The 72,089-nt window shown below is 42.4% G+C and overlaps 3 protein-coding genes across 4 annotated transcripts in view; all 3 read right to left on the minus strand.

Annotated features, from left to right (window-relative positions):
- Positions 1–1,675, minus strand: part of LOC134577043 (uncharacterized) — a 9,947-nt gene extending 8,272 nt beyond the window's left edge. The window contains exons 1-2 of the mRNA XM_063435685.1: positions 1,592–1,675; positions 23–131 (exon numbers count right to left, since the gene is read on the minus strand). Of these exons, the coding sequence (XP_063291755.1) occupies positions 23–131; positions 1,592–1,675 (193 nt within the window). The remainder of the gene's footprint in view (positions 1–22; positions 132–1,591) is intronic.
- Positions 1,676–5,978: 4,303 nt separating this feature from the next.
- LOC134577044 (uncharacterized) lies at positions 5,979–14,177 on the minus strand. Its single transcript, XM_063435686.1, has 6 exons — positions 12,803–14,177; positions 10,279–10,445; positions 9,705–9,911; positions 8,083–8,220; positions 6,903–7,328; positions 5,979–6,252 (listed from the first exon to the last, which is right to left on the minus strand). The coding sequence occupies exons 1-6, from the start codon at positions 14,147–14,149 to the stop codon at positions 5,979–5,981; spliced, it is 2,559 nt and encodes an 852-aa protein (XP_063291756.1). The 5' UTR covers positions 14,150–14,177.
- A 10,943-nt stretch (positions 14,178–25,120) lies between these two features.
- Positions 25,121–59,034, minus strand: AGTRAP (angiotensin II receptor associated protein). 2 transcript variants are annotated; one of them, XM_063436082.1, is made up of 6 exons: positions 58,965–59,034; positions 39,985–40,019; positions 33,736–33,847; positions 31,313–31,529; positions 29,038–29,082; positions 25,121–25,821 (listed from the first exon to the last, which is right to left on the minus strand). In XM_063436082.1, exons 1-6 carry the CDS (start codon positions 58,989–58,991, stop codon positions 25,721–25,723), a joined length of 537 nt encoding a protein of 178 aa, XP_063292152.1. In that variant the 5' UTR covers positions 58,992–59,034; the 3' UTR covers positions 25,121–25,720. The 2 variants fall into 2 exon arrangements, with proteins under 2 accessions (XP_063292152.1, XP_063292153.1); XM_063436083.1 differs by lacking the exon at positions 29,038–29,082.
- Positions 59,035–72,089: the final 13,055 nt, after the last annotated feature.

Consider the following 72,089-nt stretch of genomic DNA (forward strand, 5'->3'; position numbering starts at 1 on the left):
CTCTCCTCTGGTGTTTTCCTACCTGTTGCTAATAAAAGACATGTTTTCCTGAGTTTCCTCCCCCCAATTGGAGCGTGGGCCTTTGTCCTGTATCTCGATACAGCGGCTGCTCGTGTCCAGAAGTTGGACGCCTGTAAGACAGAACTTTATTAATACAGAGCTTTCTGCTCACCTTGTATCCGCAGGCAATCAGATCGCACTCAGAGCACTTTAGTTTGATTAAAAGTGCAATCCATGAAGTGACCCATAAACCATACGTGAACACACACGGGATAAGTGTCAACTTTCTGGAATTCAGTGTGAACTCAAAATAAGTTAAACATTTTGGGAACTGAAAACCGGAGCAATAACTTAAATTTGCCTCAAGTTTTATTCACAGTCTAACGAACAAACCTGACAACAACATGAGTTTATCTAATATCTGCCAAATATGTTCGGTATTTTAACCTTCCCAAAGGGCAATTAGCGGCATCACCCTGCCATATCAAAATACGTTCACTATATTACATTGTTATTATAAAATGTAATCTCTATGAAACACCCATAATATGCTATAATAATAAACGTTCATCGTTGTAACACTCCCATATTATGCTATAATAATAAACGTTCATCGTTATAACACTCCCATAATATGCTGTAATAATAAACGTTCATCGTTGTAACACTCCCATATTATGCTATAATAATAAACTTTCATCGTTATAACACTCCCATATTATGCTGTAATAATAAACGTTCATCGTTGTAACACTCCCATATTATGCTATAATAATAAACGTTCATCGTTGTAACACTCCCATATTATGCTATAATAATAATAAACGTTCATCGTTATAACACTCCCATATTATGCTATAATAATAAAAACGTTCATCGTTATAACACTCCCATAATATGCTGTAATAATAAACGTTCATCGTTGTAACACTCCCATATTATGCTATAATAATAAACTTTCATCGTTATAACACTCCCATATTATGCTGTAATAATAAACGTTCATCGTTGTAACACTCCCATATTATGCTATAATAATAAACGTTCATCGTTATAACACTCCCATATTATGCTATAATAATAAACGTTCATCGTTGTAACACTCCCATATTATGCTATAATAATAATAAACGTTCATCGTTATAACACTCCCATATTATGCTATAATAATAAAAACGTTCATCGTTATAACACTCCCATATTATGCTATAATAATAAACGTTCATCGTTATAACACTCCCATATTATGCTATAATAATAAACGTTCATCGTTATAACACTCCCATATAATGCTATAATAATAATAAACTTTCATCGTTATAACACTCCCATATTATGCTATAATAATAAACGTTCATCGTTATAACACTCCCATATTATGTTATAATAATAATAAAGGGGGGCGGGGCCGGGCCGCCGAGCCAAGCGGTCGCAGGGGAGAGCAGCTCCTGCTTAACATGCCCCATCCACGCTATAAACTGTGGCTTTCTCGGACCCAGACGACCAAGCACTGCGACCTGCAACGCAGAGGGGCTACCGGAGCCGGGGAGAGCCTTGCTCCCGGAGCTCAAGTCCCCCGGAGGAGGATTACCTGCAGCAACCAGCAGGATCCGGCCTGGCGGTGAGTGGAGCGGACGGCCGCCGCTTCACTATCCTGCCCCACGGAGCCCGTCATGCACAAGGCACAACGGCGGACCCGGTCCTGTTCCCCCCCCCGGACCGGGGGGGTTATCCCGGTCCTAGTTCCAAGCCTACACTCGGAGGCATTACTGGACCACCACGCAAACCCAGAGCCAAGATGGCGGAGGCCACGTGTGCAGGGTCCGACCTGCGGAGTCTAAGGCTGTTTACAGATTCCACCTGGCATGGACACAAAGCGGCACACATATGACGGCCCACACTGTAACGAAGGACTCAAGCCCGGAGACACTCCAGGCACAAAGCACTGAAGACCCTGCACGCTGCACTACTCACGAGGACGACGCCGCCCACGAGACCGCTCGCCCTTCTTCTGGGCTGGGTGCTCACACAGAGGAACCCCTCTGCTACCTGCCATACACCCTGGGGGAAGAATGGGATCGTAACCCAGGGCCCACTATCCTGCTGAAGGGATCAATGGCTCAAGGGCACGAGCGCCTACAAAGGCCTCCGGCTGAAGGCTGGTGGCCCACGGACGTGGCGCCACCACGACACCGGGGAAACTTGAAGCCACCTCAAGACGCAACAGCAGGCCCGGTTGAGTGTACAGACGAGCAGGGGAAAACTAACGGACACGCTAGCTACTACCACGCGGACTTACAAGTGCTTAACCTGGACTTGGGCCAAAATCTTTGAAACAGCCGGTCGAAACATCTATGTAAGCTACTTTGATCAGCATGGCTGTCTAACCACACACACCACGGGGCGCAGCAGGCAGGACCTATGCCCACCGGGACGTAGCGGGCATGTTACACTGGGAAACATGCAGTACCAAGCGGGACATAATTAACCTAAGCATTTACTGTATATACTGGGACTTCTGCATAAGCTTTCTAATTGTGATTAGTTCAATGTGAATATACTTCAGCCCACACTAAACGGCGAAACCTTAATTTTGCTAATTCTGTTGTCCCTCTCACGACCCTTTGTGATAGGCAGGATTCAGCAAGGGTTAACCTGTATAATTTAAAATGTTCCTGTCTTAATGCTTCAGCCCTACTACTGTCCTTTAGGTGCAGCTATAAGGGCCTAAGGGGTGATGTTAACCACCTCACACCTAAGCATGTGCCCAGCAAATCATACACAGTATATAATGTCTGCATGCCCCCCCTGTTTTACCTTCCCTGCCTCCTAGCCACTTACTCTTTAGCCTCCGCATAGCTCAAAGTCTGGTAATGATGCTGTTGGTAATAATACTAATGTTATACAAACGGGATCGTATTCAACTTATTTAAGCAGACCCTTATTGTTTAGCTTGATTAGCTTGTTTTAGCCTGTAATAATGATACTAAGGGTGACGACACCACTAGCAATGATACTACTGTCCTTCCAGCGAGGTCACATTCCACTCAGTTAACCGAACCGTCATTGTCTAGCTTGCTTAGCCTGTAATAATGATACTTCTGGTAGTGTTGCTGCTAGTAATAGTGCTACTGTTCTACCAACGAGGTCACATTCAACTTCGTTCAGCACACCTTCATTGTTTTAATTGCTTAGCTTGTCTAACCTGTAATGACGACTCTACTGTTAAAATATATAAAAAAAAAAAAAAGAGGCCGCTATTCTTGGGAATACATGCAACTATTGTGTACATCACTTATGCAAACTGTATGTTTTACATGCATTAACCCATTACTTTATTTTCTGTACTGAACCATCATACGCCTCAATAAAAATAAAGATTGACAAAAAAAAATAAAAAATAATAATAATAAACTTTCATCGTTATAACACTCCCATATTATGTTATAATAATAATAAACGTTCATCGTTTTAACACTCCCATATTATGCTATAATAATAAACGCTCATTGTTGTAACACTCCCATATTATGCTATAATAATAAACGTTCATCGTTATAACACTCCCATATTATGCTATAATAATAAACGTTCATCGTTGTAACACTCCCATAATATGCTATAATAATAATAAACGTTCATCGTTATAACACTCCCATATTATGCTATAATAATAAACGTTCATCGTTATAACACTCCCACATTATGCTATAATAATAAACGTTCATCGTTATAACACTCCCACATTATGCTATAATAATAATAAACGTTCATCGTTGTAACACTCCCATAATATGCTATAATAATAATAAACGTTCATCGTTATAACACTCCCATATTATGCTATAACAATAAACGTTCATCGTTATAACACTCCCACATTATGCTATAATAATAAACGTTCATCGTTATAACACTCCCACATTATGCTATAATAATAAACGTTCATCGTTATAACACTCCCACATTATGCTATAATAATAAACGTTCATCGTTGTAACACTCCCATATTATGTTATAATAATATTAAACGTTCATCGTTGTAACACTCCCATATTATGCTATAATAATAAACGTTCATCGTTGTAACACTCCCATATTATGCTATAATAATAAACGTTCATCGTTGTAACACTCCCATATTATGCTATAATAATAAACGTTCATCGTTGTAACACTCCCATAATATGCTATAATAATAATAAACGTTCATCGTTATAACACTCCCATATTATGCTATAATAATAATAAACGTTCATCGTTGTAACACTCCCATAATATGCTATAATAATAATAAACGTTCATCGTTATAACACTCCCATATTATGCTATAATAATAATAAACGTTCATCGTTGTAACACTCCCATAATATGCTATAATAATAAACGTTCATCGTTATAACACTCCCATATTATGCTATAATAATAAACGTTCATCGTTATAACACTCCCATATTATGTTATAATAATAAACGTTCATCGTTATAACACTCCCATATTATGCTATAATAATAAACGTTCATCGTTATAACACTCCCATATTATGCTATAATAATAAACGTTCATCGTTATAACACTCCCATATTATGCTATAATAATAAACGTTCATCATATAACACTCCCATATTATGCTATAATAATAAACGTTCATCGTTATAACACTCCCATATTATGCTGTAATAATAAACGTTCATCGTTATAACACTCCCATATTATGCTATAATAATAAACGTTCATCGTTGTAACACTCCCATATTATGCTATAATAATAATAAACGTTCGTTGTTATAACACTCCCATATTATCTTATAATAATAATAAACGTTCATCGTTATAACACACCCATATTATGCTATAATAATAAACGTTCATCGTTATAACACTCCCATATTATGTTATAATAATAATAAACTTTCATCGTTATAACACTCCCATATTATGTTATAATAATAATAAACGTTCATCGTTACAACACTCCCATATTATGTTATAATAATAATAAACGTTCATCGTTATAACACTCCCATATTATGCTATAATAATAAACGTTCATCGTTATAACACTCCCATATTATGTTAGAATAATAATAAACTTTCATCTTATAACACTCCCATATTATGTTAGAATAATAATAAACGTTCGTTGTTATAACACTCCCATATTATGTTATAATAATAATAAACGTTCATCGTTATAACACTCCCATATTATGCTATAATAATAAACGTTCATCGTTATAACACTCCCATATTATGTTATAATAATAATAAACGTTCATCGTTATAACACTCCCATATTATGCTATAATAATAAACGTTCATCGTTATAACACTCCCATATTATGTTATAATAATAATAAACGTTCATCGTTATAACACTCCCATATTATGCTATAATAATAAACGTTCATCGTTATAACACTCCCATATTATGTTATAATAATAAACGTTCATCGTTATAACACTCCCATATTATGTTATAATAATAATATAGGTTCATCGTTATAACACTCCCATATTTTTAGATTGCCCAGTGAACTCCCTGTCCAGTGTAATTTTTGGAGCTTTTATTTCGGTACAATTTGACATTTAGTGACTAGGCACCGATTCTTGAACATTTTCAAATAAACTATTAAAACGAATTGTCTGTCTGCATATTTCTGAAATCTTTGTTCTGTCTCTTTGTTCGATGTTACTCTGGGATTGTATCGCTTTAAACTAATAAATAAAGTAAAACGTAAACAAATAACTGGATTTCTCATTATACCCCAACTTTTTGCCCTAATGTCGTCAGATTGGATTTAAGGAAGTTGGGACGGAGATATAAAGGCTGTAAACGAATGGATACACAGTAATATTTGTTTCTGTTAATCTTATGTTGATTAGAAACTCAGTTTACGATATGTAAGGATGCATCCTGGTAAAATATTTTATAAATAAATCAATTCAGTCATTAGGATACTATATACAGTAATGTCTCAATCCATGTCACCTGCCTGCTTCACAGAACATGTAGAGTGTAAAATAAGGGCTTGGTGCCCCCTCGTGGCAGCTCTCCAGCGCTGCAGGTCTTTAGATGTTTTTTTCTTTTGTTGTAACATGTTGACTAAGAGCAGTTTTTTTAGGAATTTATTTTTCCAGTGGAGAAAATATGATAAAAGGAGGCGATGGCAACAATCAGACATGAATTGAGTAGCCGCTTCTCTCTGTGTAGTGTGGATTTGGGCTGACAATGCCCATTTATTGAACACCCTGCAGTATTGGAAAATAATAAATAAATAGAGTTAGAATGCAGAAATGAAGCCTAATAACCTTATTGTACTGAACAAACAGAGGAATCAGCAGCAGCGGACGGGTAGCTCACAGTATAGCGGCCGACATTACGCCTGTGTTATTACAAACTGTGCTATAAAATACAAGCCAAATGTAAGGTACCACCAAAAATAGCAGATTCTCACAGTTATTAAACATGTTTAACTCTGAACTGTAACAAATTAAAATTAAAAAACTAAAAACAAATGTGAGGGTAAAATAGCAAAGCTGTGACTATAGTTAGATTGCATTTTTTTTTTGGATTTTTTTATATTTGCTATTTTAGTCCCAATTTTACCATTCGGATTTGAATTCACCATAATTCAGATTTTAGTGAATAATCGTGTGGTGGTCTATTGCACGATGTTAACGAGAAGATGACATGGTACAAAAAGAGCTCACCAACAACGAGAACTGCTAGGTCATGCTGGAGAGACTTACATATGGGGGTAACCCATTTACTAAGACAGCGAAATAACAAAGAATGTATACTGCTTCCTAGAAAAAGTAACAAATGAAGAAAAGAATTGTATTTTATATTGTGTATTATCACAGTTTAAAATGTCACGTCCTATATTTGTTTTCCTTACCGTTTACACAATACTTTGTTGCGATATTTTTGGCACTCTACTACAAGCCGGTGCTGAAATGCCCAGATTTGCCAGAAGTTTCCCATCGTGCAATGTGCCACTATGTTCCTGCGCGTTGATAGCTGTGACTGAAGGTCTAAGACGGTCTTCCATCTGGTCAGGGCCCACAATCTCCTTCTGTTCCTGAGATAGCGTTCTGCTTTGGCTTCTTGTACTGACTGTGCCCAGCGCTCCATCAACCCTTTAAGAGTCCTGTGTTCTACAGCCCTCTGAAAAATGGCCGCTTTCCTCTGTGTGAGTGAACACGCTCTCCAGAGTCCAAATATGGTCCTTATTTTTGTGAGTCTCCAGGTCATTTGGAACGTGAGGACCCTCTGATTTACCATACAGCTTTCAATCATTCTCTTCTTCCAAACCTGAAAACAACTTAAAATATAGAATCAAAGTTACAGTAAATGCTGCAATAGATGGCGAATATAGAGTGTTTAGAATCATTTGTAAACAAAGAATACAATTATTCTAGTTTCTTATTATTTATTTAGAGACGGCAAGGAGCACGATAAAAGGAAATAATAAAAATCAGTATATTACGGATTAGTGTAGGACCTGCTCGTTTCCAGTGTTCACCGATTCACTAATAACGTCATTTATAAAGTAAATCACTGAAAACCATTGTGACGGCAATCATTAAACAGGAGAGAAATCCAATGCCATCCTCTGCGTTAACTGAGCTCAATGTATCCCAGCACTGGTATGGGCTCCTCCTGGTGCGTATGCAGTACTTATACTGTAGGTATATTTATACTGTATATACAGTATCTCACAAACGTTAGTACACCCCTCACATTTTTGTAAATAATTTATTATATCTTTTCATGTAACAACACTGAAGAACTGACACTCTTCTACAATGTAAAGTAGTAAGTGTATAACAGTGTAAATTTGCTGTCCCCTCAAAATAACTTAACACACAGCCACCGTTGTCTAAACCGTTGACAACAAAAGTGAGTACACCCCTAAGTGGAAATGTCCAAATTGGTCCCAAAGTGTCAATATTTTGTGTGGCCACCATTATTTTCCAGCACTGTCTTTAAATGTATCACCTGGAGATACATGTTGACCGAGGAAGCTGGGATGGTGTGGATGGAAACATATTGAGATGTCTGGATTCTGAGGGTACCTGAGCATGGTGCCTCGCTGCCAGTATAGAAAGGCCTGCTTCCTCTTCATTGTCTCAAAGTGCCACCTCCTCATCATGGACCTTTTCAACTGCTCCGCATGATGCAAAGACCAAAGAGAGAGGTAGGTGGAAAATCTTCTTCTCTCTTATAAGGGATTTAAAATATGTTAAAGTTGGGGATGCAGACTTCACAAAATGGATGAAATACAACAGCATTCAAAGCAAACTTCAGAGTCAGAATGTACAGAGCTCACTTACAGAAATTAAAGGGACACTGTAGGAACTAGAACCACGAGGTTATGAGTGAAAGCAGTGTTTACATTGCTGCCTAGGACTACCTCTACTGGCTGTCACTCCGACACCTACTAGAGGCGCTTCCTGGATTTGGTCCTTGAAAGATTATCAGACTGACATTCAGGATCTACACGCTCCAATTAATCTCTATGAAGAGATACTGATTGGTGCAGTTCAGTCATTTTCCATGCATGTGTTTAAGCCTCACAATGTTTCCCTTTGGGGTAGACTTGGATTGGCTGAGATTATCAAGAGACCAGCACACCGTGGCAAAAAAAGGAAATTTAAGCTGTTTTCTTTTTGTTATTCATATTGCTATAATATTTCTTTAAGGATCCACAACATGGATTGCTTCAACATGAGAGGGGCGAGGAAGGTGCGTTGTACTCTTTGTTAAATTGTTAGTTATAAACACATAACATTAAACCCTCCATTCAAACTCCCACTACACTTCAACTAAAGATGTCCTGCTACCAGACATGCGTGTTGTGGCACAGCCTCGATGAGGACATATCAATGGATCATGAAGCTCAGTTAGGTCATCTGGGTCTGCGCACTTTTCCTAATCCCATCACAAGTCATGGAAAGAGACTTCATATCTTTCTGTTTTTTTAAGTCCAGATACAGGCCTCCCAACAGTCCTGATTTTGGTGACACAGTCCCAATTTTCTGTCTCTGGTGTCCTGCATCCATGGACAACAGAGAACTGTCCACAGGCAACAAAGTGTAAGCACCAGCACTGTGAACACGCACTAGAACCACGCAGAGAGAGCTTCAGTATGGCCACCAACTATGTATCGCCTCAGTGACGTGAGTTACATCAATGGTCCCAGTCCCAATCTCACTTCTTCCAATGTTGGGAAATATGGAAATGTTTGACCTGGTACCCCAGAGAAATGGTGAATGCTTTGTGGGGACCCTGGACATACAATCACCTCTTTTGGACAGTGACCAGAAATCTAACAAAGCCAGCTCCTGTTTTTTTTACAGTGACCAGATATCAACTTAAAGATCTGAGACTTCCTCCTTGCGGGGGCCACATCTTTAAATTACATAAATAATTTGAAACCCTTAACAATCAATGCACTTTATGCCAGTAGGGAAACAGCAACTGGAATACCTGCAACAGATCGAAGTAGTTACCAGCATCCCACGGTACCGGAAAAAATACATGTTTATTTGCACTAAATGTATGAATTGCCCGGTTTTCTCAAAGACATTTATAAAAAACTAGTGGACACATTTAAAAATAACAAAAACTCTGTATGGACTGTTTCAAGTGCTGTATGAGTCGAGAACGTTTTTTCAAACTAAAGATGAATAAGAACTTACGCTGACATTGTCCGTGCCAGGACTGTAAAATTGTTTGCCCTAATGCATCGTCTTTACGCTTAAATCTGAAAGCGATTTCTCTCTTTTGGAACAGTCGCCTCTTCCATATGATGAATACCTTTCTGCACTTCCACAAGAAATTCATCTTTTGTGCCAAATGCTGCCCGATGTCCTCTCCATTAGAATATGTGAGCCATGAGGTTCTAGAAGAACACAGAGAATCAAGGAGATCAGTGGAAACGGTAGGTTTTATCAAGGACTAAACCAAAAACTTTGCCTACAGCCTATCTCAAATTCCAGATGTTATTAGGATCACTTCAATGGCCGTTGTAAAGGACAGTAGCAAATAAAGAACCATGAACTCAATATATAATCTGTACACTGTGTTGTCTATCTCAAAAACACATTAAAATATATTTATATATTTTAATTTTTATGATTTAAAAAACTTCCCTAACTAGTAGGCACTATTGATATTCACACAATGCACTATTGACTGAGAATATTTCACTTTTAGTTCCGTGGCCAAGCAGTAAGGTAATTCTGTGGCCAAGCAGTTTGGACACATACCGTCTTTGGGGGAGAACTTGACGAATCTTCTCTCTTTCATTCTGCGCTATTTTGTGAATGTTAACAGAGTTTTTAACCCAGATTGTAAAATATTTCTCCATGATCAATTTATCGTTGTTGGACTGAAAACAGGTTTTAGAGTCACCATGCACTTTCCCATAGGTCTGCTAAAACGTAAAACAAATTATAATGTTAATGGTCAGCACTTTGATATCATCATATCCATATCAACCTATTGATCGTAGTGCCTACTGACATAGATCAAGCCATTAAACTTCATGGTGGAGCATCTGAAATTATTTTATTTAAATACTCTTCCAAGTATTTCTGTCTGTCTCGTGGTGAGAAACATGGCCTGACAATTCAGATCTTGAGAGGACCTACTGGTAGGACCAATCTGATATACTCAAGGAAAATGTCCTCTATAATAGCTATAGTGAGGTAATAATCATATGAGACACACTACAAATGATAGTGTCGATGTTGAATATTTAGTCATTTAATTATGAATGTCATTTATACTCAGTGATCAACAAAAAAATATTTTATCTATGCATTTCATAACAATAAGGACCATCCACTATGCCTGTGTCAGTGTTCCCCCAACCATTCTCAGACTACTAGCAGACCAAAAGTCATTGAGACCTCTGCTTTAGCACAGGTGAGTTAACCCGTGGCATGGCCATTTTCAGTGACACATTAAGGAGATATATTTTCAGTCCTTGGCTTATTAGTGGTTCATGCGGACATGTATGAAAACCACTGCTGCATGGTAGCCATTCTGCTATTTGCATTAGCCTGTCTGAAAGGCAGACTAGAAGTCGATCCACCTTTGTAACCCAATGTAAATGTGTCCACATCAACTCTCCTCTTGAAGTTAAGATACACATTTCATGGGCTCGGTTACAGTCATTGTTCTTGCCCATAGTTTGACAAGTAACACGATCAAGGAGTAATTTAATCACAAGCGACTACCTATTGTCTCACTCCATCCTATTGTGAGTGTGAATTATAGATTTTAGGAACCTACGGATAGCTGCTTTCTCTAGTGAAGATTCTCAAGTAACTCCACTATAATGAAAAAAATATTTAAAAAAAAACAAAAAAAACACAAGATTGGCCTTGATGGCTTTTTTTTTTTTAAAGCTCATAGTCATTGGTTTTTTTCAGCATAGTGATTATAGTGCCTACAACCAGTGTGTAGACTAACCAGACCAATTTATATAAACTGAATGGCCCAAATCCAATTTCATTCAGTTGCATCAGAATAGCAGTTGACAATGGCCGGTAAGAAGACCTTCACTCTACATATCAGATCACTTTACTCGTGGCTAGATTACCCTACGTACCTTCAAACTGACCCTAACTAAGGATATTAATTCAGAATTTAAATCTGTTCCTTATTCAATTCATATATGCCCATGGCTTTATACATTATACACGGATTATCCATTCCTAAATAGTGAAATTTCAAGTTGAAATTGATCTAGCGTTTGTAGACTTCCTCCAGATTTGTACCCACCTTCCGTTAAGTCATTAGCTAATTCTGGCATTGCTTACCCCCCTAGCTGTGACTGTATTCATGTACTTACATTTCCATTAGAATCCCAGCAGGATTTCATTGGCCACATTGTATCTGTATTCTTCAGAATTACAGCCCAGGCCAGAGCCCGTAAGCCTTTCTGTAGTAAATGCTGTTCGTGCAACTTCTTGGCGGCCTCCAATTTTTCCCGGAGTAGCCTATTCCAGGCTCGAAAAAAACAAGAGAGGAGCAACTTCTCTGGGGAGGTCAGATACCTAGAATAAGTATAGTAAACAGGGTGAGGCTGATTTCAGGAAAACAGCTCTAGAAATCTAATTATCTTTAATACAATTCTTATTGGCCCCTAATTACGGACTAATCCTTGTTTTGATATTGTTAGACTCTACGAAATTTCTCTATTTCCATTAATTTACTGAAATAATTCTGTTTACAATTTATATAGTCATTAGATAACATTTTCCACACCCAGCTCACCTTATACCTGTCAAGATCCAACACATTTATATCCAATCAACTCTGTCACTGCTGTGATATAACACATTATACTCAATCAACTACATACCTGTTACAATACAAGAAAGGTTCATCCAATCCACCTCATCCCTCTGATACAACTACACTCAAATCAACACTATCCCTGTATAGTTACAACACATCTTCACCCAATTAACCCCATCTAACTCAGGAGCCAAAACATCTACAACCAACCGATTCCATCGCTGTTGAGTTCCACGATATCTACACCGGATTCTACGATTACCTTTCATTTGCTGTATTCCAAGGTGATGCACATGTACAAATCTAAAATAACATATAAATAAAACAAGGAGATAAATATTAACATTGCTACAAATAGATTCACAATAATAATTAATCTTAATTGTAAAAGATCTGTTCACTCAGCCCTGTCTTGCACAAAATAAAAATCATTTTTTTTCAGAAAAAAAAAAGCACATCTGTATTCATTTAAACTGACCGTACCTCACTGGGATACTTTTTAAATCCATGCATGGGTAATGTAACTGAATGTTTTGCTTTTGAAACCTGTCCATACATTTCTAATGTGTCAGCTATCTCAGTTAAGTGGTCTTCACGTTCTAAAGGCCTTGTGTCAGGTAAATTGGAGATGGGGGTATTCCAACAGCACTGACTGTTGGTCACTCCCTCTAGTGACTTTTGATCATCTCGTAGTTTTCTTGGAAAGGTAAAATGTTCTATTAGTGTATCACAAGATTTGAAAGTACCAAAGTTTGTCTTTTCACCATTAGTGCATGGTTTATTGAAGGCCACGCTTGCATATTTTTCTTCTCCAGTGCATGGAGAGCAGAATATGTTCTCTGTGTCTGTAAGGTCCAGAGAACTCATGTTGTAAAAAGTTGCTCCAAGATTGTGATCATATGAAGATGAAACTTTTGAGCTTGACAATGAAGTTGAGTAGCCATTGATCGCCAATGGTTTATTCACAGTAATTTCATTCTCATTTGTTCTCATGAAACCTGGATTCTGGGCATATGAACAGGACTGAACACATTGTGGATCTTCTATATTTTTAGATTTCGGAAGATGAGTTAGCTCATTACGTTTATTAGAAATGTGATTTACCCTTGGTATTGAGTATTGGAGATCAGCAGAAAATTGGGATACCTGCAACTCTGAGTCTTCGGTGTCAGTAGAAGAGGAAGAGTCTAAATTACACAGCAAGTCCACACTAGGTTGACACACAGGACATACGGAAGGTTCTTCATTTGATTCGAGCAACTTGTTGAGTAATGGTAACTGAGTTTGCATGACAAAAGAAGCAATCTCCGAATGGAATCCAGACTTGACCGAAGAACATCTCCCGCATTGTGAAGTTCCAAGACTAGAGACCTTTATCCCACAATTCAGATCTGAGCTGTGTCCTCTTTTGCCAATAATTATTAATGATTCATGGGCTTCCCTGAAAGTTTTTTTCGAAAGTGGCAAATTTGGTTCTTCCTTGCGCCTGAATGTTGTGGTGTCCCTCGCAATGTCATTTTGACTAAACAAACTTGAATCTGGAAAATAATTTGTCAGAGCACGTTTATTCTGCCTGGATCTCAGTTTTGCAGGAGATAGATTGCTCTGTTTTATCCGGTGATTATCAGGAGTGATCTTATAACCTCTAAATCCTTCATAAGGCAGTGAATACAAATATATATTGGCTTGTACCACTCGTGGATCAAAATTCACTTGGCCTCGGTCACCTCTACCTCTTCTATATGACTTATTGCCTTTGTTGGGTTGGCTGCGTGTCTTTATTAGTTTCAAATCTTCTCTTTGGATATCAGAATAAGATCTTGAGTTCATTTTTTAATTCTATTTAATTTCCACAAAGAATAAAACCTAGAAAGAAACAGATTGCAAAAAGTTATCCAAAACAATGTTTACTACTTTTCACATCAATGACATCCTAGATGTTTTTCCGAATTATATTTTCCTTCATGATTGGCTTAGTGAAGTGGTTTTGGTGTATACATCATACCCGTGCAGTCTCGCTGCTCAATTCTGTGCTGTTTAGAAGTTAAGTTACTTTTTTATGCAGCCCTAGCCACACCTCCCCTGGATGTCACTCACACAGTCACCCTACACACTTCTTGTAAATATAGATATAAAAATAAATTGGACACAGCTCAATACAAACAAAGACGTTCGTGCTGGGCCAAAAGGTGGGCGGATCAACTTCAACAAGTTCTGCAGCTGAGAATAGGTAGGATTTTAACTGCATTGTTCAACTTTAACCTTGACACCTCGTAGATTTATGAGCTGTTTTTCACATAATGTTCAGCCATTCTTTAGGCAAACATTAGGAGTGGTTAATATCATTGGCCTGAATGAAGGACTGGCAGAGAGGTACAGGAAGTCATTTTGGGAGTCCAACAGTCATCTTAAGGCTCTGTTGAGTAACATATAATTCCTCCACTGTTTCTGGGAGTCCATGACAAGTTGATCTCTGATGGTGGTTTTATACAAGAAGTATATACACAGGGCTATTCAGTAAGCTCTGAGTATGGTCTGGATTAGCAAAATTATGTGAAAAATCACTTGAGTGCAAGTGGCTTGTGATTCACATATTTAATATTGACAAATCCAGCTGATGTGGTTATATCATCTGAATTAATAGGTGTGAAGAAATTACAGTGTTATTTCAGTTATTTGACTTTTTTCCGTTCGGTAGCTGTAACTACCGAACACCGACCACCCTCCTGGCTCATTATCTTTAAATAGAACAGTCAATTTAGTGCTCTCCCTGTGTGGCTGCCGTTCGTATAGTCGAACGTCACGTGCAGGAGAAAATGGTGGCCATCTTGTTTGCACAAAAGGAGGCAGCGGGACTTGGTCGTCGAGTGTCTGGAACTAAAATCGGACACTCTACTTCCCGAACACCGGTCAAAGTAAGTATACAAATGCCTGCTTCCTTTTCCCGAACACCCAGGAGACCGCTGTTCTGCAGTTTTGTTCATACGAACCAGGGGAACAATCGCTACTATGAGCCAGGGGGTGCAGTTCATGCATTTATTCGTTTTTCAGACTTGTTGAAATAGACCGGCCGCACAACCTAAATTCATGGAACTGTTTCTGGGCAGGAGCCTTGTGTGCGGTCGGTCAAAATTGGACTTCCATAAAATTCCAAAACCCCTGAACTGATATGGGTGATTTTTGGATATATTGGTCACCCAGATCAAGGCTATCAGGGGATATGACATTTATGGGGAGTTTGTGTGTTTTGGGGGTACTTTTCAAGTTTTATAAAAATAAAATAAAAATTTCTGCCTGGAGATAATTGAGTTATTACTCTATCTGAGCCAATTATCTCCAGGCAGAGAGGAGGGAATTATCTGTTTGTATTGGGAGTGTCACTCTTTGTTACTGTATTATTATTGGTTGTAACCTTTGTGTCCCTGTCCCCCACAAGGTCCATGTGGGAGTGCCATAAAAGCCAGTGTGGCACCCATTATAATCATTCCTGTTACACCCGTCATCTAGTTTCGGCTGATGTTTGGGTACCTGTCTACTTTACTGGGAGAATACACTTGGGAGACTCACATTCGTATGGAGAATTGTTCAACTCAGCACCTGAACTGCGAGCTATAATCACTCGGGCTCAGGCAGCTGATATACCAGCGTTCGTTACAATAGGTTCCATCCAGTGCACTGGATCCACAAATATCAAATTTCCACTGACTGTGTGCTGTATAATTCCATTATAATGCAGGTTAGTGTGTGTGTGTGGGGGGGAGGAGGAGGGGGGTTGGTGAGTGTGTGTGTGTGTATGTCTGCAAGTGAGTGTGTTAGTTTGTGTGTCTGTTAATGAGTATGTTAGTGTGTGTGTCAGTGTGTCTGTTAGTGAGAGTGTGTGTGTCGGCGAGTGTGTTTGTGTCTGTTAGTGAGAGTGTGTGTGTCTGTTAGGGAGTGTTTGTCTGTCAAAGAGTGTGTCAGTGAGAGTGTTTGTCTGTTAGTAAATGTGTAGGTCTGTCAGTGTGTTTCTGTGTATGTGTGTTTGTCACTGTGTGTCTGTCAGTGAGTATATGTGTGTCACAGTGTGTGTGTGTGTGTGTCTGACAGTTAGTGAGTGTGCATCTGTCAGTGAGTGTGTATGTGTATCTGTCAGTGAATGCGTGGCTGTCAGTGTGTATGTGTGTTTATAGGCGAGTGTGTGTATGTGTCTGCCGGTGAATGTGAGTGTCTGTCAGTGAGTGTGTGCATGTTTCAGTGAAAGTGTGTGTTGGTTAAACCGTGTATCTGTCAGTGAGTGTATGTCAGTGTGTGCCTCAGTGAAGGCGTGTATTTGTCAGGTAAAGAGCGTGTTGGTTTTTAAAAGCAAATGAAATTTAGAAGGGGTGGGGTGTCCGAGTTTTGTCATGCCTAGGGCAGCACAAAACCGGAATACACCACTGGGTATATCTACAAAACACAAATGAAGTATTGTTTGGTTTTAAAATGTTTTTGGGTTGTGGGGTGTCTTTTATTCGGAAGCAATGGTGCATTATGTGAATAATGATAAACCCTGGGTACAATTTCAGAATGCCTCCAGATGACACCAGATTATGTTTTTTCTAATTCAGATGGGTGGCATTGAAACTAGTGAATAAGCGTGTCAGGGTTACATGTGAATTGTCAGGAATACGAAGTAAAATTCTAAATTCAGCCCAAAATATCTGAACTGTAAGGATTCTCTGAGTCACTTGTTACCAGGTTGGCTATTTTGCCCTAAAACTTGAAATTCACTCTGGAATATACGTTCAATTCCTGACCATTCCCACGTTAGCCAAGAACCCTATTAGTGGTTCCTTGTTCTCATATTGTCTATTTATCACCTACCTCTGTTGTTCCAGAGATCACGCTCCGAAGCCTGGATACAATAGCTGCTGCACAGGTTTTAGCTGCGATTCTAAGCTGATTATTCCTTGCGATTAGTCTGATGCGGAGTCGCTACATCTGCCTCCATACAGAAAGGAGGTGGTGACCCCGATCTAATGATAGTTTAACCTGTCACAAACCAGTCGTGCCAAACGGGGCAATCAAGGCGTTTTGCTTATATGTATATAACAACGTATTTTCTTAAAGGATTTACATTTCAATGGTTCTGTTTACGTGCAATAATAATTATTACATAATAACAGAATACGAATAATATTCGGTTTAGCGTGATGAAAGATACTGGGGTTGATTTTACACACAATATTCTACTGTTCCTAAAGTACACTTTATGGGGGAGAAAAAAAATGGTATTTACTGAACAACGATTGATTGACTTGACAAAAAAATATTTAAACTTCAATATTCAACAAATCAACTTTATCAAAGCTACAGAATTCACTAGCGATTAGTGAATGAACTCAATGTTGCACTTTTTAAAATCTATTAAAATGATGCACTTAAAACCTTTCCAAATTACCTAAAATATCTGAATTTTAATTCATTATAATAAAGAATTAATTATTAATTATACATTTTAAAATGCTCTCATTTCATGCTCTGATTTAGTCAACCAGATAATGAGAAACTAAAAATGATGAGTAAATGGGGACAAGGTGCTAAAAATTGCTGGTTTCCATGGCCATCACCACGGAAACCAGTGGGCTCAGCAGAAACGTGCATTTGGCGATTACTGGGCAATACATTGATAAATCTCCCCGTATAATTCCCGACTAACATTTAAACCATAACCACTGTAATATCCACTTCCTCATTGCTTCGTTACAGCCCCTGTATACGTTAGGCCACATTTTGGAATTTATGGGAATTCAAAGTGAATTTCAAATTTTACGACAAATTATGTGAATTCGAAAAAAATCGAAAGTTTAAATTTAAAATGAAAATTTGAGTTTGTCACTAAGTGAGAATTCAAAGTGGATTCAAAATGAATTTCAAACTAAAGGCCACATTAGCAGAACTGGAAGCACAGCGGAGTTAGATCAGTTTTCCATTTCAGTGGTTATGACTTTAAATTTGAAATTCCCTTTAGTTAATAATCCTGAAAGATTGAAATTCAGTGAATTATATTTTCATGTATTTTGGTTTCCCAACATTTCTCACTTTTATCCACCCTGATAATTTAGCAGAACTCTTTAACAGCCCCGTTCAATGGTTCTGTCCTCTACAGACAAACGTCTGATGAAAAGGATGGAAGTGGCTTGATTCAATGCGGTTTTTGGCTTTCATTTTGTATCATTATAAAAAGATTGGTGCACATAAAAACAATAACTATTATAAAACCCACTGATGATACTTATGTGAAATACTCAAACCCCACACACAAGTGACACTGGGTGATGAATATTGAATACAGCGACAGTAAAGGAGTAGTGAGACAGACTTATGTGCCAAATTAAAACCATTTTGTATCATTGAGAGCAGCCGGGTTATTAGTAATTATGTTTTATCAATCCTGTATACGTTATCATACTAATGAGGAACACTATTAAACCAGTCAGAAAATGGGAGAATGCTACCACATTTAGCCAATCATTTTGAGACGGTTTTATCACATAAAATCCAGAGATGATTTATATTAGGATACACTGATGGCCTCAATGTTTTAAAGCACCATCACACACTAAGATTTTAATAGGAAGCACATGAACTCCCTAGGTACCAGCCGACAGATGTTCCAAACAGAATCTCCGTCAAATTGTCAATATGTTGATTAATGTCCCAAGCTAAGTCCTATCAGGGCTTTCAGATTGTCTGCAGTGATCTGGTGCAGAAAATTTAACAGGGCACGAGTATCCTAAAATCTCCTGAAACCTGCTCCAGATCAACCAACAGTTTTGAATGCTATTTCTTTGCACATTGACTAGCGGGCAGAGATTGAAGATCTGCTGCCTTCTAATTTCAAAATTCCCAACTAACAAAATAAAAACATCAAAAATTAAATGAGTGCCTCAATTTATCTCGTCAGTCCTCCGTTTGTTTGAGTTGGGCTTCAGAATGTCGAGTCGATAGCCTAGTCAGTACGAGAAGTAATTAAGTATGCAGAGACAGACCAGTCAGTATGAGGGTGAGTGACGTTAAGTATGCATAGACAGACCAGTCAGTATGAGGGTGAGTGACGTTAAGTATGCATAGACAGACCAGTCAGTATGAGAGTGAGTGACGTCAAGTATGCATAGACAGACCAGTCAGTATGAGAGTGAGTGACGTCAAGTATGCATAGACAGACCAGTCAGTATGAGAGTGAGTGACGTCAAGTATGCATAGACAGACCAGTCAGTATGAGAGTGAGTGACGTTAAGTATGCATAGACAGACCAGTCAGTATGAGGGTGAGTGACGTTAAGTATGCAGAGACAGACCAGTCAGTATGAGGGTGAGTGACGTTAAGTATGCAGAGACAGACCAGTCAGTATGAGGGTGAGTGACGTTAAGTATGCATAGACAGACCAGTCAGTATGAGAGTGAGTGACGTTATGTATGCAGAGACAGACCAGTCAGTATGAGGGTGAGTGACGTCAAGTATGCATAGACAGACCAGTCAGTATGAGGGTGAGTGACGTTAAGTATGCATAGACAGACCAGTCAGTATGAGGGTGAGTGACGTCAAGTATGCATAGACAGACCAGTCAGTATGAGGGTGAGTGACGTTAAGTATGCATAGACAGACCAGTCAGTATGAGGGTGAGTGACGTTAAGTATGCATAGACAGACCAGTCAGTATGAGGGTGAGTGACGTTAAGTATGCAGAGACAGACCAGTCAGTATGAGGGTGAGTGACGTTAAGTATGCAGAGACAGACCAGTCAGTATGAGGGTGAGTGACGTTAAGTATGCATAGACAGACCAGTCAGTATGAGAGTGAGTGACGTTATGTATGCAGAGACAGACCAGTCAGTATGAGGGTGAGTGACGTCAAGTATGCATAGACAGACCAGTCAGTATGAGGGTGAGTGACGTTAAGTATGCATAGACAGACCAGTCAGTATGAGGGTGAGTGACGTTAAGTATGCATAGACAGACCAGTCAGTATGAGAGTGAGTGACGTCAAGTATGCATAGACAGACCAGTCAGTATGAGAGTGAGTGACGTCAAGTATGCATAGACAGACCAGTCAGTATGAGAGTGAGTGACGTCAAGTATGCATAGACAGACCAGTCAGTATGAGAGTGAGTGACGTCAAGTATGCATAGACAGACCAGTCAGTATGAGGGTGAGTGACGTTAAGTATGCAGAGACAGACCAGTCAGTATGAGGGTGAGTGACGTTAAGTATGCATAGACAGACCAGTCAGTATGAGAGTGAGTGACGTTATGTATGCAGAGACAGACCAGTCAGTATGAGGGTGAGTGACGTTAAGTATGCAGAGACAGACCAGTCAGTATGAGGGTGAGTGACGTTAAGTATGCATAGACAGACCAGTCAGTATGAGAGTGAGTGACGTTAAGTATGCATAGACAGACCAGTCAGTATGAGGGTGAGTGACGTTAAGTATGCATAGACAGACCAGTCAGTATGAGAGTGAGTGACGTCAAGTATGCATAGACAGACCAGTCAGTATGAGAGTGAGTGACGTCAAGTATGCATAGACAGACCAGTCAGTATGAGAGTGAGTGACGTCAAGTATGCATAGACAGACCAGTCAGTATGAGAGTGAGTGACGTCAAGTATGCATAGACAGACCAGTCAGTATGAGAGTGAGTGACGTCAAGTATGCATAGACAGACCAGTCATTATGAGAGTGAGTGACGTTAAGTATGCATAGACAGACCAGTCAGTATGAGGGTGAGTGACGTTAAGTATGCAGAGACAGACCAGTCAGTATGAGGGTGAGTGACGTTAAGTATGCAGAGACAGACCAGTCAGTATGAGGGTGAGTGACGTTAAGTATGCATAGACAGACCAGTCAGTATGAGAGTGAGTGACGTTATGTATGCAGAGACAGACCAGTCAGTATGAGGGTGAGTGACGTCAAGTATGCATAGACAGACCAGTCAGTATGAGGGTGAGTGACGTTAAGTATGCAGAGACAGACCAGTCAGTATGAGAGTGAGTGACGTTAAGTATGCATAGACAGACCAGTCAGTATGAGGGTGAGTGACGTTAAGTATGCATAGACAGACCAGTCAGTATGAGAGTGAGTGACGTCAAGTATGCATAGACAGACCAGTCAGTATGAGAGTGAGTGACGTCAAGTATGCATAGACAGACCAGTCAGTATGAGAGTGAGTGACGTCAAGTATGCATAGACAGACCAGTCAGTATGAGAGTGAGTGACGTTATGTATGCAGAGACAGACCAGTCAGTATGAGAGTGAGTGACGTTAAGTATGCATAGACAGACCAGTCAGTATGAGAGTGAGTGACGTTAAGTATGCAGAGACAGACCAGTCAGTATGAGAGTGAGTGACGTTAAGTATGCAGAGACAGACCAGTCAGTATGAGAGTGAGTGACGTTAAGTATGCAGAGACAGACCAGTCAGTATGAGGGTGAGTGACGTTAAGTATGCAGAGACAGACCAGTCAGTATGAGAGTGAGTGACGTTAAGTATGCAGAGACAGACCAGTCAGTATGAGAGTGAGTGACGTTATGTTTGCAGAGACAGACCAGTCAGTATGAGGGTGAGTGACGTTAAGTATGCAGAGACAGACCAATCAGTATGAGAGTGAGTGACGTTACGTATGCAGAGACAGATCAGTCAGTATGAGAGTGAGTGACGTTACGTATGCAGAGACAGACCAGTCAGTATGAGATTGAGTGAGGTTACGTATGCAGAGACAGACCAGTCAGTATGAGGGTGAGCGACGTTAAGTATGCAGAGACAGACCAGTCAGTATGAGAGTGAGTGACGTTATGTTTGCAGAGACAGACCAGTCAGTATGAGGGTGAGCGACGTTATGTATGCAGAGATAGACCAGTCAGTATGAGGGTGAGTGACGTTACGTATGCAGAGACAGACCAGTCAGTATGAGGGTGAGCGACGTTATGTATGCAGAGATAGACCAGTCAGTATGAGGGTGAGTGAAGTTAAGTATGCATAGACAGACCAGTCAGTATGAGAGTGAGTGACGTTAAGTATGCATAGACAGACCAGTCAGTATGAGGGTGAGTGACGTTAAGTATGCATAGACAGACCAGTCAGTATGAGGGTGAGTGACGTTAAGTATGCATAGACAGACCAGTCAGTATGATCGTGAGTGACGTTAAGTATGCAGAGACAGACCAGTCAGTATGAGGGTGAGCGACGTTATGTTTGCAGAGACAGACCAGTCAGTATAAGAGTGAGTGAGGTTTATTGTATAAACAGAATAGTCAGTAAGGGAGTGAATGGAGTGTGTGTGAATGTAAGTGAGTAGATCAGGAGTGAGTCACACATTAGAATGTCCTATCAGTAGCCAAACTCAGTGGCCCATAAGTAGTCGGGTGTCAGTCCAACGTGTTAACATTACTATGTGGGTATAGGTGAGGGGTGCAAAGGGAGAGAGGCATTGGTACAACTTCCAGAGAGATTTATAAAAATGGATTTTACAAAAAATGAATGCAATTTTTTTATACAAATCACCATGGATACCAATGGAATATTTCCATTGGTTTCCATGGCGATTGCTGTCTCAGAGCTTTGACTGTCTGTTCTGTTAACACCTTTATATGTCTCCTCAATTGTCTACATAATAAGCTTAAATTAAATAAACCGAAGGATCGGGCCAAGATGACTCCCTGGCTGCGCCTAAATGTGGGCGACTCGTTTTGACGTCCACTTGGGATGAATCTCGACATTAATTCAAATCAGGCACTTTGAGTTTGAGGGGATAATAATTAAGCCGTAAATGTTAATGTTGCAATACTACATAATAGTTATATTTTATTTCAGCTCTTTGTCATCATCAAAAATGTCCATTTATCTGAAACTCCCCATTTAGAGAGTACACCCTTTGTTAAGGAGGATATGAGATGAGTGTTGTGTGAATATCCTACTGAACAATAACGCTCCCTCTGGACACCATCAATACTCTGCAGATTACGCACGGCACGTGTTGGGGAGATGCTCTGCGCACACACTTCATTAAAACCCAGTACACTATTCCAAAAGAAAGATGGTCTGCAGCTTATTCTGCCTGTTTTATGGTGTATTGGTCCTGTATTCAGTTACCCCTCAGTTATCACGAGATGTTTTACAAACCGGTGCTCACGCTCCGGACATTGTTACTTATAAACAGACCTCTCCACGTAGTTATTCCAGTCTATGGTGGTTTCAGAAAACTGCTGGCCTGTCAGGCACAGCCATATTGGGTCCTCACAACTATAACCACATCACTGCATAATTCATGATATGTCAGCGTCCCACGAGACAGGAATCAATGGATTGCCAGAAATACTTCAGATTAAGGAGAAACCTAACAGAATTATTATGGGAGGTTTTACCGTAATAACATTGACACATTGTTTACATATTTACATGGCTATTTTAGCCTTACATTTGAAATTGACTTTAAATTCCTGACAATTCTCACGTTAGTGAATAGCATTTGAAGTCTTTGCAGTTCCTGGAGTGACTTACCTTTCTTTAGGACTGCCGAGCTTGTCCTATAGGCTGGCAACTGCAAGGGTTTCTGGGGGTGGTTTTAATTGTCCACTTTCAACTGTAAAACTCCAACAACTGGACTACAACCCCCAAAAAGTCCTGTATGGCAGTATTTGTGGAGCAAAGCAGAAAACAGCACATGCGATTTACAGGAAGAAAAGGTGGGTTTATTGAGCCAAAAGAAAAAAATCTAACGTAACCCAACATACAGCTTAAAGGAACATGCAAACATATTCCGGACACTATGGTGCTAAACCCACCATTAAGGTCCATGCCCTCCTTTGGATTGCTTTGTAAAGGTTTTTTTACCCACGTTTTCTCCCAGGCTGCGCCGGTCTCGATGCGGCTGGTCCCACCTCCATAACTCAGCCAATCCAAGGTTTCCCATAGGAAAGCAATAGGAGTCTACTGCGCAGTTAGCAATGCATCTCTATGGGGAACGTTCCACACCTCCATGCAGAACATGGATTCAAAATATTCAGGTCTAGCTCCTTAAATTTGTCTTTTTTAGTTCTGCAACTGAAAATACTTAATCCGTAACCTGTCCCCAGCAATACACTCTAGGGATAGCAGATACATAAACCAAGTCAAAAATAAGTCATTTGAGGGGGAAGGGGGTGGGGGGGCAGGACAATCTGTAAAAGATTCATTAAAAAAATGTAATCCATCTCCCAAAGGCTATTGTTATTAATGCATTTCTCGGACCTAAATGATTATATATTACACTGGTTTTGGAGGTTATGATGGCGGAGGGTGGAAATGAACCACAAGTGACCTTATTATTTTGTCCCTGGATTTAAGATTTTCCTTTACATCAACACAAGGAGGAAAATTGGGCTATTATCAACGAGTGTAGACCAACAGGGAATATTGAATTAAAAGGGCAATTCAGGTGTAAAACGGACTTTATCAGCTTATTGTGCACAATTTTCAACTTAATGTCAAATATTTTCACTGCACAAAGCTAGAGTTTTGATGATGTTTGCTTTCATCGCTCTGGTTTTCAGATGGTCCCTTGCCAAATCCCCCAAATCAAGATTAAAGAACAGACTAAAAGTAGACTGGCACTGAAGCGGTTTATTAATCATGATCTCCTGTCTGTAGGAATCTTTCTGCTTCGGTGAGCAAAAGCGGGACTTCGATCTTGCTGACGTGTTAATTTTTGCAAAACCCAGCTGTCTTATTTCAGCCAGAAAATCCATTCAGTATTGTTAAACAGGTGTAAAAGAATAACTAAATTGTTTAAATTGAGTTTTCATTTTTTTTATTTTAATTTTTTTATTTGTTTAGGCAGTCAACGCAGACAATACATAAAAACAATTTTGATCAATATATTATGTAATCATTGTCTGTTCTAATCACGTGGTAAAGATATTTCATCAAAAATAAGCAATCCACTTTAAAAAAAATAAGAGATCCAGTGTAGAAAACTCTGCAAACAATATTTACAAGTAAACGTGGGCATAGAAAGAGTATGGGTAGTTCGTTACCTACCCGAAATATCAACCAACGAAAACCCTAAGGGTGCTTTGCTCCTGGACAAGGACCCACAGGCTTAAGGAGTAAATCACAGTTTAACTTTCACAGTTACCTCCAAATACGTCAACAAAAATCACAAAAGCCTTCAGATAACAGAGCAAAATCGGCCATAAGAATGGTCTACATACTGGCAACCTATTGTCGGCTCTGGACACTGTTTGGTCCCCAGGAAGAGTCTCTCACCAACTCGAGGCGCAGGGATAGAAGACAACTTAAGAAGAAGATCTAGAAAGTGAAAGATCGTATTCCTCAAGAATCTCTGGTTCCCGAACCATCAACCTTCTTGGTCCAGAGTTAAATGCCAAATGATCAGAGTCTCATTGTTCTAGTAGGAACGCAGAGTTGCTTTACTGTCCTGTTCTGGTGGAGAATCGAGATGATCGATCGTTTGATAAGCACTGCGGTCTCGTGAGACGTTAAGGAATCCTAGGAAGAGAAATTATTTTAAAAATGTAAACACGTACATGGCTTAATATTTAAAGTCCTACACTATTAGCCAGTTATTAAAGGGATAATATAGGCCCCTGCAGCCTCACTGCTCTGCCATTTAGGAGTTACTCTCTTTTGTTTCTGTTTATGTGGCCCTAGCCACACCTTCCCTGGCTGTGACTGACGCAGCCTGGATGAAAACAAAATGGTTTCATTTTTAATCAGATAAAAACTTCTAAAGCAAATTTACATCTCCTGCTCTGTAAGTTGAACTTTAATCACACACGGGAGTCCCCTGTCAGGTCTAGCAAACTATCAACAGAGCAGGAGATAAGAAATTCTAAATTAAATAGACTGTGCAATAAAGGAAATGTAAACATTAGATGATTCTTTACAGGAAGTGTTTGGAAGGCTGTGTAAGTCACATGCAGGAAGGTGTGGCTAGTGCTGCATAAATACAGTGATTCCATTCCTAACTGGCAGAGAATTGATCGGTGAGATTGCAGGGGCATGATCTATCCACCATAACTGCTTCATTAAGCTAAAGTTGTTTTGGTGACTATAGTGTCCCTTTAAAGTTCAGGAGGGTCCATGGCACACTCTACAAGGGTGAATAGGGCTATGTTTTCACATGCTAATGGCTAGTGTAAATTTTGAGCCCTAATTTAGGCAACCTCCTGCAAATAAATTTTTCCTCATTGGGCAAAACAGACCGGTTGGTTTTCTGGAAGGAAAATAAATAAACACAACAGTGGTTTACCAATTTGGACAAAACATCTTTAAAATGAAGGATCATGTGAACAATACCTGCTTTGATTAATACCTGCGTAGCAAAGGTACAGAAACCAATGGTGAAAGACACATTGTTACATGCCAAGTGAATATGAGCATAGATGGGGTATGTTACCAATGTCACACTGCGCACACCACGCTCCATCATGTGCAACATGAATGCAAATTTCTACACCGAACAAGTCATAACATTATTTGTAGTTTTTAATTATTTTAAAAGTTATCCATCACATGGCAGAAGTATATATTATTTACATACCAGCGTGTGTTTGCACATCTATGTTTATATTCAATGGATTCTCAAGCGAAGCATTTACCGGAATAATACGTTAGAAATCAATCAATGTATCTGCAATAGCTGTGAAGCTGATACCATGTGATGTGAGCGAGTGCACGGCGACAGGACGAGAGAACATTAAGCAGATTCTTATTCATGTATACAATGATCAACACCCGGGGATTGTGGAAAACTGACAAGGGAATTGCATATATTAAGCTAAACTAGGATAGCAACAACAAAAAAAAAAAAGCAGAAAATGTACCATTTGTCTAAAATTTAGAAGGGAAGAAGCATTAACAAATAAATAAAAACTATAACAATGTTAAAATCAATATAACAACATGTTAGTAACATGATTAAACTCCACTCCCCGGGAAAAATGTTTAAATAGAGCACAAAAACGAGTCTACTAAAGTGCATCGATATTGAAAAAATAATAATCTGCCAATCCTGGTTCCAGATTAAATGCCAAGTGTAACACCACTTTGAACCAATGATTCCTACACCAGTTATAAGCAGGTTTCAGTGAATAGGCAAGACGGAAAACGGGCAACTAATCAGAAAGAGGCCAAGCGAATACTGTATTCCAAGTAGAGCGGACTGGAATAATGTAACCAATTACAAAAATAGGTGGACTTAGTGGATTTTAATATGAGCAAAGAAGGCGGTGAAAAGATTGGCTTTGTTTAACCTTTCGATCCTTTGTTTAACCCCTTAAGGACCAAACTTCTGGAATAAAAGGGAATCATGACATGTCACACATGTCATGTGTCCTTAAGGGGTTAAAAATAAAAAAAATGCACAAACATACTCTGCTTCCATGGATAACAAACAATTACAAACTTCGGTTTATCCCATAAAATGTAAATAAATAAATAAATCTTGGTTAAATATATGTGTGGCACCCCTACGTATTCATATGATAAAACTATATTTGACGTATATTGACATTTTCATTATTTGTTAATACACCTGGAAAGAACAGGAAATTGTTCAAACATGACTTCCTGTTTTACAGGGGTATAAAAAATAGGAAATAAATAGGCCAAATTCACTTAGTCATTCATCACAATTGGTAAGAAAATGGAATTAAAGATCGTCAATCTTCACAAAATGTAGAGTGGCTATACAAATAGAACAAAAGCATTGAGAAAATGCCCAATTCACCATCTGGGCAATAATTAAGAAGCTCCAGTCAACTGGAAAGGTTTTGAATTAACCTGAAACAGGACGTGTGTCCATATTGTCTCAATGCACTGTGAAGAGGATAAGAGGATGGTTCAAGTGGCCAATATTTCTCCAAGGATCACAGCTGGAGAAATCCAAATACTGGTGGAATCTTGGGATTAGAAATTCTCCAAAACTATGTCACGTACATCAGCACAAGTTGTTTGGAAGGATTCCAAGATAAAGCCTCTTCTCTAAGCCAAAAATAAAAATGGAGTATCTTACGTTTGCCAGACACTACTAGATCCTCAAGTTGGATTGTGTTCTTTGGTCAGATGAAACCAAAATAGAGGTATTTAGCACCAAAGCGGTAGCCATATGTATGTACGAAGGTAAATTATGGTGGTGACTCGAACCCCATAGAAAACCTGCGGTGTGAACGGAAGAGGAGAGCCCACCAGCAGACCTGGAGAGATTCTGTATGGATTAATGGTCTAAGATCCCTTGCCATGTATTCTCCAACCTCATCAGGCATTACAGGAGCAGACTCCGAGCAGTTATCTTGGTAAAAGCAGGTAGCACAAAGTACTGACTAAAAGGGAGCCAATAATTGTATCACACACGATTTACAAAGATTTATTTATTTATTCTAATAAACCGGTGTTGTTTTTGCAATTGTTTGATATCCACGAGAGCAAAGTATTTTTGTGTATTTTCTTAACAAAAGATGAAATGGTTAAACAATAAAGACTTCTTGGTTAACAAAGGGTTCCAATATTGGTGCATGTTATGTCCAAAATGTTAAAATCATATTTTTAAAAAAGCTAATGAACCATTTAAAATGATTCCAGCACAGACCGTTTTTGTGCTCTGGTAGTTAATGTTGATTTCTTTTTTTTTTGCAATCAGGATTCCGTGATGTTAGTGCATGATTGTATGCGCGTTGGAATATCGTGGCTGCAAGAAAGGGGTACCTGGTTCCGTCTGGGTTTTGTATCCAGCTGGATAGGAAGCCTTTTCTGTAAAATTATCACAGACCCATCAATGTTGCATTCACAAACTGATAAGGATTAATAGAGAATGCAGGTACGCAACATCGGTCCAGCAATAGGAGTGCCCACTGTCTCAAAGTGTCTGTTTTTACATAATTTATTTTATTTACGTGTATGCACAGATTCCCTCAGAATGTAGAATTCAAATGCTGCAAGGGTAGATCAATCCCTAATGCTGCATCATATGAATCCTTCATACTGCTTTCCATTAACATGAAATAGGAAGTTTGTACAGGAAAACCTAGCTCAGAAACAAAGTTCTTACAGGAAGATGTAACGTATGGTGTAGTGACAGAAGACAGGGAGGTCTGGTTAATTAGAAGAATCCCAGTAATCTATGATGAGACTTTGAGAACCTAGAACAAAGGACATTTGCGGCTTATGGAAAATGAGTTGATGCACGTTTCCCCAGCTCTACATTAGCACACGTTTTACTTCAACAGAAGCTGCACTGGATCACTGATATTAGTCTACTGTGACATAGTATTGTGTAACCTTTAGGAAAAGGGCAGGCATGCTTCCATATGAAAGGGAAATCAGAACATGTAATCCCTCACAGGGATCCTTAGTAAAATAAACAAACAAAATAAAAAAAGGGCCAGATGTTGCTGTCTGTTATTCCAAGTTCCTTCGTTATAGATTTGAGGCAACGTCACAGATAGCCAGAAAGACATACATACAAACGATGTGTGTAAAGGCAAGCCATGCATTTAATCCATGCCATGCAAGGGTGCAAAGCAAAATCACTGTTAGTTACAAGAATGAAAACCAAATAAGCTATAGAGACAGATGGGAATTGTGACAAATGCTGCTTACCCTGGACGTTTGTCATAAACTCCTGGAGGAGCCTGCTAGCTAGCCTCCTGCCCAAGGACAATGGCCACATACAAAGACCTTGTTCGGGAGTTAAACCTCCCCAGCTGCCATTAGCAGCTTTCCCTGGGTGCCCCTGGTTCGGCATTTTCCCTTCATTTGAATGGAACCAAACACCAGCTCCCGGGCAGCTGTTCGCATAAAAAAAAACACGAATAGTCCTCAGCGGTACTTAGCCGCGATCGTTATGGAACTAAATTCGGCACGAGGACTTCGTGGGTTCCCGGTCACCTCAGCGAGACAGCCGCAAATGTTATGGAACTGTTTTCGGCATGAGCTGACCGTGCGGCTCCCAGACAACTTCGTCCAGGGTTTGAACCACTTTGATATCCGCCAGGAGAGAGCTTTTTGGAGGGAAAGTGCCTTAGACTAAGGGGAACAAACGCTAATCGAGACCCAGGCGGAGCACCTCGTATTGCAGCCGCAGGAGCTCCCGGAAGTTGACCGGCAAAAGCACCAAACACCCTGGAACTGTTTTGGGCATAGGACCATGTGTGCGGCCAGTCAGAACTTCCACACGGTGGCGTTTCCCCTACACTACATGGATCTCAGCGCTATTTGGAGAACTTGGGTGCTCAGATCAGGGCTATGTAACTATATATAATTTGTGAGGGTTCCTATTTGTTTTGTATGTATTTTGAGATTTTATGTTTTTATGCCACTCTGACAGAGGAATTTGTGGACATTTTGTGGGAGTGTTCTGGGTGTGTTCTCCAACCTCCTGATTTTGTATATAAGTGTGCCATTTGGACCTAATAAACACATTCGTTTCTACCCTTCATCAAGTCTAGGCTGATGTTTGGGGAATTGGGAGCTATAATCACTGCTTCACTAGGGATTTAGGAGAACTACAGCAGATACATTCAGCCGAAGTATAGGGGATCCTTTACAACACTAGAGGTGCTAAGGGAAATGATCATGCTGAGACTTTTTCAGATTTTTCATGGTAGTCCTCCTGAACATTTCAGTAGCAAATGACTGCAGCGGGGGTGGCTACCAAAAAGTAGATCCCCAGCTGTGTTACAACCTCAACATCTACAATGTCCTGTCAGCCATTAGACTAGCACAGCATCATAGGAGTGGTAACTCCACAACAGTTAGGATTCTTAGTTAGGATTGCCTTTGGACATCTCTGAAGTAATTTGTGATTGATGGACAAACAGAAAGACAGAAAAATATACGAGACGCATTCACAGGGCACTAAGACACAATTAGGATAACGTGGGATATGTGTCCCTTTAAGATGAAGGGTTAGGTAAAGGTTATGACAGTCCTGGCACGTCATTGGCCAAACTCTACTAGTTCTTACCAGAGTGTCACTTACCCAGATTGACGCTGCACTCCCCGCCTCGCTCACGGTACATGTGGTAAGAGAAGAAACATGACAAGGGTTTGAAGATCAGACTTAAAATGGCCATACCACCAGCAAACCGAAATAAATCTCTAGATGTCGAAGTTTCATACAGTGCCTCCGCTGTGGCATAAAATAACGCAAAGAGTAGAATGTCTATAATGACTGTGGTCGCCAAGCCAATGAGAAACTGAAAAAGAAAGCAAGAGAAACGACTATAAACGCAGAAAATGACTGCAAGGTATTGTAGAAGGGACGCTGCAGGCTGAGCCGACCAGTTATTTACATATTCTATAGATAATTCTTTTAAAAATTACAAGCAAAAAATATACGCTTAAAAGCAGCTGTCGCTGTCTGATGGAGACTTTGTGGCTGGCAGTGCGATAGCCCAGGGGAAGCCGAGTTATACTTACATGAATCTATCCCTAGTGGCCCTCACCACGCTCTTCCCGACGATCCTATTCAGCTGTCAGAAACCCACATCAGTATTGTACTCTTGTCCACAACACTGTCTATGGAGAATCCCACAATACCACGGGTTCCTTCATAGACAGGTAGATCCGCCATTTTTTTGTAAAACGACACTCCACTGCCCAAAAGAAAAACATCACTGTTTAGTAGATATACCCCAAATGAAAACTGGCATGCATTTAATTATGCCCTTTTTCATCTAAGTTATATCTAAATACACACTTTCAAAACCTGCAGTTCTCTTGTCTGCAGCTTTTGCAAGCCCTCCCCTTCTAACCCCGCCCAGACTTTCTGTGGATGTCCAATCACATGCTTCCCAATACAGATCAATGAGAAGTCTTTGCAAAGCAGGTGCTTTGAGCCAGTGTTTCCTAAACCAGTCCTCAAGACCCACCAACAGTCCAGATTTTGTCAGTATCTCCATTAGAATAACACGTGGAAATACATAAATCCTGGATTGTTGGTGGGCCATGAGGACTGGTTTGGGAACCACTGCTGTGAGAAATTGCTGTCTCTTGAGTTTAGCTCCACTGAGCTAACCAAACCAGGAAGTAAAAAAACTGGTTGTTTGCTTAAAAGGCAGGAGGGTGTAACCAGGTTAATTTATAAAAGTGCCAATTTCTATTGAAATTTGCCCCTTTTTGCAAAACTAAAAAAGTAGGACATACTCTTCCCAAATGAAGCTTTTCAGAAAGTTAAAGTGCCTCAGGGGTCTGGAGTGCCCCTTTAAGTTAAAGTGCCTCAGGGGTCTGGAGTGCCCCTTTAAACTTGTCAAGTGTAGGGAAAATACTAAGACAAAGATAGGCCCTACTTTGTCTTAGTATATCAGTGGAATTCCAACACAGTCAATGTGAGAATTTCATGAAGATTATTTTTATGAAATACTCCTTTTGGAGGGAAATGACAGTGCCGATTTAGCAGAGCAAAAAAATTAAATAAAATGACTCATTTGAAATTCCTGTTTTTGCTGTACGTTTGCAGCTGCAGCAATGATCCCTACCTGGGCCAGGAAGTGGCTTGGCCAATTGTAATGGTAGTTTCTTTCTATGGTAGCTTTGATAGCTATAGTATACCCGCACAGAGTGCTTTAAAGGGACACTGTAGGCACCCAGACCCAGAGACAACCAATAGAGTGCTTCCAGAATCCAAACGGATTTTTGGTCCATTACCCGACGCTGGACGTCCTCACGGATCTCCAGCGTCAGATTTTCCCTTTAAGAAAGCATTGAACAATGCTCCCCTATGGGGAGGTATAATGCGCACGTCATTATTACCGCGCACTAGGTCTCCCCCGCCGGCTAATGTCTGCAGGGGAGGAGCGTGGGCGGAGCTTGACCCCTTCAGGCCCCTGAGAGATGGGGGCCCTGAGAGAGGGGGGCACTCCAGGAGCCTATTGTGTCAGGAAAACAGGTTTGTGAAGGACCATGTTCATGGAACCATGCTTATAATAAGCACCCCTATTCGAGCTGTATAAAGGCGAAGTAAATAACACTGAGTATTTATATTAAATTAGCACAAAGTTCATAATAGGGAAATTTAACATCCAGCTGACCCCCATTTTAATGCACTATATAAATACTGTGTAAAAAGACATGTAAATAATTAAAAACAACTTTAAATGTACCTTTAAAGTATTAGCCCCTTATAAATATAATAAACAGAATTCCTTTATTGTTACTGTATCAATCATTGCTTGCAAACCTAGAATTCAGCACCCCACTTGTTTTTTTTATTGGATCTGCTATTTCCGTCTGCACATAATCCTTTTCCTTTGTTTATTTCTCCCAATCAAACAGGGTTATGATTCCAGACCCTTTCTGTTCATAGTCCGTGTGATACAGACGAAGGATCTGATCTCTTGTTTTAGTAGAAAAGACAAATATGGAAGCTTTTTAATAACATTGCTTTGCTTCTGAATGGCTTACCATTAAGATTGCATCAGCAGAGTCTCGTTGGGCGACTGCCCAGACACCCATGGCTAGGACGGTAATGTTCGCTAGATAATAGGCACCAGGTAGCCATTGAATCATACATGCGCTGTAAGACAGAACACATTGTATATGTAGATATCTTCACAAGGACACGCAGTTAAACAAGGAATTCAGGGCAGGCCTGAGATGTCCCACAATTTACCCACTTTTTCCCCAAGTCATAAATTATTTGAAATTCCAAGACTTTTTATAAGAAGTGGTTAGAACGCTCACTGTCTGGATGTGACAGGGCCAAAGTATTACAAACAAAGAGGGGATAATACAAAATACAGACTACGGTCACAAAACTGTATTATCAACCCAAAGGTAATAAGTAAATCACCTATACAGATCGAAAACACAGTTTGCAAAGTAATTTACATTGACGGGGAAAATTAAAACATCTTACGATGAATAGAGGGAAAGCTCATTTTGCAGATCTGTATTTAAAAAAATATATATATATTTATTTATAGAGATTATAATAAATCTCATTTTATATTCCTTTAGTTCACATTTTTTTATTCTGCAATTTATATTCTATAATACTATTCAATGATGAAACACTGTATCTGCTTCTCCAAGATGGCAGTTGGAAACACTTTCCAGTCGTTGCTCACGCCACTGCATGTCCCCAAAGAGCTCGCACTGCATCTCGCAACACGCGGGTGGACTGCCTTTCATGTCCCCAAAGAGCTCGCACTGCATCTCGCAACACGCGGGTGGACTGCCTTTCATGTCCCCAAAGAGCTGGCACTGCATCTCGCAACACGCGGGTGGACTGCCTTTCATGTCCCCAAAGAGCTGGCACTGCATCTCGCAACACGCGGGTGGACTGCCTTTCATGTCCCCAAAGAGCTCGCACTGCATCTCGCAACACGCGGGTGGACTGCCTTTCATGTCCCCAAAGAGCTCGCACTGCATCTCGCAACACGCGGGTGGACTGCCTTTCATGTCCCCAAAGAGCTCGCACTGCATCTCGCAACACGCGGGTGGACTGCCTTTCATGTCCCCAAAGAGCTCGCACTGCATCTCGCAACACGCGGGTGGACTGCCTTTCATGTCCCCAAAGAGCTCGCACTGCATCTCGCAACACGCGGGTGGACTGCCTTTCATGTCCCCAAAGAGCTCGCACTGCATCTCGCAACACGCGGGTGGACTGCCTTTCATGTCCCCAAAGAGCTCGCACTGCATCTCGCAACACGCGGGTGGACTGCCTTTCATGTCCCCAAAGAGCTGGCACTGCATCTCGCAACACGCGGGTGGACTGCCTTTCATGTCCCCAAAGAGCTGGCACTGCATCTCGCAACACGCGGGTGGACTGCCTTTCATGTCCCCAAAGAGCTCGCACTGCATCTCGCAACACGCGGGTGGACTGCCTTTCATGTCCCCAAAGAGCTCGCACTGCATCTCGCAACACGCGGGTGGACTGCCTTTCATGTCCCCAAAGAGCTGGCACTGCATCTCGCAACACGCGGGTGGACTGCCTTTCATGTCCCCAAAGAGCTGGCACTGCATCTCGCAACACGCGGGTGGACTGCCTTTCATGTCCCCAAAGAGCTGGCACTGCATCTCGCAACACGCGGGTGGACTGCCTTTCATGTCCCCAAAGAGCTGGCACTGCATCTCGCAACACGCGGGTGGACTGCCTTTCATGTCCCCAAAGAGCTGGCACTGCATCTCGCAACACGCGGGTGGACTGCCTTTCATGTCCCCAAAGAGCTGGCACTGCATCTCGCAACACGCGGGTGGACTGCCTTTCATGTCCCCAAAGAGCTGGCACTGCATCTCGCAACACGCGGGTGGACTGCCTTTCATGTCCCCAAAGAGCTCGCACTGCATCTCGCAACACGCGGGTGGACTGCCTTTCATGTCCCCAAAGAGCTGGCACTGCATCTCGCAACACGCGGGTGGACTGCCTTTCATGTCCCCAAAGAGCTCGCACTGCATCTCGCAACACGCGGGTGGACTGCCTTTCATGTCCCCAAAGAGCTCGCACTGCATCTCGCAACACGCGGGTGGACTGCCTTTCATGTCCCCAAAGAGCTGGCACTGCATCTCGCAACACGCGGGTGGACTGCCTTTCATGTCCCCAAAGAGCTGGCACTGCATCTCGCAACACGCGGGTGGACTGCCTTTCATGTCCCCAAAGAGCTGGCACTGCATCTCGCAACACGCGGGTGGACTGCCTTTCATGTCCCCAAAGAGCTGGCACTGCATCTCGCAACACGCGGGTGGACTGCCTTTCATGTCCCCAAAGAACTGGCACTGCATCTCGCAACACGCGGGTGGACTGCCTTTCATGTCCCCAAAGAGCTGGCACTGCATCTGGCAACACGCGGGTGGACTGCCTTTCATGTCCCCAAAGAGCTGGCACTGCATCTCGCAACACGCGGGTGGACTGCCTTTTATGTCCCCAAAGAGCTCGCACTGCATCTCGCAACACGCGGGTGGACTGCCTTTCATGTCCCCAAAGAACTTGCACTGCATCTTGCAACACGCGGGTGGACTGCCTTTCATGTCCCCAAAGAGCTCGCACTGCATCTCGCAACACGCGGGTGGACTGCATTTGATGTCCCCAAAGAGCTCGCACTGCATCTCGCAACACACGGGTGGACTGCCTTTCATGTCCCCAAAGAGCTCGCACTGCATCTCGCAACACGCGGGTGGACTGCCTTTCATGTCCCCAAAGAGCTCGCACTGCATCTCGCAACACGCGGTTGGACTGCCTTTCATGTCCCCAAAGAGCTGGCACTGCATCTCGCAACACGCGGGTGGACTGCCTTTCATGTCCCCAAAGAGCTGGCACTGCATCTCGCAACACGCGGGTGGACTGCCTTTCATGTCCCCAAAGAGCTGGCACTGCATCTCGCAACACGCGGGTGGACTGCCTTTCATGTCCCCAAAGAGCTGGCACTGCATCTCGCAACACGCGGGTGGACTGCCTTTTATGTCCCCAAAGAGCTCGCACTGCATCTCGCAACACGCGGGTGGACTGCCTTTCATGTCCCCAAAGAACTTGCACTGCATCTTGCAACACGCGGGTGGACTGCCTTTCATGTCCCCAAAGAGCTCGCACTGCATCTCGCAACACGCGGGTGGACTGCATTTCATGTCCCCAAAGAGCTCGCACTGCATCTCGCAACACACGGGTGGACTGCCTTTCATGTCCCCAAAGAGCTCGCACTGCATCTCGCAACACGCGGGTGGACTGCCTTTCATGTCCCCAAAGAGCTCGCACTGCATCTCGCAACACGCGGGTGGACTGCCTTTCATGTCCCCAAAGAGCTGGCACTGCATCTCGCAACACGCGGGTGGACTGCCTTTCATGTCCCCAAAGAGCTGGCACTGCATCTCGCAACACGCGGGTGGACTGCCTTTCATGTCCCCAAAGAGCTGGCACTGCATCTCGCAACACGCGGGTGGACTGCCTTTCATGTCCCCAAAGAGCTGGCACTGCATCTCGCAACACGCGGGTGGACTGCCTTTCATGTCCCCAAAGAGCTCGCACTGCATCTCGCAACACGCGGGTGGACTGCCTTTTATGTCCCCAAAGAGCTCGCACTGCATCTCGCAACACGCGGGTGGACTGCCTTTCATGTCCCCAAAGAACTTGCACTGCATCTTGCAACACGCGGGTGGACTGCCTTTCATGTCCCCAAAGAGCTCGCACTGCATCTCGCAACACGCGGGTGGACTGCCTTTCATGTCCCCAAAGAGCTCGCACTGCATCTCGCAACACGCGGGTGGACTGCATTTCATGTCCCCAAAGAGCTCGCACTGCATCTCGCAACACACGGGTGGACTGCCTTTCATGTCCCCAAAGAGCTCGCACTGCATCTCGCAACACGCGGGTGGACTGCCTTTCATGTCCCCAAAGAGCTCGCACTGCATCTCGCAACACGCGGGTGGACTGCCTTTCATGTCCCCAAAGAGCTCGCACTGCATCTCGCAACACGCGGGTGGACTGCCTTTCATGTCCCCAAAGAACTTGCACTGCATCTTGCAACACGCGGGTGGACTGCCTTTCATGTCCCCAAAGAGCTCGCACTGCATCTCGCAACACACGGGTGGACTGCCTTTCATGTCCCCAAAGAGCTCGCACTGCATCTCGCAACACGCGGGTGGACTGCCTTTCATGTCCCCAAAGAGCTCGCACTGCATCTCGCAACACACGGGTGGACTGCCTTTCATGTCCCCAAAGAGCTCGCACTGCATCTCGCAACACGCGGGTGGACTGCCTTTCATGTCCCCAAAGAGCTCGCACTGCATCTCGCAACATGCGGGTGGACTGCCTTTTATGTCCCCAAAGAGTTCTCACTGCATTTCATGTCTCCAAAGAGCTCGCACTGCAACTCGCAACACGCGGGTGGACTGCCTTTTATGTCCCCAAAGAGCTCGCACTGCATCTCGCAACACGCGGGTGGACTGCCTTTCATGTCCCCAAAGAACTTGCACTGCATCTTGCAACACGCGGGTGGACTGCCTTTCATGTCCCCAAAGAGCTCGCACTGCATCTCGCAACACGCGGGTGGACTGCATTTCATGTCCCCAAAGAGCTCGCACTGCATCTCGCAACACACGGGTGGACTGCCTTTCATGTCCCCAAAGAGCTCGCACTGCATCTCGCAACACGCGGGTGGACTGCCTTTCATGTCCCCAAAGAGCTCGCACTGCATCTCGCAACACGCGGGTGGACTGCCTTTCATGTCCCCAAAGAACTTGCACTGCATCTTGCAACACGCGGGTGGACTGCCTTTCATGTCCCCAAAGAGCTCGCACTGCATCTCGCAACACACGGGTGGACTGCCTTTCATGTCCCCAAAGAGCTCGCACTGCATCTCGCAACACGCGGGTGGACTGCCTTTCATGTCCCCAAAGAGCTCGCACTGCATCTCGCAACACACGGGTGGACTGCCTTTCATGTCCCCAAAGAGCTCGCACTGCAACTCGCAACACGCGGGTGGACTGCCTTTCATGTCCCCAAAGAGCTGGCACTGCATCTCGCAACACGCGGGTGGACTGCCTTTCATGTCCCCAAAGAGCTCGCACTGCATCTCGCAACACGCGGGTGGACTGCCTTTCATGTCCCCAAAGAGCTGGCACTGCATCTCGCAACACGCGGGTGGACTGCCTTTCATATCCCCAAAGAGCTGGCACTGCATCTCGCAACACGCGGGTGGACTGCCTTTCATGTCCCCAAAGAGCTGGCACTGCATCTCGCAACACGCGGGTGGACTGCCTTTCATGTCCCCAAAGAGCTGGCACTGCATCTCGCAACACGCGGGTGGACTGCCTTTCATGTCCCCAAAGAGCTCGCACTGCATCTCGCAACACGCGGGTGGACTGCCTTTTATGTCCCCAAAGAGCTCGCACTGCATCTCGCAAAACGCGGGTGGACTGCCTTTCATGTCCCCAAAGAACTTGCACTGCATCTTGCAACACGCGGGTGGACTGCCTTTCATGTCCCCAAAGAGCTCGCACTGCATCTCGCAACACGCGGGTGGACTGCATTTCATGTCCCCAAAGAGCTCGCACTGCATCTCGCAACACACGGGTGGACTGCCTTTCATGTCCCCAAAGAGCTCGCACTGCATCTCGCAACACGCGGGTGGACTGCCTTTCATGTCCCCAAAGAGCTCGCACTGCATCTCGCAACACGCGGGTGGACTGCCTTTCATGTCCCCAAAGAACTTGCACTGCATCTTGCAACACGCGGGTGGACTGCCTTTCATGTCCCCAAAGAGCTCGCACTGCATCTCGCAACACACGGGTGGACTGCCTTTCATGTCCCCAAAGAGCTCGCACTGCATCTCGCAACACGCGGGTGGACTGCCTTTCATGTCCCCAAAGAGCTCGCACTGCATCTCGCAACACACGGGTGGACTGCCTTTCATGTCCCCAAAGAGCTCGCACTGCATCTCGCAACACGCGGGTGGACTGCCTTTCATGTCCCCAAAGAGCTCGCACTGCATCTCGCAACATGCGGGTGGACTGCCTTTTATGTCCCCAAAGAGTTCTCACTGCCTTTCAAGTCCCCAAAGAGCTCGCACTGCATCTCGCAACACACAGGTGGACTACCTTTCATGCAGCAGATCCCATCCCGTTTCTGGGGATCCTTGTAGTTTACATTTCTGTGACAATCATCATAATACACAGTATGACTGAGCTATCGAGGAACCTGCACAGGAGAGAGCTACTCACAATATAGTCAGCAGCCAATGAATGAAGACAATCGCCTGGTGAGAAAGAAACAAGTATTAGTTGGCAAAACTAACAAGCAATAATGACAATAAAGACCGACTATTACTGTGAACTAAATAGTGCTTCCATGAATGAGGTAGAAAAAAAGGAAGGGGGGTTGTGTTTTACAAAAACGAATACAACATTTAAAACAAAGTAAAAAAACAATTAAACAAGTTTGGTCCAATCAGGTTATTGTCCAATTCCTAATTTGAGGGTTTTTCCCCCCAGCTAAATCCTGGCTGCATTATAGGAGACTGTCCCAGATCAGTGAAAGTAAAACAGTTGGCTCCCAGATGATGCGACATTGTGTACCACTTGCATCAGCTGAGAGTTAAAGGAGCACTATAGTGCCAGGAAAACAAACTCGTTTTCCTGGCACTACACTATGTAGTCCTTAGGTCCCCCCCCCCCCCCATCCTCATGGCCCCCCTCCCGCTGGGCTGAAGGGGTTAAAACACTTCCCTTTCTCCAGCGCAGGGTTCCCTCGGCGCTGGGGAACTCTCTTCCCTCTGCCGACATCAGCTCCAAATGCGCATGTGCGGCAAGAGCCGCGCGCATATTCAAACCGCCCATAGGAAAGCATTTCTCAATGCTTTCCTATGGACGTCCAGCGTCTTCTCACTGTGATTTTCACAGTGAGAATCGCGGAAGCGCCTCTAGCGGCTGTCAACGAGACAGCAGCCACTAGAGGCTGGATTTACCCTGCAGTGTAAACAAAGCAGTTTCTATGAATCTGCTATGTTTACAGCTGCAGGGTTAACACTAGAGGGACCTGGCACCCAGACCACTGCATTGACATGAAGTGGTCTGGGTGCCTATGGTGGTCCTTTAACAGAGAACCAAAAATACCCACAGGGTTCAAGTGATCTTTAAAAAGACATTAACCCCTAAAGGACAGACATTTTCCGTCATGCTGGCCGTTTACTTCTGAAGCAGTGTGGAAACGTTTTTCTACTAATGGGTGATTAATAAAGGGAAATCACTGAAAACATGAGGAGTTCTGGACATTATGCTCAGCGAGCAGATTACAGAAACTAATGGTGGCATCTTCCTACTTAACAATTCACAATTCCAGCAGCAATCAAAGAAAAGCCAGGTCCACAACTCTCTCAAACAGAGAGAGACTGAACAGAGAGAGACTGGAAGCTCAAGGAAAACACTCAAAAGGTGGGGTTAACCCAAATAGACTACCAAAGTAGTGACAGGCAAGAGAAGAGACTTGAGTGCCCTTAAGAAAATAATTAAGATTCAAATGTAACTTTTATTAGTATGATAATAAAAATTGACTATAAGGTGTTGAACATCAAAAAAAGTGATTAAATATTCAATATATGATAATTCTTCAGCAATTCATAACCCCATATATCTAGGGTAACCTGGTATCTCAATCCTAGCACCTAAGGAACTAAGGTGATGGAGTGACAGAAGATTCATCAACAATATGTGACCCAGGGTGTCTAGGATAGCATGGTGCCTCTACCCTAGCACCTCAGGATCTTAGGAGATGAAGTAACACTTGTTAAGTGTATGAGAATTGATCAGCAGGTTATAACCCAATATGACTAGGGCGGATCAATATCTCAATCCTAGTACATCAAAAAATCTATATGATGGTAATCAATAATATGTCTAGGACGGCAAGGTGTCTCAAGCCTAGCACATAAAAGTAACTATATGATAGTAGTGAAATGCTGTACATGAAAATTCAGCTTAAAACATGCAAGTAAATCAAAGAAATAATATGTAACACACAGAGGACCTGTTCAAAAGTTTTCAGAGTACCTCTGATGCATTTTCATTGCAACAAAACAATGTTGCAGTTAATGCTTAGTGAAAGTAACTAATTATGCTGATTGCCATGTAGAGCTTGGATGGCTCGAGCTGAATCACTTGATCTGTTAGGGAGAGCGAGAGCTAGGCTGTTAGAACTATACCATAATCGTGAAGTATAGAGCTAGTATAGCTGCTTGTTCAAAGTTCAAGACATCTGCTCACGAGCTAACAGAAAAAACTGCTCGGGATTCGTAGAAGAATATGGAGATACCGGTCAGGCTCCATGCTCCCAGCTGTTACTGTGAATCTCCGAGGGCCCCTGACGCGCGCATTTCGCCACAACTCATCAGAGAGGAACCGATGTGTGGTAAGTACCGACTAAATATAGGTCTTCAAACCAGTTGATAGGGGGATTCAAAAAAACATTGGTTCAAATAAGCCAATCATAGACGGCAAAAGGAGATGACGAAAACGTTTCGTCACAGTATAGTTAACCCTATCGGGTCTCCGTGATTCTAGGAGGAGGTCAATCAATTAGAGTGGGATTATGATTTACCCAGACTCTATGGACTTGAGAACGTAAAAAGAAAGAGGAAAACTAATATTGTTTATGAGATTGTACAGCCATATCAGGAAAAGCGTTACAATTTAACAACTGTGATCGTAATAACACAGAGTGCAGTGTGGAAGTTCTGTGGGGATCGAGATATACCAATTCCTAATTTAGTAACCACTTAAAATATAGCAGACAATGTAAAACATAGTACTCAGCGCTGAGCTGGATACCTGGGAAATCATAATGATACCGTAGCTGGTAGTTCAAAGGCCGAATGAATATGTGATCAGTGATAAAAGCAGAGAGTTGATTTCGTAAAAGACGGAATAGCGTCTGGCTGATTGACAGTTAACCCCAAGACTGCTGCGTACTAGATGGATGTGGATCTGTGCGTAAAGAGCAACGTCCACTATGTAACCGCTAGAATTAGATGAGTCAAAAGGGAGAGGAACTTCAATGGGGATAAAAGTACAGCAGCTCAAGGGTTAATGCTGTGGGTGCGGAATGGTGCCTGGCTGAGTAATGGTTAACCCCAAGGGAGCTGCGCAATGTATAAATATAAATCTATACCTAGATAGCCTCGTCCATTGTGTACCCGCTAAGGTAAATGAGTTAAGCCAAATAGAATCCAGGTTGGAAAGGTGCCAACATGTCGTGAGCAGAAAATGTGTAATTAAATTACAGGAACAAGCTGTTGAGCCATGGAGTGTTAAATTTGAAAAGTCAAATGCATATGGCTGGTTAGGAATGATGGGAATGGTTCCGTAAAATCGGAGTAGCGCATAACTTAGTGGCAATTCACCCCATATGGGCTTATATACATTATATGTAGATCTGTGTGTGGAGACAGACGTCCACTAAGCAGATGCCACAGTCCATACATTGAGCCCAATAGGAACCAAGGGGAAAAGGTTTCTTATTTAAAGAGGGTTTAAAGTATTGTCAATATAAAAGTTGCAAGTACTCGCTGCTGGTTAATGATAGAAAAAATATGGAAGGATCTCATCTATGTGGCAGATTGTGGATCTGGAAGGGTAATCCCTTGTGGACGGAATGGCTCATTGCTGAATGACACGTATCCCCATAGAGGCTGCGCACACAGAATTTGTAAATTTGTGCGTGAGTAGTCCTCTGTGCTAATGGCGAAGTTGATGAGAAAATAGGATAGGTGTATATAACTGCTGACTAATGTAGAGATATCCCCATATAAGAAGTGCTTCTATAAGAGATAATAGAAGCACTTGAGTGAGATGCCTGGATGTAGTGACTTTTTATTTATTTTTTTTATTTTTTATTTTAGTGAGAGTGGATAAAAGGGGTGAAGTTAAATTCTTCATTTAGACCCCTTGGAGCAAGAGTTTTAAACTCAAAGATCCACCTGGATTCCTTTTGAAGGAGTATGAGATTAAAATTTCCTTTTCTAGAGTTAATATTAACTCTCTCTAAGACCTGAAATGAAAGATGGTCTGGATTGCCATCATGGAAGTTCCGTACATGGTTGGCTACCGGAGTGCTTAAATGTAGGTTTTTGACAGAATTAACATGTTGAAGAGTGCGTCTCCTAAGTTCTTGATAGGTCTTGCCGATGTACTGCATGCCGCAAGAACATGTAATGACGTATACAGGGAGTGCAGAATTATTAGGCAAGTTGTATTTTTGAGGATTAATTTTATTATTGAACAACAACCATGTTCTCAATGAACCCAAAAAACTCATTAATATCAAAGCTGAATATTTTTGGAAGTAGTTTTTAGTTTGTTTTTAGTTATAGCTATTTTAGGGGGATATCTGTGTGTGCAGGTGACTATTACTGTGCATAATTATTAGGCAACTTAACAAAAAACAAATATATACCCATTTCAATTATTTATTTTTACCAGTGAAACCAATATAACATCTCAACATTCACAAATATACATTTCTGACATTCAAAAACATAACAAAAACAAATCAGTGACCAATATAGCCACCTTTCTTTGCAAGGACACTCAAAAGTCTGCCATCCATGGATTCTGTCAGTGTTTTGATCTGTTCACCATCAACATTGCGTGCAGCAGCAACCACAGCCTCCCAGACACTGTTCAGAGAGGTGTACTGTTTTCCCTCCTTGTAAATCTCACATTTGATGATGGACCACAGGTTCTCAATGGGGTTCAGATCAGGTGAACAAGGAGGCCATGTCATTAGATTTTCTTCTGTTATACCCTTTCTTGCCAGCCACGCTGTGGAGTACTTGGACGCGTGTGATGGAGCATTGTCCTGCATGAAAATCATGTTTTTCTTGAAGGATGCAGACTTCTTCCTGTACCACTGCTCGAAGAAGTTGTCTTCCAGAAACTGGGAGTTGAGCTTGACTCCATCCTCAACCCGAAAAGGCCCCACAAGCTCATCTTTGATGATACCAGCCCAAACCAGTACTCCACCTCGTCCTTGCTGGCGTCTGAGTCGGACTGGAGCTCTCTGCCCTTTACCAATCCATCCATCTGGCCCATCAAGACTCACTCTCATTTCATCAGTCCATAAAACCTTAGAAAAATCAGTCTTGAGATATTTCTTGGCCCAGTCTTGACGTTTCAGCTTGTGTGTCTTGTTCAGTGGTGGTCGTCTTTCAGCCTTTCTTACCTTGGCCATGTCTCTGAGTATTGCACACATTGTGCTTTCGGGCACTCCAGTGATGTTGCAGCTCTGAAATATGGCCAAACTGGTGGCAAGTGGCATCTTGGCAGCTGCACGCTTGACTTTTCTCAGTTCATGGGCAGTTATTTTGCGCCTTGGTTTCTCCACACGCTTCTTGCGACCCTGTTGACTATTTTGAATGAAACGCTTGATTGTTCGATGATCACGCTTCAGAAGCTTTGCAATTTTAAGAGTGCTGCATCCCTCTGCAAGATATCTCACTATTTTTTACTTTTCTGAGCCTGTCAAGTCCTTCTTTTGACCCATTTTGCCAAAGGAAAGGAAGTTGCCTAATAATTATGCACACCTGATATAGGGTGTTGATGTCATTAGACCACACCCCTTCTCATTACAGAGATGCACATCACCTAATATGCTTAATTGGTAGTAGGTTTTCGAGCCTATACAGCTTGGAGTAAGACAACATGCATAAAGAGGATGATGTGGTCAAAATACTCATTTGCCTAATAATTCTGCACACAGTGTATGACTCGTGTGGTGCTACAGTTTATGAATTCATTCACTTTAAATTATTTTTGAGTATTGGTGCATTTGATGGTTTTGGACTGTTTGATAAATGGACATGCTTTGCAATGACCACATTTGTGGATTCCAACTGGTGCAGTGAGCCAATTCTTAGATGGAGTTTTCTTCTCAAGGTGACTATGTACCAGGAAGTCTCTGAGATTCTTGGACCTGCGTGCCGTGATGTTTGGGTAGGCCACTGATTCTGGTCCCAAATCTGTATTGTATTGTAAGATTGGCCAGTTTCGACTGAAAATGTCTTTGATGGGTTGCCACTGTTTGTCGAAGGTCCCAATGCATCTGATCAGTTGGTTGGGTGGGGTGGCTTTGATGGAATGAAGGCTGGAACTTCTGTCCTGAGATAGGGCTCTCTGAAACGCCTTTTTTAGAATTTTATTAGGATAACCTCTGTTTTTGAAGCGTATCCTTAATTTGTCTGCTTCAATTTTAAAGGATACCTCATTGGAACAGTTCCTCCTAGCCCTGAGGTACTGTCCATATGGAATTCCAGCTTTTAGATGGTGGGGATGGAAGCTCTGCCAATGTAGGAGGCTGTTTGATGCAGAGCTTTTCCTATATAGTTCGGTGTCAACTGTACCATCCAAATTGAGTAAAATTCTAAGATCTAGGAATTCTAGTTCTGTTTCGTTGATGACATAGGTCAACTGTAGCCCAATTTGGTTGTTGTTGAGGGCCTTAACCATTTCAATGAAATTAGAACAGGAGCCCGTCCAGAAAATCAATATATCATCAATATATCTTAACCATTTGTGTATATATTGATGAAAGTGATTGGTATTGGCATCCTTAGAGAGGTTCTCCTCCCACCAGCCTAGGTAGAGATTGGCATAGCTAGGGGCACAAGCCGTGCCCATAGCTGTGCCACGGAGTTGTAAATAATATACCCCATTGAATACAAAATAGTTGTGTCTAAGAACAAACTCAAGAAGTGTCAAAATGAGTTCAATTTGTTCAGGATTGTGTTTGGTCGATCTATGTAAAAAATAGGAGGTTGCCTGTAATCCTATATCATGGGGGATATTGTTGTATAGTGATACAATGTCTAGGCTTGCAAGAAGAGAATAGGGAGGGACCTCTAGGTTCTCCAGTGCCAGCAGTGTCTGTTTTGTGTCTTGTACATATGAGTCAGGTTAGTGACAAATGGATGAAGAATTTGTTCTAAGAATTTGCTAGTTTTTTCAGGCAGGGAATTGTTGCCCGAGACAATGGGTCTCCCTGGTGGATTTTTAAGGCATTTGTGAACTTTTGGTAGACAGTAGAAAGTAGGGATTGTAGGATTGCAGGTCGGAATCATGAATTGATATTCCTCCTTTCTAATTAGTTCATCCCCCAAGGCTCGGTTTAGCAGAGATTTTAATTCACTGAGAAAGGTGACTGTGGGATCTTGCGAAAGTGCTCTGTATTGAGTGTCATCCTTTAAGTGTTCCATGCACATCTCAATGTATTTGTCTTGGTCCATGAGTACTATGTTTCCTCCTTTGTCCGAAGGTTTTATGACTATATCTTTATTTGCACTCAGATCTCTAAGTGCTTCAAGTTCTGATTTCGTTAGGTTGTCTATATCCTTGGTAGGAGGAGGAAGGGACTAAAGAGATTTGGTGGTCATTTGGACAAAGAGGTCTACACTCGATACTTCTTTAAAGTTAGGGGTGTACCAGCTAGAGGGTTTACACGTAGTAAGAGAAGGTTTGTCACTTTGGTCATCCAGGAGAGAGACCATCGTTTTAACATGTTGATAGTCCTCCTGGGTTACGCCTAGATCTCTAGCGAGTTTCTTCTCTTGTCTCTTATAGGTGATACTAAGTGCCAGTTTGCGCCCAAAGAGGTTTGTGTCCTTCACCCAGTCAAACTTGTTGGTGACTGGGGAAGGAACAAAAGATAGGCCCTTGCTAAGAAGAGAAGTGTGTTTGTTGGCGAGTTGGAAGGAGGACAAATTAATGATGAGATTTTCATCACTAGTGTCCTGATTTATTGATTTTTGTAACTTTCCTTGTTGGTCTTGTACCCCCATCTTTTTCTGTCCCTGAGTCTGCCTCTCTGGGGTAGAGGCCACTCCTGTTCTAAAAAAGAAGACGAGGAGGAGGAAGGTGTTGCAGATTGTAAAGAAGTGTTCGAGTTCGAGGTATTAGTATTAATGCTCGAGAAGGTGTTCTGTGATTCTGGAAAGGATACATTTTTCTCTACTTGTTTTAATATGCCTTTTCTTTGCGTGAAGTTTCTATTTCTGGCGGGGTATCTATCTTTTCTTTCTGAGCTATGGTCAGAATCGGACCATTCTGTGTCACCCGATGTGGAACTTTGTTTACTACTGTAGCGTTTTCTCATGTTTCTCTGTCTAAAGATGGTTCCTTCCTTGAAATCTCTGTAATCACGTTGGTACTTAAGGTGATTCTTTTCCCTAACGTATTTTTTTAAATTCTCTAGATTGTGATTTAGTTTGGTTTCAATTTGTTTAAAGTCCTGATGGGTTTAAAATGTTTTAATGTTGTTGATTTCTGTCTGCAAGTCTTGATTGACAGTTTCTAAATGTGATTCTTCAAGTTTAATCAGAAATTCCATTAGTCTGATAGAGCCATCAATTAGAATGTTGTTCCATTCTTTGATTGTATGTCGGTTTTACTTTTTACTTTCTCAGGTCTCGAAATGTCTGACCTGAGTCCTCTTGGGACTAACTTGTCCTCTACATATTTACGTAGGCTTGTGATTTCCCAGTGTCCCTTAATTTGTTGTTTGTACATAGTTTGTATGTCAAAAAAGCTTTTGTTAATATCGTTTATGTTCTGTTTGATTAGGGGTTCAAGGGAAAACACATTGTTGATATCACTGGTACTTAAGTCAGGGTTAATGACGTTGCTAAGATATGATGTCATTTTGACTCAGTAGTGAGCTTCCAGAGAATAGGGTATTGAAACCCAAAAAATTATTTAAAGCTGCCATAAAGGAAATGAAGTGAAACAGGATCTTCCATTCGGTCAGATCTCTTGCAGTTTATACTCGGAATGCGGGTGACAGACATTATTGCACCATTCACTTTATGTCTGTCTGTTGCACAACAAAATAAACCGTTCTCTCCTTATTGCGCTAACTATGAACATTTCCTTTAGGAAACGGTGCCCTTGTGCAAGTTGTTCATATTTACCAACATAATCAGTCATTGTAAATGTTCTTTTTTAGCAGATTGCTCCTTGCTCTGTCCTTATAAGGGTGAGAGAGCTCAGTGGATAAGACTCCAGTTGTATCTCTGGGGTTTATTGAAGGATCACTATAGGGTCAGGAACACAAACATGTATTCCTGACCCTATAGTGTTAACACCACCACCTAGCCCCCCTTGGCCCCTCATGCCTCCATAAATATAGTAAAAATATTATTGTATTCAAGCCTGAAGCTGTAAATCTGCATGCTGCAATCAGAAAAACAAGCAGTCTGCTGACATCAGCAGAAGTGGTAGCCTGATCCAATCACAATGCTTCCCCATAGGATTGGCTGAGACTGACAAAGAGGCAGATCAGGGGCAGAGCCAGCATGATTCAAATACAGCCCTGGCCAATCAGCATCTCCTCATAGATATGAATTGAATCAATGAATCTCTATGAGGAAAGTTCAGTGTCTGCATGCAGAGGGAGGAGAAACTGAATCACAGGATGCTGTGCACAGTGCTGCCCTGTGCTCTGCTGACAGCAGATCTGAGTGCATGGAGGCATATTATGCCTCCATCAACTCCGAAGTCCCTCTGGTTCACTCTGAGTGACTGCAACTGGAGGTGTTCCTAGCATTCAATGTAAACACTGTATTTTCTCAGAAAATACAGTGTTTACATGAGAAAGGCTACAGGGAGCTATAGTTCTCACCTGAAGAACCTCATTAAGCTGAAGTTATTGAGGTGACTAGAGTGTCCCTTTAACTAAAGATCAAATTGAACTGAACTCAAAAACGGACTGTAAAATAGCACAAATAAGCCACATTATAACAGGCTAGGAGACTATACCAGACAGCTTTGTCTAAATTTAGCATTTTTTCCCCCAATTCACTACACATTGGTGTTTAACAAAAAATTCCTGTGTTCATATCATAACTTTTCATCCTTCCATTGCCAATATCATGAATGCCATCAACTTCTAAAAATAATATCAACATCCCCGGAAATACTATTTTTAGCAGCTCAGCTACATACCTTCCATCTGTCCCTATTTAGGAGGGACAGTCCCTATTGTATCCCCAACTCTCTGTCTCTATTTTCTCAGATGTCCATATTGTTGGTGTGTCTGAGTGTATAACAGAGCTCCACAGCAATAATACTCCCAGTAATGTGTCTGAGTGTGTAACAGAGCTCCACAGCAATAATACTCCCAGTAATGTGTCTGTGTATAACAGAGCTCCACAGCAATAATACTCCCAGTAATGTGTCTGAGCGTATAACAGAGCCCCACAGCAATAATACTCCCAGTAATGTGTCTGAGTGTATAACAGAGCTCCACAGCAATAATACTCCCAGTAATGTGTCTGAGTGTGTAACAGAGCTCCACAGCAATAATACTCCCAGTAATGTGTCTGTGTATAACAGAGCTCCACAGCAATAATACTCCCAGTAATGTGTCTGAGCGTATAACAGAGCCCCACAGCAATAATACTCCCAGTAATGTGTCTGAGTGTATAACAGAGCTCCACAGCAATAATACTCCCAGTAATGTGTGAGTGTATAACAGAGCTCCACAGCAATAATACTCCCAGTAATGTGTCTGAGTGTATCACAGAGCTCCACAGCAATAATACTCCCATTAATGTGTCTAAATGTATAACAGAGCTCTAGTGATGTCGCGAACACGAAATTTTCGGTTCGCGAACAGCGAACGGGAACTTCCGCAAACGTTCGCGAACCGGGCGAACCGCCATTGACTTCAATTGGCAGGCGAATTTGAAAACCCACAGGGACTCTTTCTGGCCACAAAAGTGATGGAAAAGTTGTTTCAAGGGGACTAACACCTGGACTGTGGCATGCCGGAGGGGGATCCATGGCAAAACTCCCATGGAAAATTACACAGTTGATGCAGATTCTGGTTTTAATCCATAAAGGGCAGAAATCACCTAACATTCCTAAATCACAATGGATATGGATTGACACCTGACATATGACATATTGACACCTTGACATATGGATTGACACCTGTCCTCAGAGACCCTGATACACACTGACACAGAGCAGAATAGGGACTATTCCCCCTACATAGGGTCACTTGGCAGATATGGATTGACACCTATCCTAAGGATCCCTGATACACACTGACACAGAGCAGAATAGAGACTGTTCCCCCTACATAGGGTCACTTGGCAGATATGGATTGACACCTGTCCTCAGAGACCATGATACACATTGACACAGAGCAGAATAGAGACTGTTCCCCCTACATAGGGTCACTTGGCAGATATGGATTGACACCTATCCTAATGATCCCTGATACACACTGACACAGAGCAGAATAGAGACTGTTCCCCCTACATAGGGTCACTTGGCAGATATGGATTGACACCTGTCCTCAAAGCCCCTGATACACACTGACACAGAGCAGAATAGAGACTGTTCCCCCTACATAGGGTCACTTGGCAGATATGGATTGACACCTGTCCTCAAAGCCCCTGATACACACTGACACAGAGCAGAATAGAGACTGTTCCCCCTACATAGGGTCACTTGGCAGATATGGATTGACACCTGTCCTCAAAGCCCCTGATACACACTGACACAGAGCAGAATAGAGACTGTTCCCCCTACATAGGGTCACTTGGCAGATATGGATTGACACCTGTCCTCAAAGCCCCTGATACACACTGACACAGAGCAGAATAGAGACTGTTCCCCCTACATAGGGTCACTTGGCAGATATGGATTGACACCTGTCCTCAAAGCCCCTGATACACACTGACACAGAGCAGAATAGAGACTGTTCCCCCTACATAGGGTCACTTGGCAGATATGGATTGACACCTGTCCTCAAAGCCCCTGATACACACTGACACAGAGCAGAATAGAGACTGTTCCCCCTACATAGGGTCACTTGGCAGATATGGACTGACACCTATCCTAATGATCCCTGATACACACTGACACAGAGCAGAATAGAGACTATTCCCCCTACATAGGGTCACTTGGCAGATATGGATTGACACCTGTCCTCAAAGCCCCTGATACACACTGACACAGAGCAGAATAGAGACTGTTCCCCCTACATAGGGTCACTTGGCAGATATGGATTGACACCTGTCCTCAAAGCCCCTGATACACACTGACACAGAGCAGAATAGAGACTGTTCCTCCTACATAGGGTCACTTGGCAGATATGGATTGACACCTGTCCTAATGATCCCTGATACACACTGACAGAGCAGAATAGAGACTGTTCCCCCTACATAGGGTCACTTGGCAGATATGGCGTGGTCGTGGGAGGAGGAGGATGACGACATTCACCTCTTCCCCTGTTAGACTCCCGTTGTGCTGTGACATCACCCTTATACGCTGTGTAAAGCATACTTTTTAATTTATTTTGCAAATGCTGCATCCTTTCCGACTTGTAATTCGGTAACATTTCCGCCACTTTCTGCTTATACCGGGGGTCTAGTAGCGTGGACACCCAGTACAGGTTGTTCTCCTTCAGCCTTTTTATACGAGGGTCCCTCAACAGGCACGACAGCATGAAAGACCCCATTTGCACAAGGTTGGATGCAGAGCTACTCATTTCCCGTTCCTCCTCCTCACACAGAGCAGAATAGGGACTGTTCCCCCTACATAGGGTAACTTGGCAGATATGGATTGACACCTGTCCTCAGAGACCATGATACACACTGACACAGAGCAGAATAGGGAATAGGGGAGCTGGGCGGGGGGGGGGGGGGGGGTGCCGTTGATGTGGAGCAAGATGCAGCAGCAGAAGAGGACTCAGCCGAGGAGGTTATGGAAGAGGATGGAGTAGGAGTAGAGGAGGTGGCAGCAGGCCTGCCTGCAAGTCGTGGTGGTGTCACCAACTCCTCTGCAGAGCCACGCATTCCATGCTTGGCAGCCGTCAGCAGGTTTACCCAATGCGCAGTGGAGGTTATATACCTGCCCTGACCATGCTTTGCAGACCAGGTATCAGTGGTCAGATGGACCCTTGCCCCAACACTGTGTGCCAGACATGCCATGACTTCCTTTTGCACAATCGAGTACAGGTTGGGGATTGCCTTTTTTGAAAAGACATTTCGGCCGGGTACCTTCCACTGCGGTGTCCCAATAGCTACAAATTTTTTGAACGCCTCAGACTCTACCAGCTTGTATGGTAAAAGCTGGCGGGCTAGGGGGGCGTGTCCTAACTACTGAAGCGAGAAGTCGCCATGCGTACGCCAGGCATACCGTATGCAACATGCAGGAGGCAGAGGGAATCCTGGGGCAACTGGGTCTCCCCCCGGACTCGCTACTCACATCGAAGCCTCCAACAAACTCCACGCTCTCTCCATATTGGGGCAACGCCGAGGCTCCAACATTTGTCCCTAGAAACCTAGCCGGGACATCATGTGCAACTTGAATGGAAAACGGGACTAACAGGTCAACCCTGCTTACGGAGACTCTCGGGTCATTGATCGTGTCAAGAGGACAGGGAACAACTTCAAAAAGAGATTCCTGGCAAATTCTGAAAAAAAACGTGCAAACATGAATCCTGAAAGTACAGAAAGACAAAACCACAAGAAGAATTTTTTGAAGACGACAAATAGCTGTGTGATATAATGTAGAAACATTTTATTCACCAGATAAAAAGAAAACAACCGACTTAATACAGTTTTTGACAACTTTGCTAGTTTTGCATTGAAATTTTTAGCCAGTACTTCCTTTAGATATTGCACTGAATATAGTAAACTCTGTCGTATGTTAGTTTTAGTTGCCAGAAAAGCTAAATAATAGTTTTCACATTTGGTAGATAGCTTGTGTGTGCTAATATTCATACTTGCATTTTGAATTTTAAGGCATTATTTATTTTTTTATAAGCAGATTTTGATATTTTTGTATCTTTTTAAACATATATTTTCTCAAGCCGCTTTGATAGATTAACATTTCTTTATTTTGTTAATCAACGTGCTTAATCGTATTGGTGTACTAATTTCCAGTATATCTAAAAATGTTTTACATATTTTCTGATTTTAATTGCCATGTGTACCTTTCGTATGCCCATGTGAAACGTTTTACCATTCAGGGCCCAGAGTGGGGTCATTTAAACAGATCATACCTGGAGTGCAGAGTGCGTTTAATCCGACTCGTTAATGTTAGTTATTCACTAAGCTTAGTGAAAACATAGTTGGCTTAAAGATGTTTTCGATTTAAGTTCTTGTGCCCCACAGTTCAAATTAACACTTGCTGAGGTTGGCAGAGTACACGCTGAAGGCCTGACACCCGCTTGAAGGACACTGACTGCTATTAGCTTACAGTGAAAAACTTTTTTGCTTTTTAAAGGCACGCTATAGTCACACCAGATATGAGTGGCAAAGTGCACTTGCTGAGGTTGGCAGAGTACACGCTGAAGGCCTGACACCCGCTTGAAGACAACTAATTGCTATTCAATCTATAACAGTGAAAAAAAAATTTTGTTTTTAAATGTCAAGCTTAAGCTATTGTGACACCAGATATGAGTGGTGGCACAGGGCAAGTGGGCACAGTATCCACTGTGAGCCTGACACAGAAGCTGGCAGGCAGGCAACTGCAATTAGATTACACAGAAAAAAAAAAAAGCAGACTGATTCTAGCCCTAAAAAGGGCTTTTTGGGATGCTGTTCTTACAGCAGAGATCAGATGAGTCCTTCAGGACTGTAGTGGACACTGAATACCCTAGCCTAGCTATCAATTTCCCTATCTAATGAGCAGTAGCTACACTTTCCCTCCTCTCACTAAGAATGCAGCTTCAGAATGAATCTAAAATGGATACTGGGAGGGAGGTGGGAGGGTCTGGAAGGGAGGGTCTGCTGCTAATTTGCTGGAATGTGTCTGCTGACCGTGAGGCACAGGGTCAACGTTTGCTCAATGACGACGAATAGGGGGCGGATCGAACCGCGCATGTGTTTGCCCGCCGTGGCGAACGCGAACACGCCATGTTCGCCAGGGAATTATTCGCCAGCGAACAGTTCGGTACATCACTACAGAGCTCCACAGCAATAATACTCCCAGTAATGTGTCTGTGTATAACAGAACTCCACAGCAATATTACTCCCAGTAATGTGTCTGCGTGTATAACAGAGCTCTACAGCAATAATACTCCCAGTAATGTGTGAGCGTATAACAGAGCTACACAGCAATAATACTCCCAGTAATGTGTCTGAGGGTATCACAGAGCTCCCCAGCAATAATACTCCCAGTAATGTGTCTGAGTGCATAACAGAGCTACACAGCAATAATACTCCCAGTAATGTGTCTGAGTGTATAATAGAGCTCTACAGCAATAATACTCCCAGTAATGTGTCTGTGTATAACAGAACTCCACAGTAATAATACTCCCAGTAATGTGTCTGAGTGTATAACAGAGCTCTACAGCAATAATACTCACAGTAATGTGTCTGAGGTTATAACAGAGCTCCACAGCAATAATACTCCCAGTAATGTGTCTGAGCGTATAACAGAGCTACACAGCAATAATACTCCCAGTAATGTGTCTGAGGGTATCACAGAGCTCCCCAGCAATAATACTCCCAGTAATGTGTCTGAGTGTATAACAGAGCTCCACAGCAATAATACTCCCAGTAATGTGTCTGACTGTATAACAGAGCTCCACAGCAATAATACTCCCAGTAATGTGTATGAGTGTATAACAGAGCTCCACAGTAATAATACTCCCAGTAATGTGTCTGAGTGTATAACAGAGCTCCACAGCAATAATACTCCCAGTAATGTGTCTGAGTGTATAACAGAGCTCCACAGTAATAATACTCCCAGTTATGTGTCTGAGTGTATAACAGAGCTCCACAGTAATAATACTCCCAGTTATGTGTATGAATGTATAACAGAGCTCCACAGCAATAATACTCCCAGTAATGTGTCTGAATGTATAACAGAGCTCCACAGTAATAATACTCCCAGTAATGTGTCTGAATGTATAACAAAGCTCCACAGCAATAATACTCCCAGTAATGAGTCTGAGTGTATAACAGAGCTCCAGAGTAATAATACTCCCAGTAATGTGTCTGAGTGTATAACAGAGCTCCGCAGCAATAATACTCCCAGTAATGAGTCTGAGTGTATAACAGAGCTCCAGAGTAATAATACTCCAAGTAATGTGTCTTTAATCTACAATAAATGTGTTTAGATCAGTATGTGTAAATAAGATACATTGTTCTTGCTCTAAATTACATTTTAGTTCCATAAACTGTTATTAGTAAGTCATCTAAAATTTTCCAGAAAAGCCCTGCCCCTGGCTGCACCCTCCCTCCTCACACCCCTAAAGTTAAGGTGCCCCCCTTTGCCTGTATGAAATGTTGGGGGTATGCACCTATAGTCACAGCTTCCATTTTTTATTTATTTTTAAATTCTTTATTTTTGTTTTGCACATATAACAATACCAGCTCGCCTTGCCACAATATGCCATGTAAACCATCAGTATGGCATTTAAAGAGCCAGCACAATTCTTGTATTAGGCGACTGGAAATAGTGCTATAGTTATAACTTCATACTTCGTGTCTTGCGGATTAATACAGCAGCTTCCATATGTTAACCCAAATTTAGGACATTGGCTGATAATGAATAGGCTCTAACTGTATCACCGCCAGATTATAAAGCGAGCGCTGTCCCTGGTATTATGAAATGTTTTCCTTTAATTTCGATTAAAGATTACCCGAACATTTAAAGCAGGCATTCGGTTATAGTCACGCAGGTTCGGCAGCTGAACAGACTTTTATTTCCCCTCTTGAATACGTTCTTTACTTTTACACTGAGGAAAGAGTTAATTTCACTAATATGTGCCAAAGTGGCTCGTGGGGAAGACAGTGTAAACAAAACACAGGAATGTCCTCTTTGCAGAATTAGAACTTCCGTTTCTGCTTTATTATTTTCGATGTTTGTTGCCGTACAGTTTGTAATATTGCGTATTTTGCTTTATTTTCCCCCATTACTTCCTCGTTAAAGGGATTCTAGAAAAACCAACAGTTAGCGATTACTTTGTAACAGGGCTGTTATACAGCAAACACTGCGCCCACAGGGCTTTACAGGCGGGTTTGGAGAATTTAAGATATTTTGAAGATCATAACAAAGCAGAGACAGATAAACCCACAGCTCTCTGCCAGTCCCATGGGGGGGCACTCTGACCCCCAGCCCCACTCACAGCCAGCACTCTGACCCCCAGCCCCACTCACAGCCAGCACTCTGACCCCCAGCCCCACTCACAGCCAGCACTCTGACCCCCAGCCCCACTCACAGCCAGCACTCTGACCCCCAGCCCCACTCACAGCCAGCACTCTGACCCCCAGCCCCACTCACAGCCAGCACTCTGACCCCCAGCCCCACTCACAGCCAGCACTCTGACCCCCAGCCCCACTCACAGCCAGCACTCTGACCCCCAGCCCCACTCACAGCCAGCACTCTGACCCCCAGCCCCACTCACAGCCAGCACTCTGACCCCCAGCCCCACTCACAGCCAGCACTCTGACCCCCAGCCCCACTCACAGCCAGCACTCTGACCCCCAGCCCCACTCACAGCCAGCACTCTGACCCCCAGCCCCACTCACAGCCAGCACTCTGACCCCCAGCCCCACTCACAGCCAGCACTCTGACCCCCAGCCCCACTCACAGCCAGCACTCTGACCCCCAGCCCCACTCACAGCCAGCACTCTGACCCCCAGCCCCACTCACAGCCAGCACTCTGACCCCCAGCCCCACTCACAGCCAGCACTCTGACCCCCAGCCCCACTCACAGCCAGCACTCTGACCCCCAGCCCCACTCACAGCCAGCACTCTGACCCCCAGCCCCACTCACAGCCAGCACTCTGACCCCCAGCCCCACTCACAGCCAGCACTCTAACTCCAGTCCCACTCACAGCCAGCACTCTGACCCCCAGCCCCACTCACAGCCAGCACTCTGACCCCAGTCCCACTCACAGCCAGCACTCTAACCCCAGTCCCACTCACAGCCAGCACTCACTCCAGTCCCACTCACAGCCAGCACTCTAACCCCCAGTCCCACTCACAGCCAGCACTCTAACCCCCAGTCCCACTCACAGCCAGCACTCTAACCCCCAGTCCCACTCACAGCCAGCACTCTAACCCCCAGTCCCACTCACAGCCAGCACTCTAACCCCCAGTCCCACTCACAGCCAGCACTCTAACCCCCAGCCCCACTCACAGCCAGCACTCTAACCCCCAGCCCCACTCACAGCCAGCACTCTAACCCCCAGCCCCACTCACAGCCAGCACTCTAACCCCAGTCCCACTCACAGCCAGCACTCTAACCCCAGTCCCACTCACAGCCAGCACTCTAACCCCAGTCCCACTCACAGCCAGCACTCTAACCCCAGTCCCACTCACAGCCAGCACTCTAACCCCAGTCCCACTCACAGCCAGCACTCTAACCCCAGTCCCACTCACAGCCAGCACTCTAACCCCAGCCCCACTCACAGCCAGCACTCTAACCCCAGCCCCACTCACAGCCAGCACTCTAATCCCCAGCCAGCACTCTAACTCCAGTCCCACTTACAGCCAGCACTCTGACCCCCAGCCCCACTCACAGCCAGCACTCTAACCCCAGTCCCACTCACAGCCAGCACTCTAACCCCCAGCCTCACTCACAGCCAGCACTCTAACTCCAGTCCCACTCACAGCCAGCACTCTAACCCCAGTCCCACTCACAGCCAGCACTCTGACCCCAGTCCCACTCACAGCCAGCACTCTGACCCCCAGTCCCACTCACAGCCAGCACTCTGACCCCCAGTCCCACTCACAGCCAGCACTCTGACCCCCAGTCCCACTCACAGCCAGCACTCTGACCCCCAGCCCTACTCACAGCCAGCACTCTAACCCCAGTCCCACTCACAGCCAGCACTCTGACCCCCAGTCCCACTCACAGCCAGCACTCTGACCCCCAGTCCCACTCACAGCCAGCACTCTGACCCCCAGTCCCACTCACAGCCAGCACTCTAACCCCAGTCCCACTCACAGCCAGCACTCTAACTCCAGTCCCACTCACAGCCAGCACTCTAATCCCAGCCCCACTCACAGCCAGCACTCTAATCCCAGCCCCACTCACAGCCAGCACTCTAACTCCAGCCTCACTCACAGCCAGCACTCTAACCCCCAGTCCCACTCACAGCCAGCACTCTGACCCCAGCCCCACTCACAGCCAGCACTCTGACCCCCAGTCCCACTCACAGCCAGCACTCTAACTCCAGTCCCACCTTGAGATTGACAGCCGGCAGCTCCATGACTCTCGGACTCCGATCGGGAACTGGGCGGGGATCACGTGATCCCAGGGGATGTCATGTGACGCTTCCTGCTCGGGTTGCTATGATACAGCGTGTGCTGAGCGCAATAACCTGCGCGATGTGTATTTACTATTGTAGTATTAACCCCTTAAGGACAGATCAAAACAAAGCTGGAGTCAGACTCTGTCACATTAACCCCTTAAGGACTGAGCCAAATGTACACAGAATGAACTTCTATAATAAAAAAATAAATATATAATAATAAATAATAAATAAATAAAAACAATAAATACAAAATAAAAAACAATAAATACAAAATAAATAAATAAAAACAATAAATACAAAATAAATAAATAACAATAAATACAAAATAAATAAATATAAACAATAAATTCAAAATAAATAAATATATAACAATAAATACAAAATAAATAAATATAAACAATAAATACAAAATTAATAAATATATATATATATAACAAAAAATACAAAATAAATAAATAAATATAAACAAGAAATACAAAATAAATATATAATAATAAATACAAAATAAATAAATCTAAACAATAAATACTAAATACATAAATATATAACAATAAATACAAAATAAATAAATATAAATAGTTATAAATAATTACACGCAGGATTTAACCCCTTAAGAATTGATCAAAACAAAGCTGGAGTCAGACTCTGTCATATTATGTGCACCCACACTTATGATTTATCATTTTATTCAGGGGAAACAGGGCTTTCATTTAACATTAAATATTTAGCTATGAAACATAATTTAATATGAATAAAATATAAAAATATGAGAGAAAATAAGATTTTTGTATTTTTTTTTGTTCTACGTGACATTCTAACTGTCAATGTCATAATACTGTTTGCTTTTACTGCAATAAAATACATAAATTTGTATTCAGCGATGTCTCACGTGTAAAACTGTACCCCCTATGTACAGGTTTTATGGTGTCTTGGAAAGTTACAGGGTCAAATATAGTGCTAGCAAATTAAATTCCCTGGACTTTTTGCCTGGGTTGTTAGGCAGGTCCCCCAAATTGTGATTAATAAAATGACCTAATTATGTAAAAATATTACATAAATATATACATAGAATTATGAATCCCCATATATACATAGAATAGAATTATATATATATATATATATATATATATATATACATAAGTATATACTATATATATATATACCTATAAATATATATTTTTTAAATTATATATATATATATATATATATATATACATACGTATGTGTGTGTGTATATATATATATATATATATATATATATATATAATTTAAAAAATATATATTTATAGGTATATATATATATAGTATATACTTATGTATATAGATATATATATATATATATATATATATATATATAATTTCATTCAACGAAATTACACATATATATTTTAATGAATTTTTTTTTTTTTTATGTATTCACATTTTTTTTATATTATATTATTATTATATATATAACATAATTCTGGGAGTACAAGTGTAACGAAAATATACCCCAACACGCAAGATTCAAATCAACAGAAGACAACACAGAGGGGAGATACGTCTACCGGACCTTAGAATGGCCGGACTCGACGTATATGAGAGGAGTACAGAGTCAGGAGCGATCCGACGTCAAGGGCACAAAGAGACAGCGTAAACTAAGACTAGCCGGGGTCTGGTACACAGTAAACAGCAAGCCGGCAAACAGAACAGATAAGGATAAAGAGATAACGTAGTCAGAAACAAAGCCAAGGTCAAGTATGAAGGAACACAACTGAACACAACAAGCGCTAAAGGGAACTGCAACAGAAACCACGATAGGGCAAGGAACTAAGGGAAAAAGGTGAGTATGCCAAAAGGTAAGTGTATGGCAAAAGGTAAGTGTATGGGGAGTGTGGCATGACAGGGACCAATGGGAAGCCTTTGCCAATTTAGGCTCCCACTGTCCCACTGATACCCGCGGCGCGCTCTTAGAGTCAGGCGGGACACGTGACCACTTCTCGCGGTCACTGCCCGCCTTCCTGTCACAGACGGCGGATGAGCCGCGCGCGGCTCGTGCAGCAGCAGGACCGCGCGCGGCTTGAACAGAGGACCCCGGCCGGCCCCTGGAAAGGGTAAGTACCGCTACAACAAGAATACCTTTAATGGCATGTCCACATGCAATGGGCACTCCCCTCTGGACCTGAGAGTAAACCACAGAAAAAGCAAATACACAATGACATTGGCTCTCAGGTCCAGGACACTCCCATTACAAAGTTACTTCCCCTGAAAGCCCTGATCTGGGTGACCAACATATCCAAAAATCACCCAGTTCAGGGGTTCAGGAATTTCTTGGAAGTCATTTGTTTGACCGACCGCACGCATGGTCCCATGCCCAAAATAGTTCCAGAGAATCAGAGCTTGCGGTCGGTCTGGTTCGGTAGTTAAAATACGAACAAACTACCAAACAGAGTCAATAGTCTTACCCTGAAGCTTGTTCCCCTTGTTCGTGGGAACGTTTCCACCAAACAGTGTCTTTCTAAGTGTTGTCGAACTGAACGCAGGCGATCATGGAAGTCCAGCTATGTTCAGGAGTTTCAGTTTCCGAAAATAGTTCCATGAACTCGACTACCAAGCACCGCTGCCTGCGTTCATGCGAACAAGATGGCCACCACCTCGTGGTCATCCATAGGAATTACGGCCACCCAGACGAACACTTAGAACACTGAGGTGGAAATTGTTACAAAGTATCTAGGCTTAACAAGCGCCAGGGTGGTCTCCGGTTTGTGCGGCTGTTCGGTTCCCAAACCATATAGTCAAAATACCAAATATATCACATTTTAGGTCCATAGTCTGTGGGCAGGAGGTTGGCAAGCAGGCTCCTCCAGGAACTCGTGGCAAACTCACTTGAAAAGGGGAGTTTATTACACTCATTATTGCTAAATTATGATTATTACTCCATGAGAAGAAACTACCCCTGTTATTTCCACTTTTGTTGTTTCCCGTTCTGTAGATAAAACTACCGAACACCGACCACCCCCCTGGCTCATTTACTTAAAGCAAACCGCCGATTTAGTGCCCTCCTCGTGTGACGCCACATGCAGGAGAAAACGGCGGCCATCTTGTTTCGCATGAAAGGAGGCAGCGGGACTTGGTCGTCGAGTGTCTGGAACCAAAATTGGACACTCGACTTCCCGAACGCCGGTCAAACTACACGAACGCCTGCTTCCTTTCACAGACCAGCCAGGAGAGCGCTATTCGGTAGATTTGTTCCCACGAACTAAGGGAACAAACGCTACCTATGAGCCAGTGAAACCGTTCGTGGATTTATTCAGTTTTTGTACTTGTCGAAATAGACTGACCGCACAGCCTGATTTCATGGAACTACTTCTGGGCAGAAGCATCTGAAGTAATATATTTATTACTATTGTTTATTACTAATTTACCCGGGAGTTGTTAACTGAACAAATTTAGCTCTTTCAACCTGAATTTTCTAAATTCGTTTTCAATTCACTGCTTAGTGGACAAATCCCAAACAGTAGGTTTTTAGCGATTTCTCCTAATCATGAGTGTACATTTAAAGATGCAATCCCTTTTTTAATATGTGCGTTCGTTGGACATACCATAATGAATTACTAAAATATCTGCCACGGAGGTCGAAGCTTTAAAACAATTAAATAACTAAGATATCGTTCTTGACTTTCGAGACCAAAAAAATGACATTGTAATAGAAATGTACTGCCTTGAAATACAGAGAACGGGTAACATGAATGAGCGCACTGATGCCTAAAATTAGTGAGACTCTGAAAACCAGCTAAACCTGTCAGCTCATTACTCTGACAGACCCCAGGTCCCAGCGATATTACATTTTGTGCTATTTTGGTGACCGATTAACTGGCATGTCTCAGCCGATGCTGTTAGATCTACTAATGACCTCTGTGCCGCACTACCACTTGTCAGCACCCAATAAAGATGTTCATTCCACAACATTTATTTTTATAAGCTTCATTATTTATATAAAGAAGAGTTTAAAGCAGGAATTTCAAAAGGAAGACCCCCAGCTATTGAAAACGTCTACTGTCATGATGTTTTGCCCGCCTTATGGCTGGTATAGCATTATGAGAATTGTAATTTTTCAACACCCCCTAACGGTCCTCACTTTCATCTGACCCTGTTTTAAAATATTACGGACCTTTTCAGATCCAGCGCATTTCATGAGTAGTGGCCCTAAATTACTTCTAAGATATTGGTCCCAACATTTTACATTTCAGGGGTGTGGGGGGAGAGGGTGTCCAGGGGACGTGCTGTTTGCAAAATTTTAGGTGACTTACTAATTAAAATGTTTAAAACTAAAATGTAATTTAGATCTTATATCCACAGACTATTTCTAAACACATTTATTGTAGTTTAAAGACACATTACTGGGAGTATTATTGCTGTGGAGCTCTGTTATACACTCAGACACATTACTGGGAGTATTATAGCTGTGGAGCTCTGTTATACACTCAGACACATTACTGGGAGTATTATTGCTGTGGGGCTCTGTTATACACTCAGACACATTACTGGGAGTATTATTGCTGTGGAGCTCTGTTATACACTCAGACACATTACTGGGAGTATTATTTCTGTGGAGCTCTGTTATACACACAGACACATTACTGGGAGTATTATTGCTGTGGAGCTCTGTTATACACTCAGACACATTACTGGGAGTATTATTGCTGTGGAGCTCTGTTATACACACAGACACATTACTGGGAGTATTATTGCTGTGGGGCTCTGTTATACACTCAGACACATTACTGGGAGTATTATTGCTGTGGGGCTCTGTTATACACTCAGACACATTACTGGGAGTATTATTGCTGTGGAGCTCTGTTATACACTCAGACACATTACTGGGAATATTATTGCTGTGGAGTTCTGTTATACACTCAGACACATTACTGGGAGTATTATTGCTGTGGAGCCCTGTTATACACACAGACACATTACTGGGAGTATTATTGCTGTGGGGCTCTGTGATACACTCAGACACATTACTGGGAGTATCATTGCTGTGGAGATCTGTTATACACTCAGACACATTACTGGGAGTATTATTGCTGTGGAGCTCTGTTATACATTCAGATACATTACTGGGAGTATTATTACTGTGGAGCTCTGTTATACATTCAGACACATTACTGGGAATATTATTGCTGTGGAGCTCTGTTATACTGTCAGACACATTACTGGGAGTATTATTACTGTGGAGCTCTGTTATACACTCAGACACATTAATGGGAGTATTATTACTGTGGAGCTCTGTTATACACTCAGACACATTACTGGGAGTATTATTGCTGTGGAGCTCTGTGATCCACTCAGACACATTACTGGGAGTATTGTTACCGTGGAGCTCTGTTACACACTCAGACACATTACTGGGAGTATTATTACTGTGGAGCTCTGTTATACACAGACACATTACTGGGAGTATTATTGCTGTGGGGCTCTGTTATACACAGACACATTACTGAGAGTATTATTACTGTGGGGCTCTGTTATACAATCAGACACATTACTGGGAGTATTATTGCTGTGGAGCTCTGTTATACACTCTGACATGTTACTGGGAGTATTATTGCTGTGGAGCTCTGTTATACACTCAGACACATTACTGGGAGTATTATTACTGTGGAGCTCTGTTATACACTCACACACATTACTGGGAGTATTATTACTGTGGAGCTCTGTTATACACTCAGACACATTACTGGGAGTATTATTGCTGTGGAGCTCTGTGATCCACTCAGACACAATACTGGGAGTATTGTTACCATGGAGCTCTGTTACACACTCAGACACATTACTGGGAGTATTATTACTGTGGAGCTCTGTTATACACAGACACATTACTGGGAGTATTATTGCTGTGGGGCTCTGTTATACACAGACACATTACTGGGAGTATTATTACTGTGGGGCTCTGTTATACAATCAGACACATTACTGGGAGTATTATTGCTGTGTAGCTCTGTTATACACTCAGACACATTACTGGGAGTATTATTAATGTGGAGCTCTGTTATACACTCAGACACATTACTGGGAGTATTATTACTGTGGAGCTCTGTTATACACTCAGACACATTACTGGGAGTATTGTTACTGTGGAGCTCTGTTATACACAGACACATTACTAGGAGTATTATTGCTGTGGAGCTCTGTTATACACTCAGACACATTACTGGGAGTATTATTGCTGTGGAGCTCTGTTATACACTCAGAGACATTACTGGGAATATTGTTACTGTGGAGCTCTGTTATACACTCAGACACATTACTGGGAGTATTATTGCCGTGGAGCTCTGGTATACACTCAGACACATTCCTGGGAGTATTATTGCTGTGGGGCTCTGTTATACACTCAGACACATTACTAGGAGTATTATTGCTGTGGAGTTCTGTTATACACAGACACATTACTAGGAGTATTATTGCTGTGGAGCTCTGTTATACACTCAGCCACATTACTGGGAGTATTAATGCTGTGGAGCTCTGTTATACACTCAGACACATTACTGGGAGTATTATTGCTGTGGAGCTCTGTTATACACTCAGACACATTACTGGGAGTATTATTGCTGTGGAGCTCTGTTATACACTCAGACACATTACTGGGAGTATTATTGCTGTGGAGCTCTGTTATACACTCAGACACATTACTGGGAGTATTATTGCTGTGGAGCTCTGTTATATACTCAGACACATTACTGGGAGTATTATTGCTGTGGAGCTCTGTGATCCACTCAGACACAATACTGGGAGTATTGTTACCATGGAGCTCTGTTACACACTCAGACACATTACTGGGAGTATTATTACTGTGGAGCTCTGTTATACACAGACACATTACTGGGAGTATTATTGCTGTGGGGCTCTGTTATACACAGACACATTACTGGGAGTATTATTACTGTGGGGCTCTGTTATACAATCAGACACATTACTGGGAGTATTATTGCTGTGTAGCTCTGTTATACACTCAGACACATTACTGGGAGTATTATTAATGTGGAGCTCTGTTATACACTCAGACACATTACTGGGAGTATTGTTACTGTGGAGCTCTGTTATACACAGACACATTACTAGGAGTATTATTGCTGTGGAGCTCTGTTATACACTCAGACACATTACTGGGAGTATTATTGCCGTGGAGCTCTGTTATACACTCAGCCACATTACTGGGAGTATTAATGCTGTGGAGCTCTGTTATACACTCAGACACATTACTGGGAGTATTATTGCTGTGGAGCTCTGTTATACACTCAGACACATTACTGGGAGTATTATTGCTGTGGAGCTCTGTTATACACTCAGACACATTACTGGGAGTATTATTGCTGTGGAGCTCTGTTATACACTCAGACACATTACTGGGAGTATTATTGCTGTGGAGCTCTGTTATACACTCAGACACATTACTGGGAGTATTATTTCTGTGGAGCTCTGTTATACACTCAGACACATTACTGGGAGGATTATTGCTGTGGAGCTCTGTTATACGCGCAGACACATTACTGGGAGTATTATTGCTGTGTAGCTCTGTTATACACTCAGACACATTACTGGGAGTATTATTGCTGTGGAGCTCTGTTATACACTCAGACACATTACTGGGAGTATTATTGCTGTGGAACTCTGTTATACACTCAGACACATTACTGGGAGTATTATTGCTGTGGAGCTCTGTTATACACTCAGACACATTACTGGGAGTATTATTGCTGTGGAGCTCTGTTATACACTCAGACACATTACTGGGAGTATTATTGCTGTGGAGCTCTGTTATACACTCAGACACATTACTGGGAGTATTATTGCTGTGGAGCTCTGTTATACACTCAGACACATTACTGGGAGTATTATTGCTGTGGAGCTCTGTTATACGCGCAGACACATTACTGGGAGTATTATTGCTGTGGAGCTCTGTTATACACTCAGACACATTACTGGGAGTATTATTGCTGTGGAGCTCTGTTATACACTCAGACACATTACTGGGAGTATTATTGCTGTGGAACTCTGTTATACACTCAGACACATTACTGGGAGTATTATTACTGTGGAGCTCTGTTATACACTCAGACACATTACTGGGAGTATTATTGCTGTGGAACTCTGTTATACACTCAGACACATTACTGGGAGTATTATTGCTGTGGAGCTCTGTTATACACTCAGACACATTACTGGGAGTATTATTGCCGTGGAGCTCTGTTATACACTCAGCCACATTACTGGGAGTATTAATGCTGTGGAGCTCTGTTATACACTCAGACACATTACTGGGAGTATTATTACTGTGGAGCTCTGTTATACACTCAGACACATTACTGGGAGTATTATTGCTGTGGAACTCTGTTATACACTCAGACACATTACTGGGAGTATTATTGCTGTGGAGCTCTGTTATACACTCAGACACATTACTGGGAGTATTATTGCTGTGGAACTCTGTTATACACTCAGACACATTACTGGGAGTATTATTGCTGTGGAGCTCTGTTATACACTCAGACACATTACTGGGAGTATTATTACTGTGGAGCTCTGTTATACACTCAGACACATTACTGGGAGTATTATTGCTGTGTAACTCTGTTATACACTCAGACACATTACTGGGAGTATTATTGCTGTGGAGCTCTGTTATACACTCAAACACATTACTGGGAGTATTATTGCCGTGGAGCTCTGTTATACACTCAGCCACATTACTGGGAGTATTAATGCTGTGGAGCTCTGTTATACACTCAGACACATTACTGGGAGTATTATTGCTGTGGAGCTCTGTTATACACAGACACATTACTGGGAGTGTTATTGCTGTGGAGCTCTGTTATACACTCAGACACATTACTGGGAGTATTATTGCTGTGGAGCTCTGTTATACACTCAGACACATTACTGGGAGTATTATTGCTGTGGAGCTCTGTTATACACTCAGACACATTACTGGGAGTATTATTGCTGTGGAGCTCTGTTATACACTCAGACACATTACTGGGAGTATTATTGCTGTGGAGCTCTGATATACACTCAGACACATTACTGGGAGTATTATTAATGTGGAGCTCTGTTATACACTCAGACACATTACTGGGAGTATTATTACTGTGGAGCTCTGTTATACACTCAGACACATTACTGGGAGTATTGTTACTGTGGAGCTCTGTTATACACTCAGACACATTACTGGGAGTATTGTTACTGTGGAGCTCTGTTATACACAGACACATTACTAGGAGTATTATTGCTGTGGAGCTCTGTTATACACTCAGACACATTACTGGGAGTATTATTGCTGTGGAGCTCTGTTATACACTCAGAGACATTAATGGGAGTATTATTACTGTGGAGCTCTGTTATACACTCAGACACATTACTGGGAGTATTATTGCTGTGGAGCTCTGTGATCCACTCAGACACATTACTGGGAGTATTGTTACCGTGGAGCTCTGTTACACACTCAGACACATTACTGGGAGTATTATTGCTGTGGGGCTCTGTTATACACAGACACATTACTGAGAGTATTATTACTGTGGGGCTCTGTTATACAATCAGACACATTACTGGGAGTATTATTGCTGTGGAGCTCTGTTATACACTCTGACATGTTACTGGGAGTATTATTGCTGTGGAGCTCTGTTATACACTCAGACACATTACTGGGAGTATTATTACTGTGGAGCTCTGTTATACACTCAGACACATTACTGGGAGTATTATTGCTGTGGAGCTCTGTTATACACTCAGACACATTACTGGGAGTATTATTGCTGTGGAGCTCTGTGATCCACTCAGACACAATACTGGGAGTATTGTTACCATGGAGCTCTGTTACACACTCAGACACATTACTGGGAGTATTATTACTGTGGAGCTCTGTTATACACAGACACATTACTGGGAGTATTATTGCTGTGGGGCTCTGTTATACACAGACACATTACTGGGAGTATTATTGCTGTGGGGCTCTGTTATACAATCAGACACATTACTGGGAGTATTATTGCTGTGTAGCTCTGTTATACACTCAGACACATTACTGGGAGTATTATTAATGTGGAGCTCTGTTATACACTCAGACACATTACTGGGAGTATTATTACTGTGGAGCTCTGTTATACACTCAGACACATTACTGGGAGTATTGTTACTGTGGAGCTCTGTTATACACAGACACATTACTAGGAGTATTATTGCTGTGGAGCTCTGTTATACACTCAGACACATTACTGGGAGTATTATTGCTGTGGAGCTCTGTTATACACTCAGAGACATTACTGGGAATATTGTTACTGTGGAGCTCTGTTATACACTCAGACACATTACTGGGAGTATTATTGCCGTGGAGCTCTGGTATACACTCAGACACATTCCTGGGAGTATTATTGCTGTGGGGCTCTGTTATACACTCAGACACATTACTAGGAGTATTATTGCTGTGGAGTTCTGTTATACACAGACACATTACTAGGAGTATTATTGCTGTGGAGCTCTGTTATACACTCAGCCACATTACTGGGAGTATTAATGCTGTGGAGCTCTGTTATACACTCAGACACATTACTGGGAGTATTATTGCTGTGGAGCTCTGTTATACACTCAGACACATTACTGGGAGTATTATTGCTGTGGAGCTCTGTTATACACTCAGACACATTACTGGGAGTATTATTGCTGTGGAGCTCTGTTATACACTCAGACACATTACTGGGAGTATTATTGCTGTGGAGCTCTGTTATACACTCAGACACATTACTGGGAGTATTATTGCTGTGGAGCTCTGTGATCCACTCAGACACAATACTGGGAGTATTGTTACCATGGAGCTCTGTTACACACTCAGACACATTACTGGGAGTATTATTACTGTGGAGCTCTGTTATACACAGACACATTACTGGGAGTATTATTGCTGTGGGGCTCTGTTATACACAGACACATTACTGGGAGTATTATTACTGTGGGGCTCTGTTATACAATCAGACACATTACTGGGAGTATTATTGCTGTGTAGCTCTGTTATACACTCAGACACATTACTGGGAGTATTATTAATGTGGAGCTCTGTTATACACTCAGACACATTACTGGGAGTATTGTTACTGTGGAGCTCTGTTATACACAGACACATTACTAGGAGTATTATTGCTGTGGAGCTCTGTTATACACTCAGACACATTACTGGGAGTATTATTGCCGTGGAGCTCTGTTATACACTCAGCCACATTACTGGGAGTATTAATGCTGTGGAGCTCTGTTATACACTCAGACACATTACTGGGAGTATTATTGCTGTGGAGCTCTGTTATACACTCAGACACATTACTGGGAGTATTATTGCTGTGGAGCTCTGTTATACACTCAGACACATTACTGGGAGTATTATTGCTGTGGAGCTCTGTTATACACTCAGACACATTACTGGGAGTATTATTGCTGTGGAGCTCTGTTATACACTCAGACACATTACTGGGAGTATTATTTCTGTGGAGCTCTGTTATACACTCAGACACATTACTGGGAGGATTATTGCTGTGGAGCTCTGTTATACGCGCAGACACATTACTGGGAGTATTATTGCTGTGTAGCTCTGTTATACACTCAGACACATTACTGGGAGTATTATTGCTGTGGAGCTCTGTTATACACTCAGACACATTACTGGGAGTATTATTGCTGTGGAACTCTGTTATACACTCAGACACATTACTGGGAGTATTATTGCTGTGGAGCTCTGTTATACACTCAGACACATTACTTTGAGTATTATTGCTGTGGAGCTCTGTTATACACTCAGACACATTACTGGGAGTATTATTGCCGTGGAGCTCTGTTATACACTCAGACACATTACTGGGAGTATTATTGCTGTGGAGCTCTGTTATACACTCAGACACATTACTGGGAGTATTATTGCTGTGGAGCTCTGTTATACGCGCAGACACATTACTGGGAGTATTATTGCTGTGGAGCTCTGTTATACACTCAGACACATTACTGGGAGTATTATTGCTGTGGAGCTCTGTTATACACTCAGACACATTACTGGGAGTATTATTGCTGTGGAACTCTGTTATACACTCAGACACATTACTGGGAGTATTATTACTGTGGAGCTCTGTTATACACTCAGACACATTACTGGGAGTATTATTGCTGTGGAACTCTGTTATACACTCAGACACATTACTGGGAGTATTATTGCTGTGGAGCTCTGTTATACACTCAGACACATTACTGGGAGTATTATTGCCGTGGAGCTCTGTTATACACTCAGCCACATTACTGGGAGTATTAATGCTGTGGAGCTCTGTTATACACTCAGACACATTACTGGGAGTATTATTACTGTGGAGCTCTGTTATACACTCAGACACATTACTGGGAGTATTATTGCTGTGGAACTCTGTTATACACTCAGACACATTACTGGGAGTATTATTGCTGTGGAGCTCTGTTATACACTCAGACACATTACTGGGAGTATTATTGCTGTGGAACTCTGTTATACACTCAGACACATTACTGGGAGTATTATTGCTGTGGAGCTCTGTTATACACTCAGACACATTACTGGGAGTATTATTACTGTGGAGCTCTGTTATACACTCAGACACATTACTGGGAGTATTATTGCTGTGTAACTCTGTTATACACTCAGACACATTACTGGGAGTATTATTGCTGTGGAGCTCTGTTATACACTCAAACACATTACTGGGAGTATTATTGCCGTGGAGCTCTGTTATACACTCAGCCACATTACTGGGAGTATTAATGCTGTGGAGCTCTGTTATACACTCAGACACATTACTGGGAGTATTATTGCTGTGGAGCTCTGTTATACACAGACACATTACTGGGAGTGTTATTGCTGTGGAGCTCTGTTATACACTCAGACACATTACTGGGAGTATTATTGCTGTGGAGCTCTGTTATACACTCAGACACATTACTGGGAGTATTATTGCTGTGGAGCTCTGTTATACACTCAGACACATTACTGGGAGTATTATTGCTGTGGAGCTC

This window comes from Pelobates fuscus, chromosome 11 (assembly GCF_036172605.1).
Source record: "Pelobates fuscus isolate aPelFus1 chromosome 11, aPelFus1.pri, whole genome shotgun sequence".
In the NCBI taxonomy this organism is placed as follows: Eukaryota; Metazoa; Chordata; class Amphibia; order Anura; family Pelobatidae; genus Pelobates; species Pelobates fuscus.

Coding starts and splice junctions, on each gene's coding strand:
- LOC134577044 (XM_063435686.1), bottom strand. CDS start 14,149: ATGAACTCAAGATCTTATTCTGATATCCAAAGAGAAGATTTGAAACTA. Junction 7,329..8,082: donor CAGCGAGGCACCATGCTCAG/GTACCCTCAGAA, acceptor CTATATTTTAAG/TTGTTTTCAGGTTTGGAAGA. Junction 6,253..6,902: donor AACAAAGTATTGTGTAAACG/GTAAGGAAAACA, acceptor CCAATACTGCAG/GGTGTTCAATAAATGGGCAT.
- AGTRAP (XM_063436082.1), bottom strand. CDS start 58,991: ATGGAGCTGCCGGCTGTCAATCTCAAG. Junction 33,848..39,984: donor CATTGGCTGCTGACTATATT/GTGAGTAGCTCT, acceptor TCTGTCTTACAG/CGCATGTATGATTCAATGGC. Junction 25,822..29,037: donor CAAAACCCAGACGGAACCAG/GTACCCCTTTCT, acceptor TTCTCTTCCTAG/GATTCCTTAACGTCTCACGA.